This window comes from Vicia villosa, linkage group LG1, assembly GCF_029867415.1.
Source record: "Vicia villosa cultivar HV-30 ecotype Madison, WI linkage group LG1, Vvil1.0, whole genome shotgun sequence".
Classification (NCBI taxonomy): domain Eukaryota; kingdom Viridiplantae; phylum Streptophyta; class Magnoliopsida; order Fabales; family Fabaceae; genus Vicia; species Vicia villosa.
The window spans coordinates 217422957-217495045 of NC_081180.1; the positions used below are offsets into that span (position 1 = coordinate 217422957).

A 72089-nucleotide genomic window follows, 5' to 3' on the forward strand; every position below is an offset into this window, starting at 1 on the left:
TTACCATATCAATGCAGTGATTGGTTCACAAGGCTAGGCAGAAGCTACAGAAGGCCGATTTCACTCAAAAGCCTGGACTCTACTGCAGTGATCACCATGTTGATGAACCATTCGTATGCTGATAAGTTCTGATGCACACAAATAGAATAATGAGTGTTCCCCTCATGTGGCTGCAAAATTTGCATTGTATTTATTTTTTTCAAACTTGGCGAGTGAGATGCAATTGAACAATTGCAATTGGTGTGTTTTTGTATGATACAATTGTATTACTGTGTTTGGATAATCAGTGTTGCTCTAACGAAATATTTGCTTTACATTATAAAATATATTAAAAAGTGCAATGTTTTATACATAATAGTTTTAAAAAAAAGAGAGAGAGAATATGTACTTCGACTATTATATTAACAATCAGTGATGAATTTGATACAAATTGTTCCAAAGTCAGACTGGATTATGTGATATAGCAGCCTATTCAGTCTGGACTATTTAATACAGCCTAGCCATCTACTGTCTAGTGAATTATCTTTACATATGCTAAAATGAGAGATAAAAAAATTGATAACTAAATATGACACTGATTAATGGAGACGTCAAGCAACTATCAAAAAGCTTCAAACTTTATTATAAAGAAAATGTGAGGCTTCAAACTTTGTTATAAAGAAAATGTGAGGCTTCAAACTTAGTTAAAACAAAAATGTGAGCAAAGTTTTCTATCACACGTCAATCATCAATTTCTTGAACCCATGCTAAACCTGTGAATTATATCAGTAGGTTAGTTTCTTGATTGAGTTTCACAATGAATGGGATGAAAACTTATAGCAATTATCTACCTTGAAGAACAGTTTCAACAGCTGCATTAGGACAAGAAGCCCAACAATTCGTTTGCTATCCACAGTAGTAGTTTCTATGCGAACAACTCGTGGCCTCCTATGGCTTAGGCAGGCCTGTATGAAAGTTGAGGAAACAGGGAATGAAAAACAGATAGTGCGGAAGATCCAAATTTCCAATAATTTTTTACACTCTTCGACTCGAAGCTCAATCTCAATGATATAATTGCTTCAACCTGAACATATTTCTCATGTCAACACAATAACAATGCTATAAAAAACAGAAGCGAAAGAATCAAGAAACCGACAAAGACATTTCATCGAACACTTTGTAAGCAAGATTGAAAGTGAAATTTTCTTCTCCTTTAAAGCAGTTCCACACCCACAGAATAAACCCAATACCAACCTGGCCACACAATAAACACAGTCATAAATCAACCACGAAAAGTAACATCCCTTATGAATCAGTAATCAAAAAATCAATAGATTTTGCAAAAGCTGAAATCAAGCTACAATCAACAACAAAAAGAAACAAACACATTATTTAATCAATAAATAAATTAACTTATTACATAACTTATTGTAAATCTTAGAATCATTAACAGTGATCTTCCTGCCATTGTTCTGCATCTTGCTTCGTAGCATAAACCCTAAAATCAAAATAAGAAAAAGAGCAGAGCTTGAGAAGAAGCAGAAGAATAAGAAACAATATCCATAAACGAACCAGAAGAAGCTTAACCATAAAACACACAACTTGATTCAAAAGCTATGTATACCTCATACTCTATTCACTATATGTATGGAGACGAGTGAACTTGGAAATGAAGGAGATGAAGGAGAGAGAGGAGATGAATGAGACAAATGTGTTTTGGAGAGAGAATGAAGAAGATAGTTATGTGTGAATAATGAGAGGTGTTAGGGTTTGTAGGATTTAGAGAGAAGAGAAAAAACCGGAGAGAGATTGTGAAAGTGTTGAAAATGTAAAAAGTGTGGAAGGATGGTGGATAGAGAAGAATGAGAGGGAAAAGGGAATTTGAAATAATTGAATGCCACTTGTACAAAAAGACTGTTTTCATTAGTTGGAATTAATTCAATTAGTAAATTACGATAAAGGGCAATTCTTAGTGTTAATTAAAAAGCAAAGAAAGGTAATTTAGACGGTTTGGTGGTATCTTTCATTCTTAGTTAGGTAGTTGATATTTATATTTTTCTCTTTTTAATATTATTTATATCATCTCTTACTCAGCATCTTTATTTTTATAGTAATAATCAATATACAAGTATTAAAATAGAAAGTAATTTTCCTCTTTTTTTTTCTTTCTCATTTATATAAATTTTGTATTTCATGTAAAATACTTCGTCATTTAAAAAGAGAAAGAAAGTGTATTAGGAAAAGCTCTATTCTGCCTCAAAGAGGTGGATGTATTATAACCCAACAAATTCTTGCAATGACACACTCTCTATGCCCAATCAGATTCCACGTGGACTCCCATCAACCTCAAACAAAGACACCTACATCCCTTCCCAACACCACACAAATCCAAACATTCAGGTGACTTACAAATTTCAAGTCAAGAAAAAAAACTATGAATTAGTAATTTACTTTTCCACCCTCATTACCATGCCCTTTCAATACAGTCAAAGGTCGATACTATAAAGCTGCATAATGCTAAAACATGATACGCTCACACATTCATGCATATATATGTCTCTCTCACATCTTGCAATGCGTCAAATACATGCAAATGCATTGCTCATTACTTTCTTTATCTTTCGTGTCTTTCTCTTATCTTTCCATCTGTTCTTTTTCCTTCACCTCCTTTTTCTTTCTTCTCACCATAAAACCACACACTATCCCATACACAACAACAGAAACAAACAACATATGCTAGAAATGAAGAAGAGTTTCTCTGAATTCTACGAGAAATGGATTTCAAAGCTAGAGGAAATTCACCACCAGCTTCTCAAAGCATCAAAAAGAGAGATGGTGATGAATGAACAAGAGCTTCAAGCACTGGTTTCAAAAGTCACTACTCATTTGAAAGAATACTACACTGTGAAATGGAATGCAGCACATGAAGATGTTGTTGTTTTCTTTTCACCAACATGGGTTACTCCATTGGAAAACGCTTCCCTCTGGATAACCGGGTGGAAACCGTCTACAGTCTTTCGCGTCCTCGAGAAGTTTGACATGTCAGATGAAGAGAAGAAGAAGATAGAGGGACTGAAAATGAAGACAAAGATGGAGGAAGAAAAGGTGGAGGGAGAGATGGAGAGGCAGCAAGTGGCTATGGCTGATTTGAAGATGGTGAAGCTGGCGAAAATATCATGCAGAGGTAGGAAAGATGATGCAAGAGTTGATGGGTTGGTTGATGTGGCTTTGAATGGAGTCTTTGGTGGTTTGGAGAAAGTAATGAAAAGCTCTGATTGTGTTAGACTTAAGACAGTTAAAGGGGTTTTGGATGTTCTTAGTCCAATTCAGTCTGTTCATTTTTTGGCAGCACATATTGGTATGCAATTAAGGTTGAGGCAACTTGGGATGAACAAGATCACTCAGAAGGATCCATAGTTTTAGTTTTGTGTAGTATATGTTTAATTTAATAGGCTTAAGTAGCTTATTAATTAAGTTGTTTAGTACCTTCATTAAGTAGAACCCAAAAATGAAAAAACAGTTTAGTTTATGTCTTTATGAGGTTGTAATATTCTTGTTCTGTTGGCTTTAAAAGTTGTTCAATTAATGTAAGATTTTTAGTATGCATTAAGCATTCAAAGAAATAGTATACTACTTAAGAAAATGTTAATGTAAATTTCCTCACCACAGGAAAATTTAACTGATGAGACAGCAAAAGGAAAAAGTCAATAAAAATCTGTAAAGTATTGCAGAAGCCACTTATAAATTTGATTTATGTAAATACAAGAAAGAAAGAAAAAATGAAATGTATTTTGTCTAGATTTAGACCAGATACATTTTATATAGGAGTGTAAGACATGAGTATTGTTGTGTCGGTGAATTGCATCATCAGTTTCTTGTCTAGAGACAGTAGAGTGTGTCAAGATGGTATGTAACATGTTACATTGAGGGGACATGTACACGGTGCACATGCAAACATAAACAGTGAGAAAACGTGACACAAGGGATTATAGCATCTCACACGCAAGTTTTATACTATGAGACAAAAAGTCATTTAACCTCAACTCTTGCATGCATTTCACAGTGCACCGGATCTGGTGGATTTTATTTTATCAAACCTTTGGGAGATTATCAAAAAAGAGGATGTAATGGCAGTCATTCAATTCTTCACTGGTTGAAAGATTTACTTGACTACAATTCAAATACCTCAGAAGCAGTTAATCTTCTTCAAAACAAAAGTTATGATGGTAACTTGGCCATGAAGGTAGACATTTCCAAAGCATTTAATACTTTAAGCAACTAAAAGGTTTTGGATTTAGTGAGAAAGTTTTTCACTGGATTAATGTTATTCTTTATTCAGCAACCATGTCTGTTTATCAATGGAATCCAAAGAGGATATTTCAATTGTCAAGGAGTCAGACAAGGTGATTCTCTATCTCTATTATTTGTATGCCAGAAGATGTACTAATGAGAAGACTCTCCCAGTTAGTTACTGACAATAATATCAATCTCATCCATGCCACAAGAAGCTCAATAGTACTTTCCCATGTCCTTTATGCAGATGCTATATTGATTTTCTGCAAGGAAAATGCTAGGCCAATTCACAAGATATGCTAACATTTCATGACAATTATAAATCATGCCAATCAATCACTGCTCAGAGACAATTACACATAGCTCAAAAACTTGTTTTTTCAGTTGGTGTCCTTCCATTCATCTATCTTGGTGTGCCAATGTTCTGGGGTAAGCTAAAGCCTATCCATTTATAATTCATTGCTCATAATATTAGAGACAAGTTAGATTTTTAAATGGATACTCTTCTATTTGGAATGGTTTAAAAGGAAGCTTTGGAGATTTTAAATATTAAGTTGGATTTTTGGTGATGGAAGCAACGTCAATTCTTGGCCAGATAGTTGGAACGCAATACCTCTGGTGCAAGCTCTGAACATCCCAACTTAGAAACAGCCTCACCTTAAGGCAACTATAAAATATTTATATATAAACCATCAATGGAACAACCTTCCACATTTGTAATTTTCATATCCTTATATATTAAATACAATCTATTACCTCATTATTCATCTAGGTAATGTGGACAACAAATGTATCTAGACTTCTAATGAGGTTGGTGATATTACTCTTAAAATTGATAACAGAAGCACTACTTTATATTCATTTTTCAGGAAAATATAGACTCAAAAATTTATAATATTCTAGGAAATTAAAGCAAATAGATATTATTAAGAGGTTACTATCTCTTAGCCTTCCAACTAAAATAGACTCTTTGTCTTTCCACTAACTTATCAATAAAAACCACTTAATATAACATTAAAGTTTATTCAATAAAACTCCCCTGTAAACTTTAATGTGTCTTCTATCCATCATGTCTATCAATTTCTATCCTCTGTCGAAAATTTCTTTCGATAATGGTTTTGTGAAAATATATGCGGCTTGATCCTTGCTTGCTACATGCCTTAATTCGACTCTTCCTTCCTTCACATGTTCTTGAATGAAGTGGAAGCGAATGTCGATATGTTTGCTTCTTTCATGATCCATTGGATTCTTTGCTAACTCAATTGCTGATTTGTTGTCCACTTTTATTATTGTTGCACCTACCTGTTTTAGCTCCATTTTGCTCAACAATCTTCTAAGCCATATTGCATGAAAAACACATAAGCAATATCATAAGCATTATGAGTGTACCGAATAAGTCTGCTAACATCATAAGCAATATCAGGTCAAGTACAGTTCATCAAAAACATCAAACTTCCAATTACCTAAGCATACTCATTTTGTGAAACACTATCACCTTTGCATCTCAATATTCACACAATGAACGATCACTCAAAACCATAAATCGATAAGTTGCACTATTTTTAGCATAACTGATGAACACGACATCAAACGTCTTAGATCCAATCGCATCAACTTTAAAAGTAGCCACTCCTACCTTAGCTAGACACCCCCACACTTTAAGAAATTTAAGATTAGGCACATGCCCTCTCCATAATTCATAAGGTGTTTTGTTTAGCTTTTTGTGTGGAACTCTATTAAGAATATGTTTGGCAATACAACTTCACCCCACATGTTGTCAGGTAAACCAGAACTGGAAAGTAACGCGTTCATCATTTCTTTGAAAGTTCTGTTTTTCCTTTCGGTTATACCATTATGTTGTGGGCTGTATGGAGCTGTAAGTTCATGAATTATGCCATTGTTCTCACAAAATTCCTTCCAATAATTGGTAACATACTCACCACCTCTATCAAATCCAATCCTTTTGATTTTCCGGTTCAATTGTGTTTCTACTTCTGTCTTATAGGTGTAAAATACATTTTCACCTTCATCTTTGGATCTCAATAAATACAATTTGGTGTATCTAGAATGGTCATCAACACAAGTGATATAATACCTTTTACCATCTCTACTTTTTTGTGTTGCAAAATTCTGCTAGGTCCGAATGGACTAATTCTAACAACTCGGTTGTCCTTTCATTTACAGAATTAAATGGCTTTCTCTTAAATTTAGCCTCGACGCATACACTGCATTTTTCATGGTCATCTTTTGCTAAATTCGTAATTAAACCCATTTCATGCAAACGATTGAAAGATTTAACATTTAAATGTCCAAGTCTAGCATGCCATAAATCCATAGTCTCAATGATATAAGCAGAAGAAATAATATTCTCATTTTCAATCAAAGTCTCAAACACATACAAACAACCAGACCTATAGCCCTTCCCTATGAATTCACCATTCTTAGATAAGACTATTTTACCAGACTCAATCACTTGTTTTATGCCAGCAATTTCAAGTAAAGCAAAATAAATTACATTTCTACGCAGAGAAGGTACATATAAAACATTTTGTAGTGTAAGAGACTTCCTTGAAGTAAGCTTCAGGGACACCTTCCCTTTTCCTAGCACCTGAGACACGCTTGAATTTCCCATATAGACTTAATATATTTCAGCAGCTCCTTGAAATTCAACAAATAGTTCTCTGTCAGCACAGAAATGCTTAGTTGCTCCGGTGTCAATCAATCATTCAACCTTCTCGGCTACATGGTTAATTTCTGCAGTAGTGATCATGGAAACCAGGTTGTCAGACACTTCAACAATGTTGACTTGATGTTTGGTTTGATCTCCCTTAGGCTTAATTGCATTTTTATGGGTTTCATCTCGACCGTAGCATTGATAGGCACGATGTCCCATCTTGCCACATACGAAACATCCTAGCTTGTTGTTCTGGTACTTCCCTTTCATCTTGAAGTTTGGAGCTCTTTTGTTTTGCACTTTGTCTTTCTTGAAATTTGCCTCTTTGTCCTTCTTCTTGAACCTGTCAACATTTTCAGAAGACTCCACAAGATTAGCCTTAACTAAATTATCATAAACTTTAGGAACAAGCTTATCTTTGAGGCGATTAGCCTCTTAAATCTTCACGTGGTTAACTAGTTCGAGAAGAGTTAAATCTTTCTTCTTGTGCTTCAGTTGGTTGCGGTAGTAGGACCAGGAATCAAGAAGCTTCTCGATCAAAAAGTTGACCTGGAGGACTTCACACATCTTCATCACTTCAGCCAAGATGCCTGCCACTAAATTCTGATACTCATGGACTTGATCCATGATTGGCTTGTCGTCCACCATCTTGAATTGCATAAATTTTCCGCATATTTTTTTCTTCCCAGCATCATCAGTTGAATACTTAGCCTCCAAGAGTTCCCATATAACTTTTGCACATCTATGGGCAGCAAGCAAGTCAAAGATCAGGTTGGTAACATGGCTGAGCATATGACCACGAACCGCCTTGTTGTCAGATTTATACTCCTTCATGGTTGCATCATCTGTGAAGACTGGTGTTGCGCCAGGAGACGGAGTACCATCCATTCCAAGATCATTCAGAATGATGGAACCACCGGCAATTGGAGGTTGTTGAAGGAGAGCATAGTCGACCTCCAGTTGCTCAAAGAAAATCAACATCTTCTAAGACCACCTCTTGTAATTCGTCCGGTCAAGAGGTTCGAGTTTTGACAGATCCAATATCGGCTTGAAGTACACCGCCGTTCTAATTTCAAAGAGAAATCACTTCTAAATTGTTAGGGATGAATCAGAATAGAATGTAGGGATGCTTTGAAAAACCTTAAAAAATGGTAATTGCAAACGTGTTGTGTCGCGGTATAATAGTCGATGCCTTAGAAGCGATTTCGCCCAGACCACCGGAGCTCAGTCATATCGGCATCGCCCCCCAAGGTTACCACAACGTCCTCCAATCGCGGGCTCTCGCCAACGAAGTACTGGAACCAACCGGTAATACTCATAAATTTTTTTTCAGAAAATAAAGAAGAAGCTTTTTTTTTGTTAAAACCAGATGGAAAAGTTCTATATTTAAAGCAGAGCAATCTGTTCAATTTACAGCACTAACTCCACCTCATAAAACGTGGAATACTAGCTGAAATTATGGAGCAGTTGCAAACTTTTAGCTAAAATTTAGGGTTGTTGCAAACTACTAGGGAAATATTCAAAAGAAGTTTAAATTTTAAAATAAAACTGACTGCAACAATTAGTTTTAAATTACATGTGGGATAAAAAAAGTTATTTTTCACTCACAACATGTCCATGCCACATTCACAATAGTTTCAAAAATAAGGCCATACACCAGGCATAAACCGAGCATGTACGCCATTTAGTTCAAAAGAAAATCATTCATCCACACAATCTAACAATTGACCTACATGCCATACATAAACACCTTACCAAACCTACTGCAGCCCTGCATCAATCCACTAACCAAACAAAATCAGAAAAAAAATCACCTTTGAACGTTCAGTCCCTAACTGTCTATAATGGTTCTGCTAGCCTTTAACATTCAAATACAATCCTAACATTTTTCGGTCCTAACAGCGTCAATACATCCATGTACAATTCAAGATCGTAAATACGTCACTTCAGAGTCCATCTCAGTTCTTATAGTTTGTCATGGTAAAATTTCATTTTCAGTAAAAACATATAAACAGTCTAGTGCTATTTAGTTTATCACTATTGAGCAGAGAAGAAAATTCAGAACAGTCAAACTGACTTAGCTTAATATATACAAGCTAAGATTTAATAAGCCATACATTACCACGTGAGTACCACGAACCAAGGTTGTTAAAATCGCGACCTAAAACCTAAACTCTATAGATTTCACGTTTCAAGAATCTTTTTATGTAAAATCGTATTATGGGACAACTTTAATGATTTAAATCACTCTGAAATATGTGAAATTGTTTAAAATCATTCGATTTTACTCATTGGCCCGATTTTACATTTTTTGCTCAAATTTTAAAAAGCATATTTTGTATTTTGCCTCATGAAAATTTCTTTCACGGTTTTTAATTTTATTCACATCCATATATTGGTTATATTTTTGAAGAAATTTTATCGTCTACAGATGAATTTAATTAATTGAACATGAATATACTAATGAACATGATGTTGTAAAAAAATTGAACTTTTGATTAAGTTGAAGATGAAGATGAAAACACTTGTTTTTTTGAACTTGACAAAAATATGAAACTCTTATTTTTTGGGATAATCTTTTGCATGTTACTTTTATGATTTAGTGGGTAATTTATGTAGTTTGATACATGTATAAAAACATTACACATTTTTATGGAGATATACTATATTTTTTCTTTATAATTAAGTTACATTTTTAAATTATTGATGCATTTACAATATATATATATATATATATATATATATATATATATATATATATATATATATATATATATATATATATATATATATATATATATATATATATATATATATATATATATATATATATATATATATATATATATATATATATATATATATATATATATATATATATATATATATATATACACACACACACACACACACACATGTGCATGCGTGAGCGTGTGTGCGTGCGTGCGCGCTCTTACGTGTCATGTATATAAATTTTATATTATTTTAACACAAGTGTGTGTGTGTGTACGCGCGCGCGTCCATGTGTTTGTATTTGTGTTTATGTGTGTGTGTCGTGTATATAAATTTAATATTATTTTAACATGAAATAAACTCTATAATTATACGCTTCGATTTTACATTTCAGGTTTACCAAGGAAAAATGAGTCATGGTAAAAACTCAATTTAATCGTTTTTTAGGAAATAACTTTTATGGTTTCGATCGTTTCTCCACGAGGGTGTCTGCGACCTGTGCTGATCAACCAGTACTTCATTCCTTCGGTACTAACTCCATAACCAACAACTGTTACGCTATGATCCAAGCTAGTGTTGCATGGTCCTGTATAGATCCCATTATCATAAAACTGAAAATCCAATCCAGTTCCATTAATCGCTACAGAAATCGGTTGGTTAGCAACGGCTTTTAGCATTGCATTTTCTTCGTTTGCAGGGACATCTTCATACCCATTAATTGTAGCAAAGAAGGGATGATGGATGATCTGTTTGCAACACATGTTCCTTCAACACCTTCACAAGGATATTGAGCTTCACTCGCAATTCCATGGTTTTTAACTACCAACTTGAAAGAAACGTTCATAATACCACCTCTACAACCATCCTCGACACAATCGACAAGTTGTTGCTCAGATAAGGATACCAAGCTTCCAGTAGTCAACATGTGGATTTCTTCAATAGCCCCAACAGCTGAAAATGCCCAACAACTTCCTGTACAATATAGGGTGCGTTGGATTTGCTAAAAAAAATAAGGTATTGGACATGACAACTTTTTTTGTACCCTGTTTGATGCAAAAACTAATCATGGTACTAGACAAAAAACATGGCAAACTGAAAACGCCCAACAACTTCCTGTACAATATAGGGTGCGTTTGATTTGCTAAAAAAAAGGTATTGGACATGACAACTTTTTTTGTACCCTGTTTGATGCAAAAACTAATCATGGTACTGGACAAAAAACATAGCAAGGGACTGGACAAAACCATGAATTCTTGTCCCCCACTAAATCAGTGGACAAATTTTTGTCCCAAGCACAAATTATAAAAAAAAAATCAAAATACATATCAAATAAAAATATTATAATAAAAATTATATTATTTTTATTCGGTTCATCGACATATCAAATAAAATAGAGAAAAAAATTTATTTATTATTATTTAATATTTCGATTCATAAATATCAATATTTTTATATCAATAAAAAATTATATAAAAAATTATATTATTTTGTCTGTTGCATAAACATATTAAACAAAGTAGAGTAAAAAAAAATATTTTTTTCATCTTTTTTCCTCCTTATTATTTAATATTTTGGTTAATAATTAATATATTTTATATATTAATAAATAATATCATAATAAAAATTATATTATTTTATCTGGTGCATAAACATATCAAGCAAGGTCGAGAAAAAATTGTCTACTACATTAACCATCAAACACAGTACAAAACAAAAAGTTGTCTTGTACTGTTCTATATTGTCTAGTACTGTTCTGTCCACTACATCATATTTTGTAAAACAAACACACCCATAATGTAAATTCAAACTCAAGTTAAACAGAGTAAACCAAAAAAACAGAGTACAACATTTTAACTCATGACATGCATGGAATTGATGAAATAACAAACATACCACATTCTGATTCTTGACTCCTCACATGCTTAACAGCTCCTTTGACCCTCCAATCAACTGATGTCGGAACCGCACTTACATTTTCATATTTAAAATTGAACCCACTTGTTATCCTTGCCTTTGAAGAATTATGATGGTCTTTAAAGTTGTTTCTGGCAGCTACAAACTCCTTGTTGGTGAGGTCAGCGTACTGATTGAGGGCAAGTTTAAAAGACTTGTGATTATCAGCATTGGAAGCTTCAATATACTTCATACTTTCTTTGAATATATTCATCCGCTTCACCTTTTCTTGAGTATTCTGGTACACTTTTTCATAACGATGAATCCACCGATCATGGGTGGAAATTGAATCATGATCATGGGAGAGAAGAACCTTGAAGAATGAAAACACAAAAACAGAAAATGATTAATGTTTTGGAAGCCATGGTTTGGTTATGTTTCGTGAAGACAGGTTTGTAGAATTTCCTTCTACTTAATACTATTACTTGTTGCCGAATCATAATAACTCAAAGATACATGTCAACGTTGGTTTTAACTTTTCTTAAGAATAGTACTACAACATTTACTATTTACTATCACTTATTTTCTTTTCACAAATGATTTTCCATTTATCTAATAAAATTCTGACTAAACGCGTTGCTAATACTTGCTACTCTATTTTTGTTTCCCCTTAATCTAGAGTGTATCAGAAAACACGTTACTACTTGTAGTTCTTTGCTTTTCTTTTTTAATTCTCTTATTTGATTAATATTAATTCTATTCCTCTTAACTTCCACTTTATATTTACAATAATAGACCAATATTTTTTATAAAAGTATTATTTTTACTCACAATGGTACACTTTAATTAATTTATTTCAAATTAAAAAATGACTTGTTTTTTTAAACTGAATAAGTAATTACTTAAACATATATGCTAATAATCGTGCGTTCGCACGGGTACCCGTTCTGGCACGCTTATTTTGTTTAATATTGTATTTTTTATAAAAAAAGAAATTTATGTAATTATTATTATGATGAATTTCTTTCAGTATCGATACATAATAAAATTAAAATTGAAATTGATAAAAAAATATAATATATATATATATATATATATATATATATATATATATATATATATATATATATATATGTGTGTGTGTGTGTGTGTTGTAGTAGCAAAATTATAAGCGCTCTCACTGGTACCCATTCTGGCACGCTAATATTAGGGGAATATAAAAATTAAATAAAATATATTAAAAATGAAATTTATAAAGAATATAATATATATCTTGTTGTAGTAGAAAAATAATAATTGAGTTGGATTGATGCCAAAATTTAGTCATGCATTCGCACGGGTATTGTTGTGGTACGCTGTAATGTCACTATTTTTCATGCTTATTGAAATGCAAAGTCCATTAAATACATAACTACTAGTAAAATACTTTGACCAGTAACTTGATGTTTCCGTTAATATTCAATATTTTGATCAATTGATCAATAACTTCATGTTCATGTTAATATTTAATATTTTGATCAATAATTTTAGGTTCCCGTTAATATTCAATATTTTGATCACTAACTTCATGTTCCTATTAATATTCAATATTTTGATCAATAAACTTCATTTTCCCTTTAATATTCAATATTTTGATCGGTAATTTCATGTTCCCGTTAATATTCAATATTTTGATCAGTAATTCATGTTCTCGTTAATATTCCATATTTTATTCAGTAACTTCATGTCCCGTAATATTTAGTATTTTGATCATTAACTTCATGTTCCCTCTAATATTCATTATTTTGATCAGTAACTTTGTATTCCCGTTAATATTCCAAATTTGTTCCCGTTAATTTTCAATATTTTGATCAACAACTTCATGTTCCCGTTAATATTCATTATTTTAATTAGTAACTCCATGTTCCTGTTAATATTCAATATTTTGATCAATAACTTCGTGTTTCCGTTAATATTCCAAATTTGTTCCCATTAATATTCAAAAAAATTATCAGTGACTTAATGTTTCTGTTAATATTCAAATAATTTATAAGTAACTTCGTGTTCCCGTTAATATTCAATATTTTGTCAATAACTCAGTGTTCCCGTTAATATTTACTATTTTGATCAGTAACTTCGTGTTCCTGTTAATATTCAAAATTTGGATAAGTAACTTAATGTTTATGATAATATTCAAAATTTTGATCAGTAACTTCGTGCTCCCGTTAATATTAAATATTTTAATCAATAACTCCGTGCTCTCGTTAATATTAAATATTTTGATCTGTAACTCCGTGTTTCCTGTAATATATTTTGATCAATAAACTTCATTTTCCCGTTAATATTCAATATTTTGACCAGTAACTTCATGATCCTGTTAATATTAAATATTTTGATCAGTAACTTCATTTTTCTCGTTGATATTCAATATTTTGCTTAGTAACTTCATTTTCGTACCATACGTACGTACCATATCAATACCCATGTTTTCAAAAATAAGAAATTAGGATTAGAATCAACAATGTTTTTTTCCCGTCTATAAAATAATAAATATTATTTTTGTTTTAACACTATTTATAGAAATATATGAATAAATAGTAAACTTAGTTCCGTTTATAAAAGTAACATTGTTTAAAAATATTTGATGATAATTAAAATATTTTATAATAACAAAAATCTTAAATTTAAAAATTATAAAGAAGAAATATTGAATCAAATTATATAATTAAATTAGTAATAACTATTTAATATAATTGATTAAAATCACTTTACAAAACAAATATATTATTCCATATATTAAAATATTTGAATCAACAGTTAACTATTCCTATATATAAATATTTTTGTTTTGGAAATATTTAAAAAATATTTAAATCAATAGTAAATTTATTCTCGTTATTATTTAATATTTAATTAAATGTGCTAATATCAGTACCGTATGCGCGTATCATATAATTACCCGTGTGTATCTGTAATATATTATTTTGTATTTGGATGGAATCGAACCCATTAAAGTTTTAATTTTAATATATATATATATATATATATATATATATATATATATATATATATATATATATATATATATATATATATATATATATATATATATATATATATATATATATATATATATATGATCATTGATGAACTTGTCCCGTAAAAATTTTAAATTTTATAAATAAGAAACAAATTGTACGATTAATAAAAAAATATCATACAATTTTGATACTATTTATTCATACATTACTTATGTTTCATTCTATTACTATTTATTTATCTAGTACTTATGTTTCATTTGATTACTTATGCTTATTAACACCCATAGTTATTTTTAAATATGTTTTTAAGAAAAGTAGTCAATAGATCACTTAGGATTCCATTCAGAATGTTATAATCATTCTTTCTATAAGGTGATTTCTTTTCTAAGCTGCAAATTGTTCGCTTTAATCTTTGTAATAGATTTAACTTCAACACTATTATGTGTTCCTTTTGAATCCTCAAATTTCTTACCGTTAGTTTGTTCGCATGATCCAAAAGGAGCAACAAAATGTCCTCGGTTAGAATGTTAGCTATCTTTTTCAACATTAAGAAGAAAATCATCTTTTAGTTGCCGACATTTGAAGTGACATCTCTCAAACATGAACGGTTTGTCAAGGACAGTATCCACATAAGTACCAATAATTTATTCGCTAGCCATGGCAATTCGAAACATCGTAAAATTTTTGGATAACGATTTTAACAAATTTGCCACCGAAGAAATTACTGGGTCGAGTCGCGGAACAGTACGCTTTCTTTAAGGCGTTTCACGGTACTGCCAAAATTATGCAAAGCAACTCTTAATTAATAACCACGACGCCTCCAAGATAAAACAGCCCAGTTATATACTGTACGATTACTACTTGCATGGTAGATAGTCAGTCTAGAAATACACCCTCATATGGTACTAAGACCATTCAAATATGGTATAAATACCACCTTAGTATCTGGTATAACGACCAGTCGTAGTAATTTCTCAAACCAAGAGAAATTTCATAATTCTCTAAAGAGAATACAAGAAAAATTATACTTAATAATTTCTCAACTCAAACGAGGAGAAATTAACATTATTCTCTAAGGAGAATTCAAGAAAGTACTCGAAAACTTCAACGAGTAGAAAGAAAGGGGGAGAAGTTGGCGCTTCGATAATTCGAAAGACGCGGAGTTATGAGAGTGAGGAAGGAAAAACTCAAAATAAGTTTTTGGTGTGTTTTGGAATGAAACAAGTGACTTCCTTATATAATGACGTAAACTAGCCAAGATTTCTAATCTTAGCAACGTGGGACTAAGGAATACTTCAACTAACACACACAATGTGGGACTTGACTTAGGAACTTTTTCAATTCATCTCCCTATTTTAGAATATTGACATAATATTCCAATAATCCAAGTCTCTCATACTATAGAGAATGATTCATAACAAGCTCCCTCCTGATGAGAGGAATTCATTAACCTTCTAAATGTAGCATATGTCACAAGCAAACAGAATTCACTCAACATCTTATGTTTAACTACCATTTTGCAATCCATTTAGTGGAACAGGATTCTCGAATTCCAGAATACGACTATTATTTCAAGCGGAAAGGATTTATGGTCTTTGATGAATAGAATATTGTCCTCTTTATGTAAATTTGTTGTGCTAGCTTCCATTATCAGCACATTCAATGCTATTTGGCTAGCTAGAAACAATGAAACGTTTGGGGATAGGAAATCTCATTGGAAATCTTTTGTATCCACTATCATTGTAGAAATGGATTTTCAGGCAATGCAACTTTGAAGGTTGCATAAAACTCAATGATGGATTTTAACATCTTGAAAAAGTTCAAGATCATGGTTCAATTTTCAAAGGCTCCGGTGTTCAAGGAGATTCTAAATCATCCTCCTTTACTGAACTAGATCAAATGTAACACATATGGGGCCTCCATTGGCATGATGGGTACTACTATATGTGGTGGAACTTTTTAGAAACTTTAAAGTCTCAATCGCTTCCTAAAGAACACACCTTTGTAAGATTACACGCGGTACCTGTCTTGAAAAGCAGGCCAGAAAAGAAATTCTTCTTACGCTGATAACTTTGTAGAGCATGTCATTCCACACACGAGAGAGGTGGTTAATTGTGGAGGTTTGAAAAAAAATAGTTAAAAAAAATTATTTTATGAAAATCATAGTTTAAAGGCATTTAAAAAAACATTTGAATCATAGTTACAAACTTCGTAGGTACATATGAAGAACCGCAAATTCGCGATAGGTACAGAATTCACATGTACATATGAAAAACCGCAAGGTACATATGAATTGGTTCGCGGGTACGAGCTCGCAGTACTTTTGCGAATTGATATGCTAAAATTCGTGAAGAATTTTCGTCAACTGAAGAACCAGGTACATACTATTGGATTGAAATCCCCCACTAATTTAGAGATTTTCTTTACCCACCTCCCTATGAGGGGTCACCCCCAGCGAAATCCCCCTTTTTCCCCTGCTTCGGAGATGCATCTCCGAAGTTATTTTTTTTCCAGAATTTTTTAGGTTTCGGAAATGCAATTCCGAATTCACCACTTTTTTGGTGTTTTCGGAGATGCATTTCCGAAATGCATGAAAATTCAAAAAAAGGGAATATTTCGGAAGTTCATTTCCGAAAATAAACCTGCATATACAATTTTCCCTCCTTCACTATTTTATCATTTTTCTCCACAACTCTTCCAAACCCTCTCCAAAACTCAATCAATCTCAATCCATTTTCCGTCTCAAAATCAAGTTTCAAATCGTTGATCACGTTAAAGGGAGCATAGAAAGCTACAATTTGAGGTAAACATCTCTCATTTCATCCCCTATTTCACTATATTGATTGATGAATTTTCTGCTGAAACCTGCGATGGTTCGAAAGTTCATTTCCGAAATATGTTACCTAACAAATTTCGGAAATGTACTTCTGAAATAAGCTCTGACAGTTAAAAAAAACAGTTTTGGCCAATTTTGCTAATTTTTGCATATGTTAGGTGTGGTGCATCCGGACAATATTGTGCACAACGACGTAGTAGCTAAAACGAAAGTTTTCAACGTTAGTAGCGATCCGGGTATCGACGTTAAATCGATGATCGATGCGGTTGATGTTCGGCAACAATTTACAAATGATCGGAGCTTTGCTAGTCGCAAACAATTGATTGATTGGGTTCGTAACGAAGCTAGTAAACTTGGATTTGGAATTGTTATTTTAAGGTCCGACAATGGAAATAGTAGGAGGAAAGCTTTCGTTGTTTTGAATTGCGAACGGGGTGGGAGTTATGTACAATCAAACCGGGTGCTAAAACACGAAGACAGGGGATCGAGAAAGTGCGGGTGTCCGTTTAAGTTGCGTGCGACTCTGAGGGTTGATGATTTGTGGCGTTTAAGCGTCATTTGTGGAGTTCATAATCATGCCTTGGATGCCAAGTTACACGGGCATCCAATGGGGTGTCGTTTGTCCCGTGAAGAGAGGATTGTGATTTCGGATTTATCGATAGTTAAAGTGGCGCCTCGCAACATACTTGCCGATTTGAAACGGAAAAAACCGGATAACCTTTCAAATATCAAACAAGTTTACAATGAACGACACAATCTCAAAGTTTTGAAAATGGGCCCTCGGTCGGAAATGCAACAACTTTTGAAACTATTAGGCGATAACAAATATGTGTCAAGCTTCCGAACGTCCGAGGACAAAGTTACGGTGCGTGATATTTTTTGACTCATCCCGAAAGTATCAAATTATTCAACACATTTCCAACCGTTCTTGTCATGGATTCGACGTACAAGACAAACAAATATAGGCTTCCTCTTCTAGAGATAGTCGGTGTGACCTCGACGAACACGACTTATTCGGTCGCGTTTGATTTTTTGGAGTGTGAAAAAGAAGAAAACTTTACATGGGCTTTGGGAATATGCAAGTCTTTGTTAGTTGATCAAAAGGTTATGCCAAACGTCATTGTCACCGACCGGGACAATGCTTTGATGAATGCGGTTGATACCGTCTTCCCGACATCTACCGCGTTACTTTGCCGGTATCACATAACTTGCAACGTGAGAAGTAAGTTGAAACCCGCGGTTGGGACAAAAGATAGGCCGGACGAAAATGGTAAAGTTATCAAAGTCGGTGTTGTGGTTGATAGGATAATGGCGGCATGGAGGGAAATTTTAGATGCATACTCCGAAGAGGTGTATACCGAGAAATTGGTACACTTTAGGTCTTTGTGTGGTTCCATTAAGACTTTTTGTCATTACGTCGAATCCACCATTCTTGACAAAGTTAAGGAAAAAGTCGTGTGCGCTTGGACAAATCGAGTTAGACATCTTGGTTGCACCACGACTAACCGAGTTGAATCCGCACATGCGGTCTTGAAGAGGTGGTTGGGTGATAGCAAGGGAGATTTGTGTCGGGGATGGGACACCATGAACCAAATGCTCCAAAATCAACACAATAAAATTCAAACATCGTTCGGTCGGAGCAAGACGGTTATGGAACACCGGTATAAGGGCCAAATTCTATTCTCCCAATTGATTTACAACATATCCCGTTCGGGTTTGAATTTTTTGTTTCATGAAGCGAAGCGGTCGGAGACGACGGGGCCGGATAGTTCTTTATGTGGGTGCACCATTAGAAAGACATACGGCCTTCCATGTGCTTGTATACTTTAAAAAAAATTGAATTCACCAATACGCATGGATGAGGTAATCGACCATTGGAAGAAGCTTCGTTTTGATGATTTTGACCCGCCGAAAGAAAATGACTCCAAAATCACCATCTCCGACGAGTTGGAAGTGATAATGGAGAAATTTGCTAATGCGGATGACACAGTGAAAATGCACATAAAAGAGCAATTACGAAAAATTGCATTTCCGGAGACCACCGACTTGAAACCGCCATCTCAACCGGTTAAAACGAAAGGTGCACCGAAAAAGTCCAAAAATACACAAGAAGACACATCAACAAAAAGATCTTTTTCCTACTTTGAACATGTTGATGCATTGTTCACGGATTCACCGACTCCAAAATCCAAGTGTAGTGGTAACGAAGGAGCCCGTGTTTCGAAGCCACCTCGCACACCGCCGATCCAAAATTCACCCGTTATCTACATTGATGAGATGCCACTTTTTATGCACAAATATATCGATAACATCGTTGATGTTGGAGGCGACGACAATTGTGGATATTGGGCCATTGCGGGTTTGCTCGGTAAAGGGGAAGAAAATCACACTTTAGTTCGACGGGAACGACGTTATCAAAATGTTGACTCATCCTCACCTACCTGTGTTCAATAGTATGTAACTTTAATCTTATGTAATGTGATCGATGTAATCTTCATCCGATTAAATAAAGCGAATCGTTGTTGTTTGTTATGTTTCTTCTGTCCAGACCTTATTTCGGAAGTGCATTTCCGAATTCTTCCAAGGGGGGTGAATTCAGAGATGAACTTCCGAATACACCAATTTTCTGGAAAACAACTTTATTTCGGAGATGCATTTCCGAAATCAATGTTTTTCATAAAAAAAAACACGTTTTCGGAGATACATTTCCGAAAACACATTTTTTTTCAACAAAAACACGTTTTCGAAAATGTATTTCCGAAACAATGGGTATTTTGATAAATTCACCAGAGGTGACTAAGAAGGTTATGAGGTGGGTAAAGAAATTCTCCTAATTTAATGCTTTTGGGCAAGATCTAATGGATCCCCAAACTGAAGTATTTTTATAACTACCTTATATTTTGAAACTAAATAAAGTACCAGTCTGCATATTTTACTATTAACCATTCTCTCTTCTCTTAACCATATTTTACTACATTAATAATTATTTTATAACTAAATAAAATAGGAATTAATTTTTTTAATCAAATAAATTATGAATTAATGTGTCAATTTTTTATTCAATATGCATCGATTATTCTATTTTAACGTACTACGAACCCAAATAGCCTATCAAGTTTTTTATTCAATGCGTACCGATTACGTTTATTTTTAGAGTGTCACAAAATTCGAGTAAAACAGATAGATGCATGTTCGGGTTATCTATCGGTAATTGAGAAAATTGGTTCTCCATTACCATAAACAACAGAGAGGGTTTTAATTCAAAATTATTGGCATATACTGTGGGACGGACTATGCTTGAATCAAGTTTTTCATTCGATGGAATAGCATATTCTTTCCGAGGAAACTCGACATATTCAACCATCACTATAAATCTTTGTTGCAAGCGACGACTTTTGTGAAAATAACATTCGATTTCGTTTATCGATTCAACTAGGTTTCCTAACGTGCGGTTGTTCACATACAAGTGAAAACAAGTAAATTGCAAGAAAACTTTAAAAACAAAATATAAAATGTCTTTATTTTTTTTAAATTAAAACAAAAATGATTTTTGCTCATGACAACATAAAATATATCTAATTTTATTTTGAATATTACTCCAACTATATATAACCATCCATTTATAAAAAAGAATTGTTTTAAAATGAACATCTTTGCATTTCTCAATAAAAAACATTTCACCATTTGAAAAAGAAGGAAGTGTATTATTGAAAGCTCTATTCTATAGTTCAAAGAGGTGGATATTCTTCCAATGACAAACTCCAAGTGGACTCCCAACAACCTCACACAAGGACACATACCTCACTCCTCAACAACACCACACAAAAACAAACATTCAGGTAACTTACAAATGGTGACACTGAGAATTTGTAATTTACCTTTCCACCCTCATCACCGTGCCCTTTCAACACAGTCAAAGGTCCATATACTATAAAGTGCTAAAACATGATACGCTCACACATATTCATATTTGCAATGCGTCAATCTCAGTTGTTCCCATTTAGCTGCGCGTAATCCATGCAATCCATTTCTCACTACTCTCTTTTTCTGTCGTGTCTTTCTCTTATCTTTCCATCTGTTATCTTTCCTTCACCTCCTTCAACTTTCTTCTCACCATAAATCCACACACAGTCCCATACACAACAACAACATGAAGAAGAGTTTCTCTGATTTCTACGAGAAATGGATTTTGAAGCTAGAGGAAATTCACCACCAGCTTCTGAAAGTATCTAAACGAGAGATGGTGATGAATGAACAAGAGCTTCAAACACTTGTTACAAAAGTCACGACTCATTTGAAAGACTACTACACTGTGAAATGGAGTGCAGCTCATGAAGATGTTGCGGTTTTCTTTTCACCATGGGTTACTCCATTGGAAAACTCATATCTCTGGATAACCGGGTGGAAACCATCTACAGTCTTTCGCGTCCTCGAGAAGTTCAACATGACAGACGAACAGAAGAAGAAGATAGAGGGGCTGAGAATGAAGACAAAGATGGAGGAAGAGAAAGTGGAGGGAGAGATGGAGAGACAACAAGTGGCTATGGCTGATTTGAAGATGGTGAAGCTGGCGAAAATTTCATGCAGAGAAAGGAAAGTTGATGCAAGAGTGGATGGGTTGGTTGAAGTGGCTTTGAAAGGAGTGTTTGGTGGTTTGGAGAAAGTAATGAAAAGTTCAGATTGTGTTAGGCTTAAGACACTCAAAGGGGTTTTGGATGTTCTTAGTCCAATTCAGTCTGTTCATTTTTTGGCAGCACATATTGGTATGCAGTTAAGGTTCAGGCAATTTGGGATCAACAAGAAGATCACTCACAAGGATCCAAAGTCTTAGTTTTGAGTAGTATATGTTTAATTTAATAGGCTTAAGTAGTTTATTAATTAAGTTGTTCAGTATACTCCTTCATTATATATGTAGTATCCAAAAATGAAAAGTTGTTTAGTTTATGAAGTTGTAATATTTCTTGTCTTCTTGCTTTGAAAGTTGTTGAATTAATGTAAGAAAAGAAGCAGAAAAATTATAGATTTTTAGTTTGCATTAACCATTCAAAGTCATAGTACTACTTAGGAAATTGTTAATGTGAATTCTTCACCGCAAAAAAATTTAACTGATAAGACAGCAAAAGGAAAAAGTCAATAAGAATCTGAACTGTTGTTGCAGAAGCCACTTACAAATTAAATTTATTTTAAATAAGAAAGAAAGAAAAAATGAAATGTATTATGTCTAGATTTGGACCAGATACATTTGATATAAGAGTGTAAGATATGAGTATTGTTTGTTGTGTCGGTGAATTGCATCATCAGTTTCTTGTCAAGAGACAATAGTGTGTGTCAAGATGGTAGTATTATTAGGGGTGGCAAAACGGGCCGCCCGCCGCCCGCCGCCCGCCACGCCTTATGCCCGCCAAAAAACGAGCGGGGCGGGCATGCCCGCCAAGTAAAATGGGCATAAAAGTCATGCCCGCCCCGCCAAGATGGCGGGTTGGCGGGCGGCGGGCTTACCCGCCTATTTTTATTTATATTTTTTTAATAAATTAATAGGTTTTTTTTTACCTTTTAATTAAACTTTTCACTTATTTTTTAAAACAATTTTTTATAAAAGTAATTTTTTAACAAATTTACTCAAAAAAATATTACAATATTTATAAATAAATGTATAAAATAAACCATCAAGAATTGCAATTACTAGAATTAACTAAAAAAAGAGCGAGTTTTGGAGGAGGAGCGGGCTTTGGCGAGCGGCGGGCTTTGGCGGGGCGGGTATGGCGGGCGGCGGGTTTTGGCGGGGCGGGCTTTGGCGAGCGGCGAGCCTAAAATCCCAACCCAACCCGCCATTTTTTGGCGGGTCCGCGGGCGGCCCGGCGGGCCCCGGCCCGTTTTGCCACCCCTAAGTATTATGTTACATTGAGGAGACATGTACACGGTGCACATGCAAACATAAACAGTGAGAAAACATGACACAAGGGATTATAGCATTCTCACACGCAAGTTTTATAGTATGAGACAAAAATTCATTTTACCTCAACTCATGCATGCATTTCACTTTAAGCTTATGTTGGTTTCTGAGTTGTATTTATCAGATAAAACTCAAAAGTCATGTTGCCGCAGAAGCTTGGTTTCTTCTCTTAATATTGATGGCACCACCATTTCAGATCAGGTTCAAAATTGCTGACCATATGGTCACATATTACATAGACTTTTTAACATACTGTTTCTGTTTTGTTGGAAGATGATTTGGTTGATAAGGTAATACCTAAACTTATGAATGAGAAGTCCAATAGCACAATAACATGATGACTATGATTACACCACGGGAGGAAATTCATAATGCACTAACATGGCCAAAGATAGTGCACCAGATCTAGATGGATTTGGTGGATTTTATTTTATCAAACCTTTGGGAGATTATCAATAAAGAGGATGTAATGGCAGTCATTCAATTCTTCACTGGTTGAAAGATTTTACTTAACTACAATTTAAATACCTCAGAAGCGGTTAATCTTCTTCAAAACAAAAGTTATGGTGGTAACTTGGCCATGAAGGTAGACATTTCCAAAGCATTTAATACTTTAAACAACTAAAAGGTTTTGGATTTAGTGAGAAATTTTGTCATTGGATCAATGTTATTCTTTATTCAGCAACCATGTCTGTCTATCAATGCAATCCAAAGAGGATATTTCAATTGTCAAAGAGGAGTCTCCCAGTTAGTTGCTGACAATAATATCAAGGTCATCCATGCCACAAGAAGCTCAATAGTACCATCAACTAAAGCAGTAGGGGAAACTAATATGGAATTCTAACATACCTCCATCCAAGTCTCTCATACTATAGAGAATGATTCATAACAAACTCCCTACTGATGAGAGGAATTCATTAACCTTCTAAATGTAGCATATGCCACAAGCAAACAGAATTCACTCAACATCTTATGTTTAACTACCATTTTGCAATCCATTTAATGTGTTGTGAATTCAATGCCACGAACAAAGTATAATAGGGAATTAGGGAAGAGAATAAGAACACAAGAATTGGTTATAACTGATATTCTTTTACTTTCTCTTAAAACAAGATTACAAGCTTACAAGAATAACAAATAACCTCTCTCACCCTAAATTAGGATTTGCAGCTTAGCAATGATGAGAGACTAGTATGCTATTTATAATAAAACCTAACATACTAACTAATGGGCTTTTTCAGCAAGGCCCATTACACAAGCCAACTTAATAAACAAGCTAACTTAACAAATTAGGGTTTAAACACTAAAACCTAATTTAACATGCTAACAACCCTAGCATCTTCGACATCTGCATGCTAGACCCATCTTCGACTACAGCATGCACACTTCGACACCAGCATGTGAACAATCCTTCGACTTCATGCTTAACTCTGTCGAACTGTCGAACCAAGAAGCTACCCTTCGACAATACTAGAGTTCGATCCAATATCTCACAAATCTCCACCTTGGACCTAACTCTACAACGTCAAGGAACAGACTAGCTTTCTTCATGCAGCTTTATCAACTGCATACAGTGGAAAAACTTGCAACTCGGCAATGTCTTGGTGATCATATCAGCAGCATTGTCTTCAGTCGAAACCTTCAGCACTTGGACTTCTCCACGCTCGATTACTCCTCTGACGAAATGCAGCCTCACATCAATGTGCTTAGTTCGCTCATGATAGGCTGAATTCTTCGACAGTTGTATTGCACTTTGACTATCACATTTAACAGTGATACCTCGACCTAGAAGTTTCAGCTCCTTCGCAAAACCTTCAAGCCACAATGCTTCTTTCACAGCTTCAGTTAGGGCAATATACTCCGCTTCAGTGGTTGATAGAGCAACAACCTTCTGAAGTGTTGCTTTCCAACTAATTGCAGTGCCAAACATAGTGAAAACATATCCAGAAATAGATTTTCTGGAATCCATACAACCTGCATAATCAGAGTCGACATATCCTTCTATTACTACTTTACTATCTTCACCCAAGGCTCCACCATAAATTAGGACTCTATTCAGAGACCCATTTATGTACCTTAAAATCCACTTCAATGCTTGCCAGTGAGCCTTTCCAGGATTCGCCATGTACCTGCTTACAAGACTTACTGCGTATGCTATGTCGGATCTAGTACAGACCATAGCATACATCAAAGAGCCGACTATATTAGCATATGGGATGCTATTCATATAGGCTCTTTCGACATCAGTACTGGGACACTGATCAATACTCAGCTTGAATTGAGGGTTTGTTGGAGTCACAACTGGCTTCGAATTCGACATACCATACTTTTCAAGAATCTTCCGTAGATATGCCTCTTGAGATAAGCATATCTTCGACTTCTTTCTATTTCTCCGAATGTCAATTCCAAGAATCCTGGAAGCAGCTCCCAGATCCTTCATATCGAACTCCTTATTGAGTTCAGCCTTCACCCTCATCACATCTTCAACACTGTTGCTTGCTATGAGAATATCATCCACATAAAGCAACAAAATAACAAATGAATTACCAGGTCGAAATCTGAAGTAAACGCAGTGGTCGAGCTGACTTCTAATGAAACTTATGCGTGCCATGAACTTGTCGAATCTCCTATTCCACTGTCGAGGAGATTGTTTCAGCCCATACAAAGATCTCTTTAACTTGCACACATAATCTTCCTTCCCCTTTTCGACATACCCTTCAGGTTGCCTCATCAGGATCGTTTCATCTAGATCACCATACAAGAACGCAGTCTTCACATCCATCTGTTCCAGTTCAAGATCGAACTGTGCCACCATGGCAAGCAACATTCGAATGGACCTATGCTTCACAACAGGAGAAAACACATCATTGAAGTCGACACCTTCTTTCTGAGTGAAACCCCTTGCAACTAACCTTGCCTTATATCTTTTCGACGTCACTCCTTCAATTCCTTCCTTAACTTTGAAAATCCATTTACAGCTGACTAACCTTGCCCCATCAGGTTTCTTGATCAGTTCCCAAGTATGATTATCATGAAGAGATTTCATCTCATCATCCATGGCCTTCAGCCATTCAGTCTTATTTCGACTCCTCATAAATTCCTTATAGTCTCTAGGTTCTTCGTCTAGAACCTCACTTGCAGAGATTAAGGCATAAGCTATAAGATCTGCATATCCAAGTCTTTGAGGTGGCTTGATGACTCTTCTCGACCTATCTCTCGACAATAGGTAGTCATCGTCAGTTTCCTCAACTTCAGCATCTTCTGCTTCTTCTTCGACTTCATCTGGGATATGCAATTCAGCATCAACATGCTCCACCTCAACAGGAATCTCTGCCTGTTCCAGCTCTTCGTCAGATGTTTCTGTACTTTGACCAACATCATCAGTTTTCTTAAAAGCCATTTCAGCTTCATTGAAAACTACATCTCGACTGGTGATACACCTCCTGTGACCTGGCTCTAGGCACCATAGCCTATAAGCTTTGACTCCTTCAGGGTATCCCATGAACATGCATTTCAGAGCTCTAGGTTCGACCTTGTCTTGCCTAATGTGAGCATAGGCTACGTAGCCAAATACTCTCAGTTTGTCGAGATCTGGTGGATGTTCCGACCAAATTTCTTCAGGTGTCTTCATATCTAACGCTGTCGAAGGACATCTGTTTATCAGATATGTTGCTGTCGAAACAGCCTCAGCCCAGAACCCCTTTGTTAACCCCGCACTAGTCAACATGCATCTGACTCTCTCCAAAATAGTTCGATTAAACCTTTCAGCCAAACCATTTTGCTGTGGAGTACCTGCAGTAGTTCTATGCCTTGCAATACCAGAGGCAGCACAAAAACTGTCGAATGCCTCATTGCAAAATTCAAGGCCATTGTCGGTTCTCAACCTCTTGACCTTTCTGCCAGTCTGATTTTCAACCAGAGTCTTCCAACTTTTGAAATTCTCAAAAGTTTCATCCTTAGTCTTCTGGATGAATACCCATAATTTTCTGGAATAATCATCTACTATGGATAGAAAATACCTTGCTCCTGAATGTGATGGACACCTTGCAGGCCCCCAAAGATCAGCATGGATGTAATCAAGGGATCCATGTGTTCTTTGTTTGCCTTTGTTGAACTTCACTTTGCAAGATTTTCCAAGTACACAGGGTTCACAAAACTTCAGCTTTTCGATTTTGTCTCCACCAAGCAGATTTTGTTTCCCTAATTCGACCAGACCCCTTTCACTGACATGGCCCAATCTCATGTGCCAGATTTCTGTTTTCGACAAAGGTTTCGTGGATGCAACATTTGTCGAACCACTTACAACTTCAGCCTCAAGGGTATACAAGCCTTGTTTCTTCACGCCTCTCAAGACTTCCTTCGAACCCTTCATGACTCTTAGGATACTTTTCTCTCCTTGGAAAACATATCCTTTCTTGTCGAATTCACCAAGAGAAAGCAGATTTCTCTTCAAATCAGGAACATACCTGACTTCAGTCAACAACCTTATTGACTCATCATGGAGCTTGAATCTCACAGATCCAACACCTGCAATCTTGCAAGCCTTGTTGTTTCCCAGCAATACTGATCCACCATCTTGATCACATAATTCCTCGAACAAGTCTTTGTTTGGAGTCATGTGCCAAGTGCAACCTGAATCCATAATCCACTCCTTCTTAGAGTCACTGCTTGAAACCACAAGAACATCAGATGATTCGAAATCATCTTGAACAATGGCAGCGTTGCCATTATCCTTACCTCCATGATATTTCAAGCGTTCAGGGCACACCTTTCTTGTGTGACCCTCCTTCTTACAATGGTAGCATCGAATGCCAGATGCTTCGCCACTGTAAGTCTTCGACTGGCTTTTGCCTTTCTTCTTGTCGAACTTACCATCCTTTCGTAAGAGTTTTCCTTTAACGGCCAAACCTTCGCCAACAGTCGAAGGTTTATGCTCCTTTCGTTCATTCAAGTCCTTAGAGTACAAGGCTGATTGAACTTCTTCAAACGTCAGGGACTCCCTTCCATACAAGAGAGTTTCTTTGAAGTGAGCATGTGATCGAGGCAAAGAACACAATAGTAACAGCGCTTGATCTTCATCATCGATCTTCACATCAATATTTTCAAGATCAAGAATCAGATTGTTGAACATATCCAACTGCTCAGCCAATACTTTGTCTTCAATCATCTTGAATGAATACAAAGCTTGCTTCAGGTAGAGTCGATTTACCAGCGATTTGGTCATATACAAACTTTCAAGTTTCACCCATAACCCTGATGCCGTCGTCTCCTTTGATACCTGCCGGAGAACCTTATCACCAAGGCTCAACAAAATTGCGCTGTGTGCTTTCTCGATCATATTCGTCTTCTCCGCTGCCGTCAATTCTGCATTCATGGCTGCCTCTCCCTTCAACGCTTCCAAACAACCCTGCTGAACCAGTAGAGCTTTCATCTTCAAGCGCCACAGACCGAAATCATTCACTCCGGTGAACTTTTCAATCTCATACTTTGTTGAAGGCATCTTCTCCACGCTCACCGCACCAATTTGTTGTGAATTCAATGCCACGAACAAAGTATAATAGGGAATTAGGGAAGAGAATAAGAACACAAGAATTGGTTATAACTGATATTCTTTTACTTTCTCTTAAAACAAGATTACAAGCTTACAAGAATAACAAATAACCTCTCTCACCCTAAATTAGGATTTGCAGCTTAGCAATGATGAGAGACTAGTATGCTATTTATAATAAAACCTAACATACTAACTAATGGGCTTTTTCAGCAAGGCCCATTACACAAGCCAACTTAATAAACAAGCTAACTTAACAAATTAGGGTTTAAACACTAAAACCTAAATCAACATGCTAACAACCCTAGCATCTTCGACATCTGCATGCTAGACCCATCTTCGACTACAGCATGCACACTTCGACACCAGCATGTGAACAATCCTTCGACTTCATGCTTAACTCAGTCGAACTGTCGAACCAAGAAGCTACCCTTCGACAATACTAGAGTTCGATCCAATATCTCACATAATGGAACTGGATTTTCGAATTCCAGAATACGGCTATTGTTTCGAGCGGAAATGATTTATGGTCTTTGATGAATAGAATACTGTCCTCTTTATGTAAAGTTGTTGTGCTAGCTTCCATTATCAGCACATTCAATGCTATTTGGCTAGCTAGAAACAATGAAACATTTGGGGATAGGAAATCTCATTGGAAATCTTTTGTATCCACTCTCATTGTAGAAATGGATTTTTCAGTCAATTCAACTTTGAAGGTTGCATCAAACTCAATGATGGATTTTAACATCTTGAAAAAGTTCAAGATCATGGTTCATCCTTCAAAGGCTCCGGTGTTCAAGGAGATTCTAAATCACCCTCCTTTAGTGAACTAGATCAAATGTAACACATATGGGACCTCCATTGGTGTGATGGGTACTACTATCTATGGTGGAACTTTTTAGAAACTTTAAAGTCTCAATCTCTTCCTAAATAACACACCTTTGGAAGGAGTGGGTGAAATCAAAAAGCTAGCGGTTAAAGAGTACTACAAATCGTTCTTTACGGAGAATATTTCTAGAAGACCGTTGTCGTAAGGCCTTGTCCTTAATCACTTAGATGATCAAGATAGAAAGTGATTAGTGTAACACCCCATAAATTTCTTTATTTAATTTAATTAATTTTTTAATTAAATATTAGAATTAATTGAATTATTTGAGAAATATGGATTATTGAGGCTAATGGGCCAGTGTCGCGAGTAGCAATTGGGGGGTGTGTCAGTTGCAAAGCCTTTTTACTAAACTAAGGTTATATTTTTCATAAAATAGAAAAGAGGAAGATTTTGTAAAAAGAGAACCAAAAAGGAGAAGAGAAGGCTGAACGTGAAATTGGGAGAAGAGCAAGTGCGAAGAGCAAGAGTACCCAAGAATTCGACATCGAGGTAAGGGGGGATTCTTCTCATTAACCTCTATTATGGGTATTAAGAATGATTCAATTGAGTTTGTATGTTAGGATTCTGAATTGGATTATATGTCGGTGTTTGGGGTTTTGGGGTTTTGTAGAACTTAGGTTCAATTTATGATGTGTGATGCAATTGAGCTGTTGTGAATGATGTTTGATGTTAGATATTGATGTTAAAACATGTTAGAAGTATGTGTAAATGTGCATTTTCGTACTGTTATGAGATTATGGACGTTTTGGTATGATTGGGTTCGCAATTGGGATGAATGAAGTGCTGCAGAAAAGTGATTTTTCTGCTATATCAGTAATGTAACCGGTTACATGAGGAGGGTAACCGATTACATGGTCTCAGAATGGGCGAAGAACTGCATTTCACGATGATGTAACCGGTTACATCATTTAGGTAACCGGTTACCACTGGGCGAAATTGAAAAATAAAGGTTACTGTCAGTGATGTAACCGGTTACATCATTTAGGTAACCGGTTACCACTGAAGCTTTTTGAAAAATATTTATTTTAAATATCCGTAACTTTTAAACCGTTAATTCTTTTTGTCACTATACTAAAATTGTCTTTTAGCAGCATCCCTACGAATGCGCTTTTAGGAAAAAGCGCTGGTATAGGCTTCGCTAAAAACAAAATTAAAAAACACGCTAAAAAAGCGCTCTTATAGGGGGGTTACGAAAGCGCTTTCCAAAAGCGCTGGTATAGGGGGGATACGAAAGCGCTTTCTAAAAGCGCTGGTATAGGGGGGGTTACGAAAGCGCTTTTCAGAAGCGCTCTTATAGGGTGGTTATGAAAGCGCTTTCAGAAGCGCTGCTATAGGGGGTGGGGTACAAGAGCGCTTTTGCCCCAAAAAGCGCTGGTAAAGGCCTGGCTACGAAGGCGCTTTTCAGAAGCGCTGTCATATCCTTTTTAAAATTAAAATTTTTAAAAACAAAATTATACTAACGCGCGTTTCATTTCAGAATCCCTAATTCCTCTTTCATTCTCTGCCCAGAAAACCCAGAAAACTCATAACATCACGATTTCAAACTTCAACCTCATTCACGAATTCACGATTTCAAGCACACGCATTCACGAATTCACGAATCCACGAACTCACGAATTCAACCGTCGGCTGCAGAAACTGATTATCCACAACTCACGCAAAGAAGAATCCGAGAGAAGACGAAGGAGATATTGAAGCCGAGAGAAGACGAAGGAGACGTACAGGTTCTTCCATTTTCATTTCAATTCTTCATTTACGTTTGGTTGGTTATCTTGGAATCTACTGAAATTTTGTGTCTGTCACTGAGAGAGTTAAGGAAACTTCAACATTTAGCTATGTATGTATGTATATCCATCTTTAACCATATTGTTTGTGTTTGATTCTCGTGGTTTCAATTATGTTTACTTTGTGTTCATTCATTTAATCAATTACATATTGTATTTATCACATTTGGACATTGATTCTTGTGGTTACCAACTTTTTCAGCCATCATTCGGTTTAAATTGTGTAATTGCTAGTGATGTGGTGCACATTCATAGGGTCAGTGGTGATGATAATATTGGCCATGTTTGTGAACCAAGGTCCTTTAAAATGAAAAGTGCTTCCAGAATATGATAAAGAGAATGGCTACAAATAATGAAATATACTCAAACAAACTCATTGTACTTAGACTATAGGGAATGTATTCAAATTGTATCTGTGAATGATATCTTAAAAATGAAGATAAATATAAGACATACACCAGTCACACATTCAACAACGACCTTTCAACCTTTTGATTTATTAGTGCTTTTGTACTGTTTTCAGTTTGGCATAATATGTGCCAACTTAAGTGTGGATATCTAGTGTTAGGTGCATGAGATTTAAGTGGGTGGTTGAAAGTAACATTCAGTTATTAAGTTGTAATTTAACTTAAAATATAGAGTATATTAATTGTTAAGATTCCTCTAAGTATAATCTCTATGGAGACAATACTAAACTCATTGTTTTATTATTTGGTACAATCAATACTAATCATATTATTATTCTACTGGAGGTCTATTGATTTGTTTTGGTATATTTTTATTTAGTTTTACAGTTACTTTGAAAGCTCTGGTTTCTACTTGTACAACGCCGATTCAAACCTACCCGTCTCCCACATCAAGTCCAACTCAGGTTACTAGCCCTTTCTTCTTGCTTATAGTTTGTTGTTTTCTGCTTATAGTTTATTGTTTATGGTTCTATTTAATTTCAATTTAGTGTCTCTCAACCAGTTTTTTGGTTTGTGGACTTATATTACCTTGAAATAAGGTAATGTCTTCTTTAAGAAATCGGGGGTAGGCTGAAATAAGGTACTGTCTTCTTTTAGAGACTTAAACAATCGAGACAACTGTAACTTCCTATCTTTAGCTAACTACCAACTTAACCAATATGAAAGCTATAGGATCTCATTAGGTATTGCTTAAGTGTTGCTTATTCACAGTAGTTACATTATATTTCAAGACTTGAGTGGTTTGACAAGATTTATTTCTATTATTCACACTTTATAGGATCTCATTAGGTATTCTGATCAAGACATAATGATGATAGCTATTTCTTATCTTGACAGAATTCCTTAGTACCTGATAGAGAAACCAAGAAGCAAAAGCATTTGTTTAGCTTAATTAAGACATGGATAAAATATGGATGAATTCAAACCTATTGTCGAAACAGTACGAGAAAGGAGTATGGGAATTCGTTAAGTTTGCGGTTGCGCACTCCGAAGACCCGATTCGAATGCCATGTCCTTGCTTGGGTTGCTTTTATGGGGGTAAGGTTGACGGGAATAAGTTGGCATCGCATTTACTACGGTTTGGAATTGATAGAAGTTATACATGTTGGAGAATGCATGGTGAGAAAAGTAACGGGAATGTTGAGTCGAGGTGTAATACGAATTATGCTTCAAACGACGATTTCACAGACACATATGATTATGATCGAGTCGAAGAGATTGCAGAAGCGCTTGAAGAAGATCTTGAGGATTGTCCCAAAATGTTCGAGAGGTTGGTAAGCGATGCAGAGAAACCGTTGTATGAGGGTTGTACAAAATTCACAAGATTGTCCGTGGTGTTAAAGTTGTATAACTTAAAGGCGGACAATGGATGGTCGGATAAAAGTTTCACAGAGTTATTAGCCCTTATGAAAGATATGCTACCAGATGATAATGTTCTTCCCAATCGAACGTATGAGGCCAAAAAGATGTTGTCCTCTATTGGCATGAGCTATGATATGATACATGCATGTCCAAACGATTGCGTTTTGTTTCGAAACGAGTATGCAGCGTTGAATGATTGTCCTAAATGCGGTGCCCCTCGATATAAGAAAAAGTTGTCTCCGGCCAAAGTCTTATGGTATTTTCCTATAATTCCGAGATTTAGACGCATGTATCATAGTGAAACCGATTCAAGACACTTGACTTGGCATGCAGATGAAAGAATTATTGATGGAAAGTTGCGACATCCGGCAGACTCACCACAATGGATGAAAGTTGATACTGATTATCCTGAATTTGGAAAAGAAGCAAGAAACCTTCGCTTGTCATTGTCTACTGATGGAATGAACCCGCATGGTATTCAAAGTATCTCGCATAGCACATGGCCTGTGATTCTTATGATTTATAACCTACCTCCGTGGCTATGTATGAAGCGTAAGTACATGATGTTATCTATGCTAATTTCTGGGCCTAAACAACCAGGGAATGACATAGACGTATACTTGGCACCCTTAATCGAAGATTTAAAGTTTTTGTGGGAGAACGGTGTGGAGGTTTAAGATGGGTATAGGAAAGAAAGTTTCAACTTGAGGGCGATGTTGTTTGGAACAATTAATGATTTTCCAGCATACAGAAATCTATCCGGGTACAGCAATAAAGGTCAAAAGGCGTGTCCTGTTTGTGAAGATGAAACCGATACGACACGATTGGAGCTTTGTCAGAAGAATGTCTTTCTCGGTCATCGTAGATTCTTAAATTCTAATCATCACTACCGTGGGTGGAGAAAAGCATTCAATGGAAAGGCCGAACATCGTACAGCCCCGCCTTTTTTGTCAGGTGATCAAATTTTTTAAAAGGTGAAAGATGTGAGCACTCAGTTTGGCAAGCCTTTTGCACATTCACTTGTCAAGGGTGGGTGGAAGAAGAAGTCAATTTTTTTTTGAACTTCCATATTGGAAGTCGTTGTACGTAAGACATTTCCTGGATGTTATGCATATTGAAAAAAATGTATTTGACAGCGTCATAGGTACGTTACTCAATATACAAGGAAAGTCTAAGGATGGCCTTAACATAAGGAAGGACATGGTAAACATGGGAATGAGAACTGAATTGGGACCCGTGACGAAAGGAAGACGAACATATCTGCCACCTGCTGTTTACACTCTATCTAGAAAGGAGAAGAAAACATTGTGTAAGTTCCTCAGTGAAGTTAAAGTTCCAGAAGGCTACTCTTCAGATATTAGAAGACTTGTGTCCATGAAAGACCTCAAGTTAAAGAGTTTGAAGACTCATGATTGCCATGTTATAATGGAACATTTTTTACCAATAGGTATACGTTCTATTCTGCCAGAAAAAGTAAGAAGCGCAATAACTAAGCTGTGTTTCTTCTTCAGGTCAATTTGCAGTAAGGTGGTCGATCCCGCGATCTTACCAACATTGCAAAAAGAGATAGTTGTTACTTTATGTGATCTTGAAATGTATTTTCCTCCCTCGTTTTTTGACATAATGGTTCATCTAGTCGTTCATCTTGTGAAAGAGACACAATTGTGCGGACCAGCTTATATGAGATGGATGTACCCTGCTGAACGTTATATGAAAATATTAAAAGGGTACGTGAAAAATAGAAGTCGACCGGAGGGTTGTATTTCCGAACGATACGTTGTTGAAGAAGCGGTTGAGTTTTGTATTGAATATTTGTCAAATGTTCAATCAATTGGACTCCCCAAATCTCATATTGTCGAAAAAAAAGAAGGAAAAAGGCTAATTGGAAATAAAGTTGTGACAGTATCAATGGTCGAACGGGATCAAGCGCACTTGTATGTTCTGCACAATGAGATTGAGGTTGAGCCGTATGTTGAAATGCACAAGGTTGTTCTCCGAGATTTAAATCCGAATAGAAATGTGAACTGGATAGTACGAGAGCACAATCGAAGTTTCATACCGTGGTTTAGGGAACATATTTATTCAAAGTACTTGTCAAATCATTGACAAAGGGCAAAGGGATTTTACAGGAGGAGGAGCCTGTTGCATCACTAAAAGAGGTACATTTAAGGTGTTAATATATAATTTGAATCTAAAACTGCATGATTTTATATTTTATCGATCGTTATATGATTTTTAGGCATCTGCTCGGGGGTCACAACAAGTGACACAGGAAGTTCGTAGCGTACCACCTAAGGGTCCTCCGAAGCAAGCGGCAAAAAAAGGTGGTGCTTTTGTGCCTCGATACCGGACGACGCTCGGAACACTTGTTGATATGTCCGATTTGAAGGAAGGTGCTTTCCGTCAAATCAATATGGATGAAGGTATCTTTGGTGTTGAATTCATGTCACATATTGCAATAGATGACTAGGAAGAGATTTTTACGCATGAACAACTAGGCGTCGCTAATATGCAGTCATACATCCGGTAATATTCACTCATCCGATATATTATTTAATTAGTCGAACAATTTATTTACACATTATGTTTATTATGTTTTTCACTCATCCGGTAATATACACTAATATGCACTCATACATCCGGTTATTCACTCATCCGCTAATATGTTTATAATGTTTTTATTTAAGGTTGTTGCATGACAGAGTGTTGCGCGGGACTGCATTGTCAAACAGATTCCGTTTCGTGTCTTCCGCCCATTGCAGCGGAATGACAATTGCTTCGGAACCGGAATCAGTTAGACAGCGCTTAGTCGATAGATTCATGTCATCCGGCAATACAGAAAGTCTGATTCTTTGGGCGTATAATACCCGACCAATAGGGTTAGTTTCTCATTCTTGGTTCATTTAATCTTTGTTTCTTTTGCGTAGCAAAATTTTCATATAACCTATTGTTTTAATTTATAGAGCACACTGGTTGTTGCTTGCTATCAACCCGATAAGAGAAGTGGTATATTTTCTGAATTCGGTAGATGGTGAGTGGAGCAATTATCCGACTATGAAGGAAATTATTGATTTGTAAGTGGAATCGTTCTAAATATTCTTGTATATTTATATATTTAATTATTTGTGAGATTGATCTAAATATATGCTTTTATATTTTTGTTAGATCAATACAAGTGTTCCGAAGTCAACAAGACGCACAGGTATCCCGGACTAAATCAAACAACATTACTTGGATCAAAGTGCAGGTACATTATTTTTCACAATTTTGCTTATAATATTTATGCTACTTGATAAAACAAGACAACTATAAAATCTTATTTGTTTTTCTATGTAGTGTCTGATACAGCGAAACAGTTCAGACTGCGGATACTTTGTTTTGAGGTTTATGAAAGAAATCCTTCAAATGAATCAATTAGAGATTCCAATCACGGTATGGATTTATAACTTAATTAGATAACTTCTTATAATTTATTACATTTAACTAAATCATTCATATTATGTTTTTATTCTGTAGTACTTTGACGAATTCCGTGCTGCTTCTTACACGAGACTTAAGTTGGAAGAAATCAAAGAGGATTTGTGTCAATTTTATATTCATCAGCTATTCATGCAGTAGGATTTGTGTCGATTTGAAGAGAATATTATAGTACTCTAGGATATATGGTTACTAACTTTGTTCATATTGTTGCCAACATTTAAAGTATAATATTGTTGATGTTAGAGATTTAGTTTGTTTGACATAATGATGTATATATATATATATATATATATATATATATATATATATATATATATATATAAAATTTTGGATATTATAATGGTATTATATTAGTATATATATAGTCCTACCTATGGTTGAAAATATATCTTCGAAAATATATTACAGGTCGAGAATATTACAGGTTGAAAATATATTACAGGTCGAAAATATTACAGGTCGAACTGGGAGGCTGAAATTACAGGCTGCACTTTAAAATACCTCATTTAGCAACGACAGCGCTTTTAAAAAGCGCTCTTAAAGGTCCACATACGAAAGCGCTTTATTACAAAAAGTGCTGCAAAAGATTAAAAAAAAGAAAAAAAACGCAACCTACCAAAGCGCTTTTGGAAAAGCGCTCTAATAGGGGGGGCTACCAGAGCGCTTTTTCCAGCAAAAGCGCTCTTATAGGGGGGTCTACCAGAGCGCTTTTAAAAGCGCTTTCGTTACCTATGCCAGCACTGGCTTTGGCAGCGCTTTAAAGCGCTGTTAAAGCCCAAAAAAAGCGCTTTTGTATGTCTTCCGTGTTGTAGTGTGTACGCCATTTCGAGAACCCGTTAGATGAATTAATCCCCTATTTTATGAAGTATATTAGGGAGTTATAACTTAAAATCATTTTGCTTGGTTTTGAGAATTGGTATTTGATGGTAGATTGAGTAACGGTACGAACATGCTATGCGGTGTTTTAGCTAGTATGATTGCTGAGATGATAATATATTGTTGTGTTAAATGTATTATGTTGTGGTGAATATCAAATGGTTGTGATATTATTATGCTTGTATATTGTGAATAAATGATTATGAATCGTTGGTAGATGTTAATGATGAGCATGTCGTGGTTGATGCATGCATTTCATAATCATGTTGCGGGCTGTATCCCTTATGGTGGTGGGACAGCGGTAGCTAATTCCCATCGTGTGGAATTAGTGAGAGAAGTAGCCGAATCTTTATGGTGGTGGATCGGTGAGATGGGTTATCTGATGTTTGGTACCACATGCATTTAGTTGCATTGCATTAGGTTGTTGTGTATAATTGTAACATGAACGGAAGTTGTCCAATGTTATAATTTGTGTGTGTTTGGTATGAATGACTGTATTTGATGAATGTTGCTATACTATCTGAATATAATTGATTTGGGTGAATAATGTATGGATGAAGTTGTATTGTTTATATTCCTATAACATTTGTTAATGCGAATGAAACTCACCCTTACTGTTGTTATTTTTCAGATTGAGGAGTAGCTTGTGTACTTGGTGAGGATTAGCTCGTCAAGTAGTTCGTTAGAGTCAGTTGGGTCTGTGTCATGCTCTGGTCGTGTAACACTGGAAACATTATTTTAGAATTGGCTGATAAACCCTTGTTTTGTTTATGGTTTATGGTTGAATCATGAGTCTCCGACTCCGGATGTTGATTATTCAGTTGTTAAGAATATTCCGCTGTGTTAACATGCTATCTGAATAATTTTTGGTTTATCGTTCCTTTATGGCATGACGTGAATATTTGTTTACTTTATTGGAGTTGTAATACCCTTTTTCATGTTTTACTCTGATTTTTGTTAAATTTTCCGCGGGGTTTAGAAGGGTGTTACAATAGTGGTATCAAAGCATAGTCGTTTGAGTCAGAGTCTTAGTGTCGGTTAATCCTTTGTATGCGATTAGTGTAAGGTTGACATTGTCGATACTTCTTGTTCTAATGAATATCATTTGATATTTAGCAGAACAATGGCCGGAAGAGAAGGAAGAAACAACGACGCGATCGCTGAGGCTCTGGGCATGATTGCTGGTGTGTTGGGAGGGAATGCCAATGGAGCTGTTATTGGTGCTGACAGGCAGCTGAACAGTTTTCAGAGGAACAATCCTCCGTTGTTCAAAGGCACGCACGATCCCGAAGGCGCTCAGAGGTGGCTGAAGGAAATTGAAAGGATCTTTCGAGTGATCGATTGTGCTGAAAATCTGAAGGTGAGGTATGGTACTCACATGCTGTCTGAAGAAGCTAATGATTGATGGATGGATAATAGGGATGAACTCGAATCTGCAGGTGTAGCAATTACTTGGGCTGTATTCAGGCGAGAATTCCTGAGGAGGTACTTTCCTGAGGATGTTCGGGGCAAGAAAGAAGTTGAGTTTTTAGAGTTGACACAGGGTAACATGACGGTACCGGAATATGCTTCAAAGTTTGTGGAGCTGGCCAGGTACTATGTCCACTATAACAATGATGAAGCGAGCGAATTTTCGAAATGTGTTAAGTTCGAGAATGGTCTCCGTGATGAAATTAAGCAGGGAATCAGGTACCAAAGGATTCGTCGATTTACTAATTTGGTGGATTGTAGTAGAATCTATGAAGAGGATAACCTCAAGCTGAAGTCATCTCACTCCCGGGAGTTAGTTGACAAAAAGGGGAAGAAGCCTATGGACCGTGGTAAACCATATGGTAGAGGTAATCATAAAGTTGGAGGTTGGAGGAAGCCTAGTGGGGGAGACTCTAGTGCCCCTGTTACGTGCTTTAAGTATGGGGAACCTGGGCATCGCGTTCATGAGTGCAAAAGTGAAGAGAAGAAGTGCTACAGGTGTGGTAAGGCAGGCCACATTGCCGTTGACTGCAAAGGAAAGACTGTGACTTGTTATAACTGTGGTGAAGAGGGCCATATTAGTCCACATTGTCCTAAGCCAAAGAAGAATTAAGCTGGGGGTAAAGTTTTCGCTTTATCAGGTTCAGAGACTACTCCAGAGGATCGATTGATTAAAGGTACGTGTTTTATCCATGGCACTCCTTTAATTGCAATAATAGATACTGGAGCAACTCACTCGTTTATTTCGTTGGATTGTGCTAAACGTCTGAACTTGGAAATATCTTATATTCATGGAAGTATGATCATTGACACTCCTGCGTCGGGTTCAGTGACTACTTCGTTTGCCTGTTTGAACTGTCCAATTGATATTTTTGGTAGAGAGTTTGGAATGGACTTAGTGTGCCTTCCGTTGGAACAACTTGATATCATCCTGGGCATGAATTGGTTGCAATTTAATCGGGTCCATATCAACTATTTCACGAAGACGGTTATTTTTCCGGAAGATGTCGGTGTTGAGGGTCTAGCGATGACGGCTAGACAAGTGGGTGAAGCAATGAAGGACGGGGCTGCCGTGTTTTTGTTGATTGCATCCATGGAAGTGAAGAAGAAAGTGGTGGGTAGTGACTTACCGGTAGTATGTGAATTCCCAGAAGTTTTTCCAGAAGATGTAAGAGAGTTACCGCCAGAGAGGGAGGTAGAATTTGCTATTGAGTTAGTTCCTGGAACTAGTCCTGTGTCGATGGTGCCGTATCGTATGTCGGCATCTGAATTAACGGAGTTGAAGAGTCAGCTAGAAGAATTGCTGGAAAAAGAATTCATTCGTCCTAGTGTGTCGCCGTGGGGTGCGCCGGTGTTGTTGGTAAAGAAGAAAGAAGGCTCTATGAGATTGTGTGTGGATTATAGACAGCTGAATAAAGTTACTATCAAGAATCGGTATCCATTACCGAGGATTAATGATTTGATGGATCAACTGGTTGGTGCGAGCGTGTTCAGCAAAATTGACTTGAGGTCGGGATATCATCAGATTCGGGTGAAGACGGATGATATTCAGAAGACGGCATTTAGAACAAGGTATGGTCATTACGAATATACAGTGATGCCATTTGGAGTAACTAATGCGCCGGGGGTTTTCATGGAGTATATGAATAGGATCTTCCATCCTTACCTGGATCAGTTTGTGGTGGTATTTATCGATGATATTCTAATATATTCTAAGAGTGAAGAAGAACATGCAGAGCATCTAGGGGTGGTATTAGAACTATTGAAGGAAAAGAAACTTTATGCGAAACTGTCAAAGTGTGAGTTCTGGCTAAGTGAAGTAAGCTTTCTTGGGCATGTAATTTCTAAAGATGGTATTGCCGTTGACCCAACGAAAGTAGAAGCAGTGTCTCAATGGGAAGCTCCGAAGTCAGTTTCCGAAATCCGTAGTTTCCTTGGTCTTCATGTTACTATAGAAAGTTCATTGAAGGTTTTTCAAAGCTAGCGTTGCCGTTAACTAAGTTGACTAGGAAGGGTCAAGCATTCATCTGGGATTCGAAATGTGATGAAGGATTCCAAGAGTTGAAGAGGAGGTTGACTAGTGCGCCGATCTTGATTTTGTCGAATTCGGTGGAATCTTTTGTTGTGTATTGTGATGCTTCATTGTTAGGATTAGGAGGTGTACTGATGTAGAATCAACAGGTAGTCGCTTATGCGTCGAGACAACTCAAAGTGCATGAGAGAAACTATCCGACTCATGACTTAGAGTTGGCAACAGTGGTATTTGTGTTGAAATTGTGGAGACATTATCTGTATGGTTCGAGGTTTGAAGTATTTAGTGATCACAAGAGCCTGAAGTATCTCTTTGATCAAAAAGAGCTGAATATGAGGCAAAGAAGGTGGTTAGAGTTCCTCAAGGATTATGATTTTGGACTGAATTACCATCCGGGTAAAGCAAACGTGGTTGCCGATGCTTTGAGTAGGAAGTTTTTGCATATGTCTATGCTTATGGTGAGAGAATTGGATTTAATTGAACAATTCAGAGATTTGAGTTTAGTATGCGAAGGCACTCCTGTCAGTGTTAAGTTGGGTATGCTGAAGCTGACTAGTGGTATTCTGGAAGAGATTCGAGAGGGTCAGAAAGCTGATGTAGAGTTGGTGGATAAGTTGACTCTGATTAACCAGGGCAAGGGAGGTGAATTCTGAATCGACGAGAATGGTATTATGAGGTTTGGTAATCGTGTTTGTGTTCCTAATGTTTCCGAATTGAGGAAGAGTATTCTCGAAGAAGGACATCGTAGTGGATTGAGTATTCATCCTGGTGCTACCAAGATGTATCATGACTTAAAGAAGCTGTTTTGGTGGCCTGGAATGAAAAAGGAAATATCTGAATTTGTCTATGCTTGTTTGACTTTCCAGAAGTCGAAGATTGAGCATCAGAAACCGTATGGAGCTATGCAACCGTTATTTATTCCGGAATGGAAGTGGGATAGTATATCTATGGATTTTGTTTTTGGTTTACCAAAGACGGTGAAGAACTATGAAGCCATTTGGGTTATTGTAGACAGGTTGACAAAGTCTGCTCATTTTATACCAATGAGAATGGATTACCCGATGGAGAAGCTGGCTCAATTATACATTGAGAAGATAGTGAGTTTACATGGTATTCCTTCGAGTATCGTGTTAGATAGAGATCCAAGGTTTACATCCAAATTTTGGGAAGGTTTGTAGAAGGCTTTGGGTACTAAGCTGAGATTGAGTTCTGCTTATCATCCGCAGACGGATGGACAGACGGAAAGAACTATTCAATTGCTAGAAGATTTGTTGCGTGCTTGTGTGTTGGAAAAATGCGGTACTTGGGATAGTTATCTACCCTTGATCGAATTTACCTACAATAATAGTTTTCACTCGAGTATTGGTATGGCTCCGTTTGAAGCTTTGTATGGTCGGAGGTGTAGGACGCCTTTATGTTGGTATGAATCTGGCGAAAGTGTTGTGATTGGACCGGAGATTGTTCAAGAAACGACGGAAAAGATTAAGATGATTCAGGAGAAGATGAAGGCTTCTCAAAGTCGTCAGAAGAGTTATCATGACAAGAGGCGGAGAACACTTGAATTTCAAGAAGGAGATCACGTGTTTATGAGAGTTACTCCTATGACTGGTATCGGACGAGCTCTAAAGTTAAGGAAATTGACTCCGCGTTTTATTGGTCCGTTTCATATTTCGGAAAGAGTAGGAGAGGTGGCGTATCGCATTGCGTTGCCACCGACGCTTGCGAATCTGCATGATGTATTCCATGTGTCGCATTTGAGGAAATACATTGCTGATCCATCTCATGTGATCCAAGTGGATGATGTACAGGTAAAGGATAATCTGACAGTTGAAGCCTTGCCTATGAGGATTGAAGATCGGAAGGTGAAACAATTGCGTGGCAAGGAGATAGCGTTGGTCAGAGTAGCTTGGGGAGGACCAGCCGGTGGAAATGTTACATGGGAATTGGAGAGCCAGATGAAGGACTCCTACCCGGAACTCTTTGCCTAAGGTATGTTTTCGAGGACGAAAACTTTTCTAGTGGGGGAGGGTTGTAACACCCCATAAATTTCTTTATTTAATTTAAATAATTTTTTAATTAAATATTAGAATTAATTGAATTATTTGAGAAATATGAATTAATGAGGCTAATGGGCCAGTGTCGCGAGTAGCAATTGGGGGGTGTGTCAGTTGCAAAGCCTTTTTACTAGACTAAGGTTATATTTTTCATAAAATAGAAAAGAGGAAGATTTTGTGAAAAGAGAACCAAAAAAGAGAAGAGAAGGCTGAACGTGAAATTGGGAGAAGAGCAAGTGCGAAGAGCAAAAGTACCCAAGAATTCGACATCGAGGTAAGGGGGGATTCTTCTCATTAACCTCTATTATGGGTATTATGAATGATTCAATTGAGTTTGTATGTTAGGATTCTGAATTGGATTATATGTCGGTGTTTGGGGTTTTGGGGTTTTGTAGAACTTAGGTTCAATTTATGATGTGTGATGCAATAGAGCTATTGTGAATGATGTTTGATGTTGGATATTGATGTTAAAACATGTTAGAAGTATGTGTAAATGTGCATTTTCGTGCTGTTATGAGATTATGGACGTTTTGGTATGATTGGGTTCGCAATTGGGATGAATGAAGTGCTGCAGAAAAGTGATTTTTCTGCTATATCAGTAATGTAACCGGTTACATGAGGAGGGTAACCGATTACATGGTCTCAGAATGGGCGAAGAACTGCATTTCGCGATGATGTAACCGGTTACATCATTTAGGTAACCGGTTACCACTGGGCGAAATTGAAAAATAAAGGTTACTGTCAGTGATGTAACCGGTTACATCATTTAGGTAACCGGTTACCACTGAAGCTTTTTGAAAAATATTTATTTTAAATATCCGTAACTTTTAAACCGTTAATTCTGTTTGTACGCCGTTTCGAGAACCCGTTAGATGAATTAATCCCCTATTTTATGAAGTATATTAGGGAGTTATAACTTAAAATCATTTTGCTTGGTTTTGAGAATTGGTATTTGGTGGTAGATTGAGTAACGGTACGAACATGCTATGCGGTGTTTTAGCTAGTATGATTGCTGAGATGAAAATATATTGTTGTGTTAAATGTATTATGTTGTGGTGAATATCAAATGGTTGTGATATTATTATGCTTGTATGTTGTGAATAAATGGTTATGAATCGTTGGTAGATGTTAATGATGAGCATGTCGTGGTTGATGCATGCATTTCATAATCATGTTGCGGGCTGTATCCCTTATGGTGGTGGGACAGCGGTAGCTAATTCCCATTGTGTGGAATTAGTGAGAGAAGTAGCCGAATCTTTATGGTGGTGGATCGGTGAGATGGGTTATCCCATGTTTGGTACCACATGCATTTAGTTGCATTGCATTAGGTTGTTGTGTATAATTGTAACATGAACGGAAGTTGTCCAATGTTATAATTTGTGTGTGTTTGGCATGAACGACTGTATTTGATGAATGTTGCTATACTATCTGAATATAATTGATTTGGGTGAATAATGTATGGATGAAGTTGTATTGTTTATATTCATATAACATTTGTTAATGCGAATGAAACTCACCCTTACTGTTGTTATTTTTCAGATTGAGGAGTAGCTTGTGTACTTGGTGAGGATTAGCTCGTCAAGTAGTTCGTTAGAGTCAGTTGGGTCTGTGTCATGCTCTAGTCGTGTAACACTGGGAACGTTATTTTAGAATTGGCTGATAAACCCTTGTTTTGTTTATGGTTTATGGTTGAATCATGAGTCTCCGACTCCGGATGTTGATTATTCAGTTGTTAAGAATATTCCGCTGTGTTAACATGCTATCTGAATAATTTTTGGTTTATCGTTCCTTTATGGCATGACATGAATATTTGTTTACTTTATTGGAGTTGTAATACCCTTTTTCATGTTTTACTCTGATTTTTGTTAAATTTTCCACGGGGTTTAGAAGGGTGTTACAGTTAGAGAGGCGTTTTTCGGAGGAGGAAATTAAGGAGGCGGTGTGGTCTTGTGATGGAAATAAAAGTGCGGGTCCGGATGGCTACTCTCTTGAGTTCTTCAAACAAAATTGGGGCCTATTAAAAGGAGATATGTTCAAGTCCGTGGATGACTTTCACAATAAAGCTAGATTGACCAAGGCATGCTCTTCCTCTTTTCTCACTTTAGTTCCAAAGTATAAGAGCCCGTAATCCTTGTCTGAATATCGTCTCATCTGTCTTGTAGGTAGTTTGTATAAGGTGCTCTCTAAAATCATGGCTTCAAGGTTAAGGAGCGTTTTGGGGAAGTTGGTGTCGGACAACCAATCCGCTTTTATCCCAGGTAGAAACATCCTTGACGGCGTCCTTATGGCTAATGAGGTGATGGATTTGACTAAACGAGAGAAAAGGAGTTGCATGGTGTTGAAAGTTGACTTTGAAAAGGCTTTTGATTGTGTTAATTGGAACTTCTTGAGGTTCATTCTTAAGAAAATTTGCTTTGGCGAAAGGTGGATGAAATGGATGGAAGGTTGTGTTTTCTCTAGTAGCATGTCCGTTATTATTAACGGTAGTACCACGAAGGATTTCAAGGTGGAGAGGGGTCTTCGTCAAGGAGATCTTTAATCCCTTTTTTTGTTTGTTTTGGCCACGGAAACTTTAGCGGCACTTATGAGGAAGGAAAAGGAGATGGGTGATTATCAAGGTTTTAAGATAAATGAAGCGGAGGATGTGAGCTTACTTCAATTTGCAGATGACACGTTAATTGTGGTGGATGGTAGTAGCAGTAATCTTTGGTGCGTGAAATCTATTCTAAGAGGTTTTGAAATGATGTCGGGATTGAAGATAAATTTTCATAAAAGTAAGCTTTATGGTATCAATGTGGGTGAGTGGCTTCTCAATGCGGCCTCAGACTTCCTATCTTATAATATAGATTCCTTACCTTTCAAGTTCCTTAGGGTCAAAATTGGAGATAGTCCTAGAAAGATTTTGATGCGGAGAGAATTACTTGACTCTTTGAGGAAAAGACTTGCCACTTGGAAAGGAAGACACCTCTGATTAGCGGGTCGCGTAACTTTAATTAATTAGGTCTTAAATGCCACTTCGGTTTACACTCTCTCTTTCTACAATGCCCCTTCCAAAGTCATTAGAGAAATACGCACTATTCAAAGTAATTTTTTATGGGGTGGTGGAGGTGAAAAGAAACCGATTCATTGGATTAATTGGGATTTAGCTTGCTCCTCTCGTGACAACGGTGGCCTTGGTATTAAAAACATGGAGGTTATGAATTTGGCTCTTTTGAATAAATGGAAGTGGCGGATTCTAAAAGAACACAATTCAGCTTGGAGTAGTTTGTTAAGGAGCCGGTATGGAAATTCTGTTAACAAGGTCCTCATCGGCAACGAGAGCGTGTTGAAAAAGAGTGACTCTATATGGTGGAAGAATCTTATTCTTTCCGATAACAATATTTCTCCTTCTAATAACCGTTTTGCAGGGGTTGTCTTGTGCCGTATCGGTAATGGAAAAGGAACTTCCTTTTGGCACACTAAGTGGATTGGTCAGCAGTCGCTAAAATATGCTTTTCCAGAGCTATTTTCTTTGGCCGAAGACACTTGTATAACCATGGCTGATGTAGGAGAGTGGTCTGACCGCGGCTGGGCCTGGGAGGTTCCGTTTTTTGTCGAAAACAGGGCTGTTCAGGAACATGATCTTCAGCAACACTTTGAAGATGTAGTGAAGGACTTTTTGCCAGCGAAAGAGTCAGAGGATAACTATGTTTGATTGAAGGAATCAAGTGCGGAATTTTCAGTAAAATCTTGTTTTCATTTATTCAACAAAATGCTTTCCTCCTCCTCTGTTTCTCCTTCCGTGTTGATTGTGATTAATTATCTTTGGAAGATTAAAGTCCCACCGAAGATACATTTATTTGGTTGGAGATTCTTGTTAAATAGATCGGTCTCTAAGGATCAATTATTTAAGAGGGGTATTTTAACGAATCGATCTTTGTTGTGTTTTTTGTTCATCAGATGTGGAATCCTTATCACACTTATGTGGTTCTTGCTCTATAACAAGAGAAGTTTGGAGGAAGGTGTATATTTGGATTGAAAATTTTGAGGAAATTAATCTTGAAGAGTTCCAAAACTTTTTCCTCTATTTTGATAAAGTGAAGTGTTTTGATAGAAGATTGATTATAGCGGTGATTTGGTTGTCAACGGTTTGGGCTATAAGGTTAAATCGTAACTCCATCATTTTCAAGAATACTTCCTTCATCTTTGAAGATTGTTTGTCGGCGATAATTCTCAACGTTTGGAATTGGTTGAGAACCTCTTGTAACATTATATGAAATAGTAACTTTTATGCGTGACATACTCTTCCTCTCTTATGCTTTAGGAGGTAGAGGACTCCCGTTCTTTTTTTTTTTTCTAATCGGGTGGAATATCCCTTATACTCCTTTTTTGAATGAATTTCATTGCCTATTAAAAAAAACCTCTCTTGAAAAGCAGAGGCCAGAAAAGAAATTCTTCTTATGCTGATAATTTTGTAGAGCATGTCATTCCACACACGAGAGAGGTGGTGAATTGTGGAGGTTTGAAAAAAGGTAGTTACAAAAATTATTTTATGAAAATCATAGTTTAGAAGCATTTTAAAAAAAACATTTGAATCACAGTTACAGAATTCGTAGGTACATATGAAGAACCGCGAATTCGCGGCAGGTACAGAATTCGCGGTACATATGAAAAACCGCAAGGTATATATGAATTAGATCGCGGGGTACATATGAATTGGTTCGAGGGTACCAGCTCGCAGTACTTTTGCGAATTGATAGGCTAAAATTCGTGAAGAATTTCCGTCAACTAAAGAACCAGGTACATACTATTGGATTGAAGACCCCCACTAATTTAATGCTTTTGGGTAATATCTAATAGATCCGGCCAAACTGCAAGTATTTTTATGGCTACCTTATATTTTAAAACTAAACAAAGTACCAATGTGAGACTTGTTATATATTTTTACCAAATGTACGATAATGTCCGCATATTTTACTATTAACCATTTTCTCTTCTGTTAATCATATTTTACTACAGTAATAATTATTTTATAACTAAATAAAATAGGAATTAATTTTTTTGATCAAATAAATTATGAATTAATGTGTCAATTTTTTATTCAATACGTACCGATTATTCTATTTTAACGTACCGCGAACCCAAATAGCATATCGAATTTTTTATTCAATGCGTACCGATTATTATATTTTTTTATACCCCTCACATACCTAATTCTTTGAGAGTTGCGAACCACGTACCCGAATTCGTACCACGTACCGAAGCGAATTACGAATTATGTGACTATGGTTTGAATATGCTGCGGAAAATCTGAGTAAATAAAACATGCGGAAAATTAAGAGATAATGGAAGAGAGAAAGTCACCAAGAAAACATCAGTCTACGAACACAACTTTCAATTCATTCCATGTTGTTATGGAATTTGACGGTAAGGACCGCAATCATGCTCTACCTCTGTCTGATAAGGAAAATGAGAAAAAATATTAATCAAATAGCGATTGGGTCCACTACGTTTATTTTTAGAGTGTCACAAAATTCGACGAAAACAGACATATGCATGTTTGGGTTATTTATCGGTAATTGAGAAAACTGGTTCTCCATTACCATAAACAACAGAGAGGGTTTTAATTCAAAATTATTGGCATATACTGTGGGACGGACTATGCTTGAATCAAGTTTTTCATTCGATGGAATAGCATATTCTTTCCGAGGAAACTCGACATATTCAACCATCGCTATAAATCTTTGTTGCAAGCGACGACTTTTGTGAAAATAACATTCGATTTCGTTTATCGATTCAACTAGGTTTCCTAACGTGCGGTTGTTCACATACAAGTGAAAACAAGTAAATTGCAAGAAAACTTTAAAAACAAAATATAAAATGTCTTTATTTTTTTTAAATTAAAACAAAAATGATTTTTGCTCATGACAACATAAAATATATCTAATTTTATTTTGAATATTACTCCAACTATATATAACCATCCATTTATAAAAAAGAATTGTTTTAAAATGAACATCTTTGCATTTCTCAATAAAAAACATTTCACCATTTGAAAAAGAAGGAAGTGTATTATTGAAAGCTCTATTCTATAGTTCAAAGAGGTGGATATTCTTCCAATGACAAACTCCAAGTGGACTCCCAACAACCTCACACAAGGACACATACCTCACTCCTCAACAACACCACACAAAAACAAACATTCAGGTAACTTACAAATGGTGACACTGAGAATTTGTAATTTACCTTTCCACCCTCATCACCGTGCCCTTTCAACACAGTCAAAGGTCCATATACTATAAAGTGCTAAAACATGATACGCTCACACATATTCATATTTGCAATGCGTCAATCTCAGTTGTTCCCATTTAGCTGCGCGTAATCCATGCAATCCATTTCTCACTACTCTCTTTTTCTTTCGTGTCTTTCTCTTATCTTTCCATCTGTTTCTTTTCCTTCACCTCCTTCTTCTTTCATCTCACCATATATCCACACACTATCTCATACACAACAACAACAAACAACATGAAGAAGAGTTTCTCAGAATTCTACGAGAAATGGATTTTGAACCTAGAGGAAATTCAGCACCAGCTTCTGAAGGTATCAAAAAGAGAGACGGTGATGAATGAACAAGAGCTACAAACACTGGTTTCAAAAGTCACGGCTCATTTGAAAGAATACTACACTGTGAAATGGAGAGCAGCGCATGAAGATGTTGTTGTTTTCTTTTCACCAACATGGGTTACTCCATTGGAAAACTCATATCTCTGGATAACCGGGTGGAAACCTTCTACTGTCTTTCGCATCCTGGAGAAGTTCGACATGACAGATGAAGAGAAGAAGAAGATAGATGGACTGAGAATGAAGACAAAGATGGAGGAAGAAAAGGTGGAGGGAGAGATGGAGAGGCAGCAAGTGGCTATGGCTGATTTGAAGATGGTGAAGCTGGCGAAAATATCATGCAGAGGTAGGAAAGATGATGCAAGAGTGGATGGGTTGGTTGAAGTGGCTTTGAAAGGAGTGTTTGGTGGTTTGGAGAAAGTAATGAAAAGTTCAGATTGTGTTAGACTTAAGACACTGAAAGGGGTTTTGGATGTTCTTACTCCAATTCAGTCTCTTCATTTTTTGGCTGCACATATTGGTATGCAGTTAAGCTTGAGGCAACTTGGGATCAACAAGATCACTCAGAAAGATCCATAGTCTTAGTTTTGAGTAGTATATGTTTAATTTAATAGGCTTAAGTAGCTTATTAATTAATTTGTTTAGTATACTCCTTTATTAAGTAGAACCCAAAAATGAAAAGAAAAAAACTGTTTACTTTATGTCTTTATGAAGTTGTAATATTCTTGTTCTGTTGGCTTTAAAAGTTGTTGAATTAATGTAAGAAAAGAAGCAGAAAAATTATAGATTTTTAATTTGCATTAAGCATTCAAAGACATAGTATACTACTCAAGAAATTGTTAATGTAAATTTCATCACCACAGGAAAATTTAACTGATAAGACAGCAAAAGGAAAAAGTCAATAAAAATCTGAAAAGTGTTGCAGAAGCCACTTATAAATTTGATTTATGTTAAATACAAGAAAGAAAGAAAAAATGAAATGTATTTTGTCGAGAGTTGGACCAGATACATGAGTATTTGTTTCTTGTGTCGGTGAATTGCATCATCAGTTTCTTGTATAGAGACAATAGTGTGTGTCAATATGGGAGTAACATGTTACATAGAAGGGACATGTACACGGTGCACATGTAAACATAAACAGTGAGAAAACTTGACACAAGGGATTATTATAGCATCTCACACGCAAGATTCATAGTATGAGACAAAAATTCATTTAACCTCAACTCATGCATGCATTTCACTTTAAGCTTATGTTGGTTTCTGAGTTGTATTTATCAGATAAAACTCAAAAGTCATGTTGCCGCAGAAGCTTGGTTTCTTCTCTTAATATTGATGGCACCACCATTTCAGATCAGGATCAAAATTGCTGGCCATATGGTCACATAATACAAAGACTTATTTAACATACTGTTTCTGTTTTGCTGGAAGATGATTTGGTTGATAAGGTCATACCTAAACTTATGAATGAGAAGTCAGAAGTCCAATAGCACAATAACATGATGACTATGATTACACCACGGGAGGAAATTCATAATGCACTAACATGGCCAAAGATAGTGCACCAGATCTAGATGGATTTGGTAGATTTTATTTTATCAAACCTTTGGGAGATTATCAAGAAAGAGAATGTAATGGCAGTAATTCAGTTCTTCACTGGTTGGAAGATTTTACTTAAATACAATTCAAATACCTCAGAAGCAGTTACTCTTCTTCAAAACAAAAGTTATGGTGGTAACTTGGCCATGAAGGTAGACATTTCCCAAGCATTTAATACTTTAAGCAACTTAGAGGTTTTGGATTTAGTGAGAAATTTTGTCATTGGATCAATGTTATTCTTTATTCAGCAGCCATGTTTGTCTATCAATGCAATCCAGAGGATATTTCAGGCAATGCAACTTTGAAGGTTGCATCAAACTCAATGGTGGATTTTAACATCTTGAAAAAGTTCAAGATCATGGTTCATCCTTCAAAGGCTCCGGTGTTCAAGGAGATTCTAAATCATCCTCCTTTACTGAACTAGATCAAATGTAACACATATGGGGCCTCCATTGGTGTGATGGGTACTACTATCCGTCAATTTTTAATCAAATACATATTGATTATTCTATTTTAACGTACCACGAACCCAAATAGCGTATCGAATTTTTTATTCAATGCGTACCGATTACGTTCATTTTAGAGTGTCACAAAATTCGACGAAAACAGACAGATGCATGTTCGGGTTATCTATCGGTAATTGAGAAAACTGGTTCTCCATTACCATAAACAACAGAGAGGGTTTAAATTCAAAATTATTGGCATATACTGTGGGACGGACTATGCTCGAATGAGGTTTTTCATTCGATGGAATAGCATATTCTTTCAGAGGAAACGTGACAGAAGTCAGAATTCTTACATAGAAACTTCGTCAACTAAAATACAATTTACATCAAAGATCTTACAAAACAACATACAATTTACATCAAGGATCTTGCTAAACAACAACATAACACACATTTCTTCTTTTGGACATAAATAGCTAATTAACGTATCAATGATGAATAATTTTTTACAAAAGAACAATAATAAGATTCAAGTTTGAAAAACTTTTTACTATATCAATCAATAAGATTGAAACTGACTTCAAGTAGCCTCCACTGATAATATCTCAAGTTCAGCCCACCATAATGGAGAAAGCCTTGGAGAAGCTTGCTCTGGTGTTACATTAACCACTTCTCTTAATTTCGAAGTTATGTCTTTCATTGTTGGCCTTAACTTCGGTTCGGGTTGAATACACCCTTGAATCACCTCACAGATCACGTCGAGTTCACTGTCTTTGAATGATTGTAAACTCGGATCAATCATATAGCTTATGCTTCTTCTGTCATTTAAGTACTCCGAAGCCTAGCAAGTTTCGATTTACAATTAGTCATGTTTCGATGTTTAGCAGAGTTTAACACTAAATCATAAATCATAGTAGCGAAACTCACCCAGTTGACAAGATTTCCTTGTTCTTCAGAATGAGGCAATTTCCCGGAAATGATTTCTAGCAACAATATTCCGAAATCATAGACATTGGTGTCAAAAGCCGCGCGTTGCATCTCGGCTTTCTTTGAAGAGTCACCTCTAGTTGTCCTAGGTGAATCTACAATAGTTCTAAAAGTGATCTCTGCAAGCTGAAAGATCAATAAAATGAAGACAATTTTTACTTAGTTTATTTGGTAACAAAGGAAACAATAAGATAGAAGAGAAATGTGTGTATGTACCTTTGCAGCATAATCATCTGACAACATGATCAAATTTGAAGCAACTTTGGTATGAGATACCGGTGGATTTAAACCGTGCATGTACGAAAGACAATACGCAGTTCCCATTATTATTCTTATCCTTTCACTCCATTCAAGACGTTCAACGTCTTTAACTGAAAAAACAAAGAAACAAATCATGCATAACATCAGGGCCGTCTTTGAGGATGTATAAGATAGACTACAGCAGAGGGCCTCAAGTTTTTGAGGATAAAATTGTAGCTAGATAGGGCCTCATAATATGTCTTTGCATCAGCATCGCAATCGCATCAGAGGTATTTTTAGGTATTATAAAAGTCACTAGGTAATCTCGATCGCAATTTAAAACCACGCATTGAACAAAGTAAAAACTAAAACAAAAAGCATTACCATGTAGGTACTCAAATAGGCTTCCATTTGGGGCATATTCGAATATAAACATCCTTGTGAATGGATCTTCTTCCTCACAATATCCAATAAGATTAATAAAGTTCTTATGGTTAATGCGAGACAATGTCGCAATCTGTAGAATTCATGAAACTTAATCAGTTAGCAGAATAGAAATTTTGGATTGTTCAATGCAATTTAAGAGGACATGAACCTTTTTTCTATAGTTCAATTCCATGTTCTTAGTCCATTCTTTTCGCGAATCAACCAAAGTCGAAACAACAGCAATTTCAACTCCACTAGACAATGTTCCTTTGAATATAGTGCATGCTTCAAAACTAATAACAATATTGCTGAAATCTTCACATGCTGTCTCTAATTCTACTCTATTCAACTTAGGAACACCTACATTAATTCATAACATCAAAAAAGACATTGTTATCAACACAATATTTCATTCACTAAGGTCTATAATTTGTGTTCTTCACTCATATGAACTAGTACCTGTAATAAAAGCCTTTTGCAACTGTCCACTTATGCCTGTGTTCCAAGGTTTAATTATTTTAGCTGCTGGTTTTTTCCAAAGGCAAAGAAGAACTACGATCAAAACGACAATCACTACAATTCCTATGACAATAAGTATATACTTCCACACACTTTCATGTATGTCCATTTTTGGTAGACTTGAGTGGTGTCCATCATTTGGAAGAGAATCAGAAGGAGGAGGTAATGGTGGTGTACGTGACTGAGTTCGGTTCTTTCTTGCATTTGGAGAAGCTGGAAAAGATCCACTACTAATGCTAATTGGAGTTTGACTGAAACCTTTTGGAATTTCACCTTTATAAGGTGCGGCGGCAAGGTTACTCGAATGCTCAAGTAACCTACGACGCCCATAACTAATAAGATTTGGCACACTCATCGCGATTTCTGGTTCATTAGCACCTACATGATGCAAGACATTAGAAGTAAATCTTTTAATAACTTATCAATAAGTCATAATTTAGCGAAGGATTTCAACTCACGACGCTGAAGGTCGAAATTTTTCTCTTCATGCACTTGCTTGAACCTGCACAAGAAAGCAGAAAATTTAGTACAAGTCAAGCATTGCGTAAAGAAAATGTATGCACTTTGAGATTATCAATAGGCCAAAAGTTTATTATCCACACACAGAGGCAGCGAAAAGACATCGAGGCATTTCAGAAGTGCTACTTTAATCGGAATAATCAACGAATCTGGTTTGTTCCATTGCTTGATGTTGCTATGCCACACACTGCACATTCCATTCATCCAAAAAGACCATAAATTACAAACTAGTATTCAAACATGCAAGAATGAAGGCAAGCATACAAAAGATAATAGATACGAAAAACGCAAACAAAGAACACCCGGGCTTTGATCGCAAAGATCCTTACAAGGTTACTTGCTGAGCAAGGAAGAGAAAAATGAAATTTTCTTACCAGTGACCAAACTTTCTATTAATGCAGGCAAATAATGTTGCGAGAGGCGATGAACATTCATCAAGTAGTGATTTAGAAAATAATCTGAAATTCCCTTGGTCTTGATGAGAATCACTTTCTTCTATGTTGTTATCACAAAGCAACCTATCATAAAAAAAATCCTCAAGAATTAGTACACATAAAGCTCATATACATATATAACAAGACATGTAAATATATAGATATAACTTACAAGTGTTTTAGAGATAACATTTTACTAAGTTCAACTGGGATGCATCCTGATAAATTGTTCTCCCTTAAATCTAATAACTCTAACTCAGCTAATTCTCCAAGCTCTTTAGGAATCTCACCAGAAAAGTTATTATTGCATAACACACTGTCATGAAAAAATAGTAACAAAATTAACAAACTCGGTTTATTTGTCGATATTAATGGTAATCAATGTAACTAGATCCATGCGCAAAAAAACAAGAATCGCATTAGATTCCTTACAGTGATTTTAAGTGACTAAGTTTCCCAAGCTCAGGAGCCAATGTCCCTTCCAAGGACAGACCATTTAGATCCCTACAAGAACACAAGTCTTAAAATTCAGCACTACATTTTTCATCATATATACTTGCAATTTTCTTTAACTATAGTTCTAAATTGCAATCTGCAACACGGTATCAACCACATTCGCCTTCATTTAGGGCCGTCTTTGAGGGCGTGCTACCCACAGGGCCCAAAATTTATAGGGTCGCAAAAAGTCTTTGGACACCATCACTATTGCAATTGCAATTTCGAGTGCATCAACCTATAATAAGAAAGGAAAAGAGTTAAGTTACCATAGGAACTTACAAAGTCTGCACTTTACCATCGATGCAGTGAACCCCGAACCAGTTGCAAGGGTCACAATCATTTGAATTCCAATTTTCCAACGCAACACGAGGATCAGAACTTATTCTTTGACGAAACTCCAACAAAGCCAATCCTACATAAAACAAAAACAAAACAAATAACTTGAGTTACAAGTTACACTAATATATGATGGAAAAAAACACTTAAATTATAGAAACTTGTAACGAAAGTTACCTTCGTCGTTAAGCGACAAACACTCACTAATCCCCCAAACAGAAATAAAGCAAACATAAATCCTAAACCAAAATCCAAATGTGTTACATCTCATTCCCATTTCTTGGTGAAGCCAATGCCAAAAATCCTTCTGGTCTAAGAAAATCACTAACTAGGAAAAACTTTATACAAATCAAAGGTTTTGAGGTTCAAACTCATAGATCATATCAGGATCCCTCATTTTTACAATGTTATCTCTTTGTTACAATATATTCAACAAAGACATAACCTTGTAGACCCTACTCAATATATCTTCCTCTTAAATATCCTCAACAATAGATCTATTTATTTACCTGAAAAAAAAAATTAACAAAATGCATGACTTATATATGAATCAAGATCAACAAGAATAAAACCAAAAAAGTAATGTTAGAATTAATTAATTAATTACCATGTAGAAAAGGAAAAAGGTTGCAAAAATGAAGAATGTATAAGGTAAGAAAATTAATATATTAAAGGTGGTGGCAACATTGAGACAAAGACAAGAAAAAAGGCAGCAAAAGTTGAATGGTTAAATCTGTTTTTTTTTGTTATGAGTGTTTGTTTGATTCTGTAAGATTGCTGCCTTTTTAAGGATGATCTTAGAGGACCCTCTCTTCGACCATCTTCAACATTTGACGATGTTGTCTTTTTTTCTGTATGGTTTTTTTCTGTGCCTATGTTGTTAGTTTCTCTCTCTCTCTCTCTCTCTCTCTCTCTCTCTTTCCAAAATTCCCAGTTGTTTGATTCACTATTTTTGATTTCTTTTCTGTGTCTTGTTTCTCTCTTTCTCTCTCTCATCATTCCCACCAGCCACCTAAAATTTCTCGTTTCATTTGTTTTTGTTTTACACTAATATTTATTAGTATTATTGTTAATTTGTTCGTTTGATTTGTTTTTTATTTTATTATTATTATTATTATTATTATTATTATAATTATAATTAAAAAATGTATTTTATTGCAAACTTATATTGAAAGAGTGGTATGTTCTGTTGGGCCCCATGTCCGACAACCTAGGACTGGTTTTTGTTGTATTACTAGGTAAGTCTCATATGGTTTGTTGCTCCAATTTATTTTGTTTACATTTATGTAGTTTTTTTTATCTACTCGACTTATATGTTTTCAAAAGACTAACAAATGTTTGTACAAGTGTCTTTAGAGTACTATTTAGAAAAATTATCAATTTTATTTTATATTTTTACTCGAATTAATATTTATTAAAATAGTAATCAAATTATTTTTCTAGATTTTGTTTTTAATTTTTTAAATAATGAGATAAGGAATTTTGTTAACATCAACTTATATAAAATCGTAATTTTTTAAATCTTTTTCATACGATAAAATTTTTTATTTAAACATATAATCATTCACCTACACCGTTTGTCAATCCTGATAGTTGTTAATCCTTAAAGATAATGCTCGTAGGTTGTTAGTGTCTTAACTAACTATTTAACAAATTAGTTAGTTTGTTAAGTTTAGTTAGTTAAGCTGGTTGCTTAATCAACAAGCTATTATAAAAATTGTTGTAACTTTAGTTTGAAAGTGATTGTGATTTACATAAGTTTATTGTTCATCATTGTGTGTAAGTAATTGATTGCTTCCATTGCAAGAAACTCTAGAGTCATGCTAACAATTGGTATTGAGAGTATGTTTCAATACTAGGTATTTGGTTTTATTACCAAAAGATTGATTTGATACTAGAGAAAGATTTGATTTTGATACTAAAAAAATTTGTTTGATACAGGAATTGGTTTCGATACAAGTGAAACACGGGAGACTTGTGAAGGATTATTAAATTGGGAAATACATTGCGAGGTGTGTAAATTTAGTGTTTTACTCAACAATCATGAATACAAATGGTAGATTTCCATCTAACATCTTGGTTCTTGATGGAAGAAATTAGGAAAGATAGAGTGTTTTGATGAAATCAATTTTCGGAGCTCAAGAAGTACTTGAAATTGTGTATAATGACTATGAAGAATTGGGAGCATAACCTACAGATGCACAAAAGGTCATAGTCAAAGAAGAAGAAGAAGAAGAAGAAGAAGAAGGAGAAGAAGAAGAAGAACCAAGACCCAACTTCGACGCATCATAATATACCACAAAAGGTTCACTCGGATTAGGCAAAATCAATACCGAAGCACTCGCCAATTTTTTCTTGAGTTCACAAAAACTCTTTTCACATGCAACATCCCACACATAAGCCTGACCCTTTCAAGTCAATGATGAAGGATAGAAAAACACTTAGAAAGGGGGGGGGGGGGGTTGAATAAGTATAGTCTAAAAACTTGAACGATAAAAACAAATTGCACAGTTATTTTTATCCTGGTTCGTTGTTAACTAAACTACTCCAGTCCACCCCCTTGGAGTGATTTACCTCACCTGAGGATTTAATCCACTAATCTCAACAGATTACAATGGTTTTCCACTTAGCCCACGACTAAGTCTTCTAGAGTATCCTGATCACAACCTGATCACTCTAGGAACAATTGCTTAGACACAAGCTAAGACTTTCTAGAGTATCCTGACCACCACGTGATCACTCTAGTTACAACTGCTTAGACACAAGCTAAGACTTCCTAGAGTATCCTGATCACACTTGATCACTCTAGTTACTTACAAATTAATGTAATCAAATTCTAAGAGTATTACAATGCTTCTGAAAAGCTATAATCACAACAGTGATATTTCTCTTAAAGTTTAAGCTTAATCTCACTAATATATTACAACAGCAATGTAGTGAGCTTTGATGAAGATGAAGTTTGTGAGCTTTGATTTGAACAGCGTTTCAGCAAGTTTGTATTCACAGAATTCGTCAGAATCGGTAGAGTTGGTAACCTTGCTTCTCATCAGAACTTCATATTTATAGGCACTTGAGAAGATGACCGTTGGGAGCATTTAATGCTTTGCGTATTCCGTACAGCATTGCATTTAATGTTTCACTCTTTTGTCAACTACCTCGAGCCTTGTTTACGCTGTGTCTACTGACGTTGCCTTTAATAGCTTCTAACGTTCCTTTTGTCAGTCAGCGTAGCCTGCCATCTTGTACTTGCTTCTGATCTGATGTTTGTGTATACAACGTTTGAATATCATCAGAGTCAAACAGCTTGGTGCAGAGCATCTTCTTGTCTTCTGACCTTGAAGTGCTTCTGAGCGTGATACCATGAGAACTTCAGTGCTTTTGCTTCTGAACTCAAGTTCTTCTGATGCTTCCATAGACCCATGTTCTGATTCTGCTTTGACCATCTTCTGATGTCTTGCCACACCATGTTCTGATGTTGCATGCTGAACCTTTTGAGTCAAAGCTTCTGAGCGCTGATTTATGCATACTCTTTATATATTTCCTGAAAGGGAAATTGCAGTGTATTAGAGTACCACATTATCTCATACAAAATTCATATCCTTGTTATCATCAAAACTAAGAATATTGATCAGAACAAATCTTGTTCTAACAATCTCCCCCTTTTTGATGATGACAAAAACATATATAAATGATATGAATTTGCGATCAGAAAGGGCAGACGGCTAAAGACAATTACACAGCTAAAGCATAAGCATGTGAATATGTCTCCCCCTGAGATTTATAATCTCCCCCTGAGATAGATAATCTCCCCCTGAAATAAATACTAGAAGAATTTTAATAATAAAAGACTTCCCTGAGTATTTCAGTAGAGACGTTCACATATGCTTGATCTTCAGAACATTCATGACTTCTGATTCTTGCTTCCATAGGACAGCTTCAGAACTTTGAATTTCTTTAGATCCTCAGAACATTCACAGCTTCTGATTCTTGCTTCCATCGGATAGCTTCAGAACTTGAATTTCTTTAATCTTTAGAACATTCACAGCTTCTGATTCTTGCTTCCATCGGACAGCTTCAGAGCTTGAATTTCTTCTTACATCACTTCATGCTAGATTGTATCAGAAGATTGTTGAATGTACCAGAGCATCATCAGAGCATCTCTAAATCCTAAAATGTTACAGAACAACGCTAAATGACAAAAGTCAGCATGAATGAGTCAGAACATAGAATATGTTTCAGAACACATAATATGTATCAGAGCCACATAATATGTATCAGAACAAATGAACATAATGTTTCAGAGCATATTCTATCATCAGAATATCTGAACATTCTTCCTTCTTGCTTCTTGCTTCTGATTCTGAAGCTTCATACACTCAGCTTGCTTCAAGAATCCAAGAGCTTGATTCTTTAGACTTGCTTCTCCTTGAGGAGGATCTTCAATTCCTGCAACAACAAAACTTAAAGCATAGAACTTTGCAAGTTCTGTTAGACAAGTGGAGCCTTTCTCCTAGCAACTGATAAAAATAAATCAGATCATTTATCACATATTTCTCCCCCTTTTTGTCATAACATCAAAAATGTAAAAGATTCAGATGAAAAACAAAAGGAAACAGATGGAAGAAAAAGATAACTTTCATTTAGGCTCAAGAAGACAGAAGTACAGAAGTACAAGAGGATAAGCAAGAGAAGATGCACAAAACAGATGCAGCAAAGCAAAAAACGAAAACAAAACAACTAAGACTCAATCTAAGATGACCCTAGCTTCGACAAGATCTTGGCCAGCATATCTTGAACCCCATTGTTGTGCTCATTCTGCCTCTCCATGAAAGCTCTAAACTCAGCATTGACTGAGCTTTGCTCATCCTGGTTCTTCTGAATAACTTCCAGAGTCCTTGCAAGACGGGAAGGTTCATCAGAAGAAGCTTCACAGCTTCTATCCACAGGGATGGAATTGTGATCTGTAGCTTCCATTGATAGATCATTTGCAGGGTTTTCCTCAACAAGAACTGTTCCAGCAACATGATCTTCTACATCTGCTTCTTGCATAGAGGCATCTTCATATTTTGCAGTCAGAATCTCAGAATCTCCATTCTCAAGTGCCTGAAGAATGGCAGCTAGATTCCTAGGGGCAGAAGGACCTTCAACTTCTGGTGGGTCAACAACTTCTGGAATGAACAAGCTTGGGTCTTTCTTAGAAGGGTTTTCCCTCAGAAAGTCAAAGAGAGTCTTGAAGTCTCCGAGCAGAACAGGATATTGAGGTCTCCAGACCACAATTTCCCTGCAAGGGTTAGCTTCCATTGCAGCAGCAAGTCTTGCTTCGTCCAATTCATCCACAAACTGCTTCTCCTCAGCAGCAACACAATTTCTGAGAGGATGGTAGTATATACCATTATCACCCTCCAGAAGGTAACCAGGGTAACTAGGGGCAGCAGCCACTAGTCTCTTCTGTACTCCCATTGCTCCTACTTGAAAATCCTGGCGAAAGCTTCTCCAGAGATTTCTTGTAGAAACATCATCCATGCCATTTAGGAAGGCATCCTTCAGAAGGTCTAGACTGCTAATCACCTCATGTCTGAACAGTTCCAAGTAGGCATAGGGTTCAGGTTCAGGTGGATTGAAGGTGAATTTGTAGTCAGGGTAGAGAAGGCAGTAGGGTTTGGATTTTCTGATAGGTAAGGGATGGGATAAAGAAGGTAGAGGTGCGGTAGATGAGGAAGAAGGAACATCTGAGGGAATGATTGATGTAGATGGAGTATCAGAAAATATAGGTTGTGAAGAGGATGGAGTATTTATGAAGGGGATTGGTGAGAAAGATTTATCAGAAGGAGTTGGGGGAAGAATACTTAGAGGTGTGGGGTTTAGAATGGGAGTGGAAAGAGATGATGGAGAAGGATTTGGTATAGTGAAGTTGATTTTTGGTTCAGAAGGAGGTGATTGGGTAGAGGGTTTAGGAACAGAAGGAGGTGGAGTAAAAACATGCCTGGTGACGGATTCAGAAGAAGCATATGTAGATTTGGTGGTGCAAAAAGAGTCTCTGATCCTTTTATCCCTGTATTTAGGAGAGTACACCTTGTCAGGATCATAGGTGACCCTCAGCTTCTTGGCTTTCTTAGCCTCATCTTCTCGGGCCTTTCTTTTTAGCCTTGCCTGTTGTTCCTTCTGATCCTTCTTCAGAAGATCATCTTTGGACAGAAGTACTCTGCCACGGATCCAAGCAGGATCAATATCTGATTGCTTCCTAACACAATCTTCCAGGTAAAGCTTGACAACCTGATGAAGTTCTTTATGAAACAAAGAGACAAAACCTTCAACAGCAACCCTTCTTGACAGAATGTCAGGAAAGGTTGTGCACACAGAAGATACATTCTGGATGAGCTCTAGTCTGAACAAATCCACACCATTGAAAATGGGACCCTGAACTACTCCAAGAAAATGGGACGCATCAAGTGTTCTGATGGAGTCCAGCAATTTGCTTTCAATCAGAATGTCTGAAATCATTCTTCCGAAAGGAATAGTCTTTCTAGGAATATGAGGGTACTTCGCCCTTTCATCTTCTCTTTATTCAACTATAGAAGTCTTCAGATTCTCAAATAGAATGTGAGAGATGTTGAGTTCTATCTTTCTGCCAATGCAGAAGAGAGTGTACTTGTGATCCGGACTGATGTAGGCGGAGGGAGAGAACATCTTCTTTCTGTGGTGAAGAGAACCCAGAATAATCTCATCCCATACTTGATAAAACGGCCTCAAAGTGCCCGTTTTATGAGAATCAGCTCCTAAGGCAAGAGAGATTTGATTTTCAACTTGATTCCAGTTAACCGTTCCAGGTCGAAAGCCGGACCAACCTTCTTCATCATTCAGATTGTACAGCTTCCTGATGAGCTTTTCAGTAATAACCACTTCATGCCCTAGCACAAAGGAAATTATAGCAGTTGGGGTAACCGTAGCATGTACCCAGAAGTCCTTCACAAGTTCAGGATAAATTGGTCCAACCAATTTATCAAGATATTTCGACCATCCTTGCTCCAATATTTTGACATCACACAAAAAACCATTTGCTCTAAGGTTGTCGAAGTCCACAGCAGATTCACAAAGAACTTCCAGTTCGTTCATGGGAATCATGCATGTTTTCAAAGGAGCATACCCATATTTGCGTAGAAGAATCTGTGTAGAAGTGGGACTTTCTGCTGGGTTTGATGAACTTGAAGATGAGTTCATGATGATTATGCTTTGAGATCAAATCAGAAACTAGGGTTTGAAAACAAATGCAACGAAAGAGATACACAAAAGAGAGAGAGAGAGAGAGAGAAAAAAGAAGAAATGAAGATGAAGCGGGTTATTTAAATGATTTAGAAAAAAATAAAATAAATAGAAAAGAAAAAAATTGTTTTGAAAAAAATTGATTTCAAGAAAAAGACATCATTATGCATTTAATGAGAAATGACATTAGGAGAGAGAACATGGTAAATGAGATGATTTAACACAGTTACCTAGGTCGGCGTCTTTTCAACTGCACGCTTGTACTGTCCGTACAGACACGCGTTCATTTTCAGAAACTTATAGATGACAGCTGTGTTATTTTGAAGAGACTGTACATCTTCTGATTGTGATCACTACTTCTGATAGTCATTCTTTAGAAAGGATCTAGTTCTGATAGGATCATCTTTCTTCCCAAGGATCACATCTTCTGAATGAGCTGATGCAAGTCTAGATGATCTTCTGACTATTGGCTCTTCAGAAATTCTGAGATTCTCTAAAGATGCAGCAACTTGATCTTCTGATCCATTGCTTCTGAGACTATCAGCTCCTGGGGCTTTGCTTCTTGGTTCTACAGCTTCTGATATGACAATATCTATATCTGCAAAATTCTCAAGCTGCTTTGGTTTTTCAAGACCAAGCTTATCATCAAACCTGATATTGATTGATTCTTCTACAATCAATGTTTCAGTATTGTATACTCTGTAGCCTTTAGAGCGTTCAGAATATCCAAGAAGGAAACACTTTTGTGCTTTAGAATCAAACTTACCAAGATGATCTTTAGTGTTCAGAATAAAACATACACATCCAAAAGGATGGAAATATGAAATGTTGGGCTTTATGTTCTTCCACAATTCATAAGGAGTCTTATTTAGAATAGGTCTGATAGAGATTCTATTCTGAATGTAACATGCAGTGTTTATTGCTTCTGCCCAGAAATGCTTAGCCATATTGGTTTCATTGATCATGGTTCTGGCCATTTCTTGTAGAGTCCTATTCTTTCGCTCTACAACTCCATTTTGCTGTGGAGTTCTAGGACAAGAGAAATCATGGGCAATACCATTTTCTTTGAAGAACTCCTCAAAGAATCTGTTCTCAAATTCGCCACCATGATCACTTCTGACCTTATTGATCTTGCACTCCTTCTCAGATTGGATCTGAGTGCAGAATTCAAAGAACACTGAATGAGACTCATCCTTGTGTTTTAAGAACTTTACCCATGTCCAGCGGCTATAATCATCAACGATGACTAATCCATATTTCTTCCCTCTGACAGATGCTGTTTTGACTGGGCCAAACAGATCAATGTGCAAGAGTTCTAACGGCCTTGAAGTAGACACAACATTCTTAGACTTGAATGCAGGTTTGGAGAACTTGCCCTTCTGACATGCTTCACAAAGAGCATCTGATTTGTATTTCAGATTTGGGAGTCCTCTGACCAGATTTAGTTTGTTAATCTGAGAAATCTTTCTCAAACTAGCATGTCCTAATCTTCTGTGCCAGACCCATTGCTCTTCAGAAACAGACATAAGACAAGTCACCTTCTGCTTCTCAAGATTAGAAAGATCAATCTTATAAATGTTGTTCTTTCTCTTGCCTGTAAATAGGATTGAGCCATCCTTTTGACTTACAGCCTTGCAAGACTTTTGATTGAAGATTATATCATAACCATTGTCACTTAATTGACTTATGGACAATAAGTTATGCGTTAATCCTTCTACAAGAAGTACATTAGTTATGGAAGGAGAGTTACCAAGACTTATGGTTCCAGAGCCAATGATTTTGCCCTTCTGATCTCCTCCAAACTTGACTTCTCCACCTGGTTTAAGCACCAGGTCTTGGAATGTAGACCTTCTTCCCGTCATGTGTCGCGAGCACCCAGAGTCCAGGTACCATGACATTTTGCTTTTTGTCCTCTTTGTAGCCAAGGATATCTGCAACAGAAATTATCTTCTCCTTAGGTACCCACAATTTCTTGGGTCCTTTCTTGTTAGTTCTCCTCAAGTTCTGATTGAACTTGGGTTTAGCATAATATTTAACAGGAGGAACAACATGATATTCTTTAGGTTTGTCAGCATGATATTTCTTAGGATGTGTCACATGCTTCTTGGTGTGAACAGTGTTAAAGCTCTGTGCATGTGAAGTGAGCCTAATATCATGTGCATGGCCATATTTGAACTGATCATACAATGGCTTGTATGTGATCTTCAGATCATCAATAGGTTCAAATTTATGTGAGGTATCACCCTCATAGCCAAAGCCAAACCTTCTGTTTCCAGAAACACCATATATCATAGAAGCAAGATGACTTCTGCCAATACTTCTAGATAAGAACTTTCTGAAGCTCGAGTCATATTCTTTCAGAATATGATTGAGACTTGGAATGGATTTTTATGTTTCAGAAGGAGATCCACTATCTTTGGATAGATTTAAAACTTTTTCCTTCAGTTCAGAATTTTCCACTTCCAGCTTCTTAGTTTCAAATTCAAACTGCTTCTTCAGCTTTTTGTATTTGATACTAAGATGAGCCTTGAGTTCCAGAAGTTCTGTTAAACTGGAAACTAACTCTTCTCTAGATAGTTCAGAAAATACCTCTTTAGAATCTGATTCTGATGTAGATTATGATCCATCATCTTCTGTAGCCATCAGCGCGAAGTTGGCTTGCTCTCCTTCAGAGTCTGATTCTGATTCTGATTCAGAATCATCCCATGTTGCCATAAGACCTTTCTTCTTATGAAACTTCTTCTTAGGATTCTCCTTCTGAAGTTTTGGACATTCATTCTTGAAGTGTCCAGGCTCATTGCACTCATAGCAGACAGCCTTCTTCTTGTCAGATCTTCTGTCACCAGAAGATTCTCCTCGTTCAAATCTCTTTGAACTTCTGAAGCCTCTGAACTTCCTTTGCTTGCTTTTCCAGAGTTGGTTTACCCTTCTGGAGATCATGGACAGTTCATCTTCTTCTTCTTCTGATTCTGATTCTTCAGAATTTTCTTCTTTAGCCTGAAAAGCGTTAGTGCATTTTTTAACATTAGATTTTAATGCAATAGACTTACCTTTCTTCTGAGGCTCGTTTGCGTCCAGCTCTATTTCATGGCTTCTCAAGGCACTGATAAGCTCTTCCAAAGAAACTTCATTCAGATTCTTTGCAATCTTGAATGCTGTTACCATTGGACCCCATCTTCTGGGTAAGCTTCTGATAATCTTATTTACATGATCAGCCTTGGTGTAGCCTTTATCCAGAACTCTTAATCCAGCAGTTAGCGTTTGAAATCTTGAGAACATCTTCTCAATGTTTTCATCATCCTCAATCTTGAAGGCTTCATATCTCTGGATTAGAGCAAGAGCTTTAGTCTCCTTGACTTGAGCATTTCCCTCATGGGTCATTTTCAATGACTCATATATATCATAGGCCGTTTCCCTGTTAGATATCTTCTCATACTCAGCATGAGAGATAGCATTCAGCAAAACAGTTCTACATTTATGATGATTCTTGAAAAGCTTCTTCTGATCATCATCCATTTCTTGCCTTGTAAGCCTTACGCCACTAGCTTTCACTGGATGTTTGTAACCATCCATCAGAAGATCCCATAGTTCCCCATCTAGACCAAGAAAGTAACTTTCCAGTTTATCTTTCCAGTATTCAAAGTTTTCACCATCAAATACTGGTGGTCTAGTATAACCATTGTTACCATTATATTGCTCAGCAGAGCCAGATGTAGATGCAGGTGGGTTTGTTGGAATTTCACCAGCCATCTTTTACTGAAGCGTTTTTCTCTTCTTGAATCTTTTCTAAACACGGTTAAGTGCTTACACCTTAGAACCGGCGCTCTGATACCAATTCAAGGATAGAAAAACACTTAGAAAGGGGGGGGGGTTGAATAAGTGTATGTCATACCCTAATTTTTGACCCCCCTGAGATGACATATCTTCAGGGTTTTCATCAGGTCAAAGCAAGTACCCAGAACAGTCACTTCTTCATCTGGCATTTAATCGAGGATGTTCAAAGACAAGAAAACTCAGGCAAAGGATCAATCAGTAGAAGGATTAGTCTCTAACATAATCATAGGACTCAAGAGCTTCATTTTCTCACCTATGATTGATTAGACACCCAGTCCTCTGAATACAGATTTACTCAGGTCACCAGGCTAGGGTTTTTAAGCCTATCAAGGACTAAAATCAGGGATCACCTTTGGGAAACCCTAAAAAGCCCCAGGGGATCATTCAAAGACATCAATCATCTTCAAATAGCTCAAATAACAAGATCCATTGGACATCACACCTCAATTCAAAGTCTACAGTCATTATTTTCATATGGTCGACAATTAGGGTTTTTGACCTAATTCCCCAGGATAGTTGACTTTTAATCAGGGCATGGATCCAAAACTCAAGACATGATTCAAGAACCTCTACTACCTCAATATAACCCATTTACATCACTCATTTAAGGAGAAGATCTTGATTCTACACAAAAGTCCAAATCTCACTTTATCTGGAAAAAGTCAACTGTATGGGATCACCTTTGACTTTTAAGATTTTTGGTCAAAACATGACTTTCAAGGATAAATATCATCAATATATGGATAATAAATTCATTTGACCAAAGAAATTCAAGAAGAATCTTCAAGGAGCAAAAAGTCGGGAATTAGGGTTTTTGAGGGCATTGTGGGAACTCAAAATTTCACCTACACAACTCAAAAAACTTCCAACATGAAAGTTGTAGATCTTGCAAATTAAAACAACATCTTACAATGGAACTTTTTTCAAAAGATCAATCATTTAAGAGTTTTGGAAATTTTGAAGTTTTAGGTCATAAACACTTAGAAATTTTTTTAAGTGTTTTAACCTAGTTTTCTTCCAACTTTGGCCTCATTTTTCACAAATTTGCCAAAGGATTCTGAAGAAACTCCAAACTAATGATTTGAAGTAGATGTTTAGGGCTTTCCAAATTGTGTTCAACCTTCTCCAAATTCATTTTGAGCTAGGAGTTATGCTTGTTCAAAGTTGGCCTCATGAAGTGAAATTATAGGTCATGCATCATTTTTGAACTTTGCAATTTTGTGCACATGACCTCAATTATGGATGCTACACGACCCATAACACATCTGAAAACATGCCATGCATCCATTTTCACCATGCCATGATCATTGAGGAAGATTCCTAAAACAAGAACATGTGATTATGTAATGATTACATTTGAGAATTTATGGCAAATTGATGAATCACCCAAGGAATCTTCTCACCAACCAATTAGAGCTCACTTTGTATCTGAAATGTTCCCTAAGATCAGATAGAATCAAAGGATAGGGAGCTGGCTCGAAGATGCAATGATCACACTTGGATATTCTTTGAAATTTCTTCATTGCTAAGAAACCAAATTCACTTCACTAAGCAAGCTCACTCTCTCAATCAGTACTGAATCATTTGCCTATAAATAGGAGAGCATACCTCAGTAGAAAAACACACCAAAGCAACCATATTCCTTGCTTTCTCTTTCTCTCCTCATGCTTATTGTTTTTCAAAGTTCTTTGGCAAGAAGAATCGTTTTCTTCAAACCAGAGCTTATCTTTGGAAAGTAAGCATTCTAACATCTCAAGGGGGATCATTTGAGGTGATCCAAGCACCTGGATCACTTCTGTAAGTGAGGGAACGCCATTGTTTCTCTCACTTTGGAGCTGTTGCAGTTGGAGGTCCACAGAGCAATTCAGAAGGCTCCAAGCAAGGTTAAGCATCCAGGCACGTTCCATAGGAGGTAGTGAAGCTATCCAGATGGTCGCAGCTCATCTGTAACTGCAGATTCATCATCCCCCATGTTCACTTGAAGCTCAAATCGAGGGAGGTCCATAGAGCAATTCAGAAGAATTGAAGTTACAATAGGCATTCAGTTAGCATCACTGAGTCCCAAAGAAGCTTTTGGGATCATTCATACAAGCCCAGGTGCTCTCTAACATCCTCACGACCTCCATTTTCAGAGGTAAGTTTCTGAACTCCACCTCTTTAATTTAAGCACTCTTTGTGATAAAGCTCGATTCTATCTTGTTCAGCATCATCAGAGGATTGAAAACCCTCTATCTTCATTCATTTATCTTTAAGTATAGCCATTTAATTTGATTTTTAAATTTTAGGGTTCTTCACGTTTTCTGGTAAATTAGTTAGATATAGTTAATATAAATTTATGTTAGTTACATATCTAGAATCGTGAGTAAATTTAGAGCAAGTTTGGTCTTTATATCGTTGCAAATGGATGAGAATTGAGAGAGTTCAGAAATTCAAATTGTTGGAGCTTGAGGAAGAAGATGACAATGGTGGTGGCGCGCAAATTTCAAATCTGAGGGCCAAGTTTATTTTATTTTGAATGGTTTGTGTTTTACAAACGAATTCATCGTTTGCCCTAGTGGCCTCACATGCGCTCTTAGTCTCCTCATGCCCAAGGTCTGGGGTTCGAGTCCCCCTCGCCCCAGACTTTTTGTTTCTTTTATTTTTCCATGATTTACCACTTGTTTGAAAATATAATGAACTGGGTGTGTGTTATAATCACCAAGCGTGCGTTGGCTCAGTGGTGTTGTTTTGGAACTGGTAACATAAAGGGCGTGGGTTCAAACCATGGTGAGACCAAAACATTATTTTTACCACTAATTTCCTTCATTTTTCTCACAACTTCACACAATTAATTCACCTATCAAATTAAATCATTTTCACCTCATTTTTCACACACTTGCTATTTAATATATCTATTTTGTGAATAATCAAAAAAATCATAAAAATATTATTTATTTCATATATTTTTATTAGGTTTAAAATAGTATGTTTTAAGTGTTTTCTTAAATACTTTAAAATATATATTTTCATTTTGTTTTAACCTAATTACTTTGTGAATAATTTTATGATAAAACCCTAATTATTTAGGTCTTAATTAGGCATAAATTTCATCTTTGCCTTAATTAAGTTGACTTTTGTCAATTTGCAAAACTGTTTTCAATCTCCGATCAAACAGATGATTAAGGTTTTCAAACAACAAAACCTTATATCATTACAAATCATTTTCAACTGTTTCTCATAAACAGTAAATCATTTTCAAATGGGCCTCTAATAGAGTATAAGTCCCAACACCTTCTTCTCTTCTTAGCTTGTTTTCAAAATTGTATTTTCAAAATCTTCTTTCTGTTTTCAAAACATTCTTATGGTATTTGAAGGGCATTATTCCCGGTGAAACTCTTCAGATACCTATGTGACCTTTGTCCATCTTCACTTCTTCTTTTTTCAAAAAAACCATTAACTGTTTATCATATATATATTCAACTGTTATCCACCAATTACTGTTGAGGCTCTATACATACTTCTTCAATGGCCTCCACTCCATCCAGGTTAGGCTTTACAAGCTTTCAATTTACAGTCTTTATTTAAATTACTGTCAAATATAGAACTGTTTATATATTAGTTTAGAACTACGTTTGAGTGTAAACCCTAGGACAGTTAAACTACATATATATTATAGGAATATGACCTAGGATTGAGAATGTCTTCCCGGTGAAGGCTCTTTCCTAATTAGAGATCTGTAGTTCAAACCCCCAAGATGAATTATTCCCGGTGAAACATCTTGGCAAAAACCTTAGAATCCAAAAAAATAGGACACATCCACCCAAAGAGGAATTATTCCCGGTGAAACCTCTTACCCATTTGCTTAGAGCCAAAATAAGTTCAAAACCACATAGCTTTCTCTTGTGCTATAACAAGGACCCTCGATGACCCTCGATTAGCCTCCTCTTGGGCTTTGTACAAGGACCCACAGGCTTCTTAAAAGCATTTCCAGCTTCCTCTTGAGCTTGTATACAAGGACCCATCAGGTTTCTTATAAACATAGGAACAGGTCTTTAGTCACCTTTTAACATACCCTGGTGAGTTTCTTCCAATTTAAACCAGACTTTAAACAAGCTAAGTTTGTCTCAATCTCATATTGAGTACACCTTTTGGAATGAGAGACATGGACAGTCTCTGTCACCCTTATCTTCATCAATTTTCCTTAGCAGAGTCTAGGATCCATGTTTGCTTATCCTCAGCAAGTGTCAGCCTTCATCTTGAGCTTTAAACAAGAAGTCTCACTAGATAATCTTTCTGCCATTCATCTTAAACAAAAAACCCCTGGAAAGGGTTAGCCTCCAATTCATTCTTTCATTCTTAAACAAAAACCCCTGGAAAGGGTTAGCCTCCAATCATTCTTTCATTTTAACAAAAACCCCTGGAAAGGGTTAGCCTCCAAAAATCACTTCAAAAACCAAAGATTCATTTTTCTTAGGAGATAATTTCTCCAAAAGAGTCAAAATCCCTGGAAAGGGTTAGCTTCCAAAAATCAGTCTTTTAACAGACAATTTCTCCAGCTGAGTCAAAATCCCTGGAAAGGGTTAGCTTCCAAAAATCAGTCTTTTAATAGATAAATTCTCCAGTAGAGTCAAAATCCAACAAAAACAATCAGCCTCAACCTTGGGCTTCATACAAGGCACCAAAACAATAAAACCCTCTTGTTAATAGTCAGCCTCAACCTTGGGCATTGTACAAGGCAGATAATAGAGTCTCCCCTAGTGAGTCCTTCATTTTTCAGTAGCCACAACCTTGGGCTTTGTACAAGGCAGATAAACCATATTTCATGTGTCAAAGATTCCTAACATCCAGGATCTTTTCCCATAGAGTCATCCATACTCAGTTTACTTAAGAGTCCGCCACAACCTTGGGCTTCATACAAGGCAGAAAATAATGTTTTCCCTAGTTAGAGTCAGCCTCAATTCTGGGCTTTGTACAGAACACCAAATAAAATCCATCAAAATAGTTTCTCCCCAAGTAGAGTCAGCCTCAATTCTGGGCTTTGTACAGAACATAAAAATCTCTTGTAAATTAAT

The 72089-nt window shown here is 36.3% G+C and overlaps 6 protein-coding genes and 1 pseudogene across 6 annotated transcripts; 4 read left to right on the forward strand and 3 right to left on the reverse strand.

The window, feature by feature from the left end:
• Window positions 1-2518: 2518 nt before the first annotated feature.
• LOC131622554 (protein DOG1-like 4) lies at window positions 2519-3707 on the forward strand. Its single transcript, XM_058893593.1, has one exon. The coding sequence runs from the start codon at window positions 2533-2535 to the stop codon at window positions 3394-3396; it is 864 nt and encodes a 287-aa protein (XP_058749576.1). The 5' UTR covers window positions 2519-2532; the 3' UTR covers window positions 3397-3707.
• Window positions 3708-6994: 3287 nt separating this feature from the next.
• On the reverse strand, window positions 6995-7927 carry LOC131594960 (uncharacterized). Its single transcript, XM_058867171.1, has 2 exons — window positions 7496-7927; window positions 6995-7378 (listed from the first exon to the last, which is right to left on the reverse strand). The coding sequence occupies exons 1-2, from the start codon at window positions 7925-7927 to the stop codon at window positions 6995-6997; spliced, it is 816 nt and encodes a 271-aa protein (XP_058723154.1).
• Window positions 7928-10122: 2195 nt separating this feature from the next.
• On the reverse strand, window positions 10123-14036 carry LOC131594968 (senescence-specific cysteine protease SAG39-like; annotated as a pseudogene).
• A 7364-nt stretch (window positions 14037-21400) lies between these two features.
• Window positions 21401-22395, forward strand: LOC131622563 (protein DOG1-like 4). The gene has a single exon (XM_058893604.1). The coding sequence runs from the start codon at window positions 21579-21581 to the stop codon at window positions 22257-22259; it is 681 nt and encodes a 226-aa protein (XP_058749587.1). The 5' UTR covers window positions 21401-21578; the 3' UTR covers window positions 22260-22395.
• Window positions 22396-45534: 23139 nt separating this feature from the next.
• Window positions 45535-46314, forward strand: LOC131594977 (uncharacterized). The gene is made up of 2 exons (XM_058867191.1): window positions 45535-45826; window positions 45920-46314. Exons 1-2 carry the CDS (start codon window positions 45535-45537, stop codon window positions 46312-46314), a joined length of 687 nt encoding a protein of 228 aa, XP_058723174.1.
• A 3305-nt stretch (window positions 46315-49619) lies between these two features.
• On the forward strand, window positions 49620-50633 carry LOC131622573 (protein DOG1-like 4). The gene has a single exon (XM_058893617.1). It carries the CDS (start codon window positions 49848-49850, stop codon window positions 50520-50522), a length of 675 nt encoding a protein of 224 aa, XP_058749600.1. The 5' UTR covers window positions 49620-49847; the 3' UTR covers window positions 50523-50633.
• A 1679-nt stretch (window positions 50634-52312) lies between these two features.
• Window positions 52313-56843, reverse strand: LOC131622580 (protein MALE DISCOVERER 2-like). Its single transcript, XM_058893622.1, has 14 exons — window positions 56552-56843; window positions 56122-56453; window positions 55888-56020; window positions 55543-55614; window positions 55283-55426; window positions 55051-55194; window positions 54762-54863; window positions 54616-54659; window positions 54098-54535; window positions 53808-53998; window positions 53597-53729; window positions 53189-53343; window positions 52913-53098; window positions 52313-52826 (listed from the first exon to the last, which is right to left on the reverse strand). The coding sequence occupies exons 2-14, from the start codon at window positions 56219-56221 to the stop codon at window positions 52566-52568; spliced, it is 2103 nt and encodes a 700-aa protein (XP_058749605.1). The 5' UTR covers window positions 56222-56453; window positions 56552-56843; the 3' UTR covers window positions 52313-52565.
• Between the last annotated feature and the right edge of the window lie 15246 nt (window positions 56844-72089).

Coding starts and splice junctions, on each gene's coding strand:
- LOC131622554 (XM_058893593.1), top strand. CDS start 2,533: ATGTCTCTCTCACATCTTGCAATGCGTCAAATACATGCAAATGCATTG.
- LOC131594960 (XM_058867171.1), bottom strand. CDS start 7,927: ATGTTGATTTTCTTTGAGCAACTGGAGGTCGACTATGCTCTCCTTCAA. Junction 7,379..7,495: donor AGATGTGTGAAGTCCTCCAG/GTCAACTTTTTG, acceptor AAGATTTAAGAG/GCTAATCGCCTCAAAGATAA.
- LOC131622563 (XM_058893604.1), top strand. CDS start 21,579: ATGAAGAAGAGTTTCTCTGATTTCTACGAGAAATGGATTTTGAAGCTA.
- LOC131594977 (XM_058867191.1), top strand. CDS start 45,535: ATGGCTTCAAGGTTAAGGAGCGTTTTGGGGAAGTTGGTGTCGGACAAC. Junction 45,827..45,919: donor CATGTCCGTTATTATTAACG/GTAGTACCACGA, acceptor CGGAAACTTTAG/CGGCACTTATGAGGAAGGAA.
- LOC131622573 (XM_058893617.1), top strand. CDS start 49,848: ATGAAGAAGAGTTTCTCAGAATTCTACGAGAAATGGATTTTGAACCTA.
- LOC131622580 (XM_058893622.1), bottom strand. CDS start 56,221: ATGGGAATGAGATGTAACACATTTGGATTTTGGTTTAGGATTTATGTT. Junction 54,660..54,761: donor GATGTCTTTTCGCTGCCTCT/GTGTGTGGATAA, acceptor TTTCTTGTGCAG/GTTCAAGCAAGTGCATGAAG. Junction 53,730..53,807: donor AATTGAACTATAGAAAAAAG/GTTCATGTCCTC, acceptor TGAATTCTACAG/ATTGCGACATTGTCTCGCAT.